Genomic DNA, 63,680 nt, shown 5'->3' with positions numbered 1-63,680 from the left:
TCCTCAAACAGGGAAAGAAAAACCTATTTTCTAGGCATTGGGTTAACAGTGTGTTGTCACCAATTTTAACTGCATCGGTTTTAATGCATCGGTTTTCCATTTAGTCTTCCCCTGCTTTATTAACAGGGCAGACTCAGCAGAAACACACAAACTTGGGTTGTTTGTGTTCCAGGATAAGAACTTATGCCTGAGTAAAAGGTAAAGATGAAGAATCCTTAAGACAGAGCATACTTTCCGCACCTTTGTGGCAAGCCTCCCAGCAATGCCATGCTGCTCCCTGTGCAAGGAGACCATCTGCTGGTGACAGTGAAATCTTAATACTGTTCTCTTTTCCTCAACACTGGTATTCTCCCTTTGTCAGAAGCTGACAGTCCTCTATCCAGTTAGGAGAGAAACTCCTTTTAAAAATTAACCAAATGTGTTTTTTTTGTTTGTTTCAAGTTTTTATTTAAATTCCAGTTAATATATAGTGTAATATTAGAATTAACCAAATGTTTTTAAAAAGTTATTACTTGGTTGAAAAAAAGAAATCCTTCAAAACTCATCTTTCTTTTCTATACTTCTATTATAAAACATTATTCAGGGGCACCTGGGTGGCGCAGTCGGTTAAGCGTCCGACTTCAGCCAGGTCACGATCTCGCGGTCTGGGAGTTCGAGCCCCGCGTCGGGCTCTGGGCTGATGGCTCAGAGCCTGGAGCCTGTTTCCGACTCTGTGTCTCCCTCTCTCTGCCCCTCCCCCGTTCATGCTCTGTCTCTCTCTGTCCCAAAAATAAATAAACGTTGAAAAAAAATTAAAAAAAAAACAACAAAAAAACATTATTCAAAGTAAACTCAGCTTCTATAAATTCCATCATTTTCTTAGAAAATCAGTACTTTCCCACATTTTTCTATTCATTAGAATTAGTGGTTTCTATTCATTAGAATCTTATGTCATCACTAAGATTTAGCAAAGAACATGGATTTTAAAAATATTTACATTCTATGTTCCATTGTTTAGGTACTTATTGTTACAAACTCACTGGAGTTTCATTATATATTGGATATCCTTGGGGAGATGCTTAAGAACATTAAGTTCTAGAATGATGTTATACATGTAACATCCCTTGCCAAAATCTGTATTATGGAGGTTTCCCATATCAAAGAACAAAGCTATATATCATAAACTATACACCAACCATTTCAACCTCTATATGTAGTGACTCATAATGAATATTACTGGGGAGATGGCTAAGGAACATTTTAGGAATATTGGAAAGATACTATGCCTACATAACCCTTTAAAAAAATGTTTATTTTTGAGAGAAAGAGAACACACACACAGGTTTGCACATGAGTAGGGGAGGGTCAAAGAGAGGGAGAGAGAGAATCCCAAGCAGGCTCTGGGATGGAGAGCCCGATATGGGGCTCGATCTCACAAACCATGAGATCATGACCTGAGCTGAAATCAAGAGTCCAACACCTAATGGACTGAGCCACCCATGTGCCCCTTACATAACCCTTTGAATGGGGACCTACACAGAATATTTCTTACACCCAATTCTGTCAAGGAAGATCAATTATATCATAGCAAAACTATAAACAATATACTGAACATTTAAACTCTAGATTAAGCTAGTCAAAATGAAAACTCAAAGTGAATGTAGATTTTTAATTTAAATTCACAAAACTACTTCCTCATTTTAAAAATGCCTCTTTAGGGGGCACCTGAGTGGCTCAGTTGGTTAAGTGTCTGACTTTGGCTCAGGCCATGATCTCACGGTTTGTGTGTTTGAGCCCCGCATCAGGCTTTGTGCTGCCAGTTCAGAGCCCGGAGCTTGCTTCGGATTCTGTATCTCTCTCTGTCTCTGCCCCTCCCTGCTCACACTCCGTCTCTGTCTCTCAAAAAATGAATAAACGTTAAAAAAAAAAAAATTAAAAATGCCTCTTTAGGGATTTCTGGGTTCCACTAATGGGAGGAGTAGCTCCTAACAAACCAACCCTCCTGCAGATGACTATAAACTCTAAGGGGAAAAAAATCAGCAAGGAAAAATACAAGGTATATATATTGAAGAAGAAGAACTAAAACTGTCTTTATTTACTGATAACATGATTTGTCCATGTAGAAAACCCCAAAGAATCTACCAAAAAACCCTACTAGAATAATGGGAGATTTTCAAGGTCATAGGAATAGCCTTGACCAAACTCGAGCAGGGCAGGAGCAGAGAGAGAAGGAGACACAGAATCTGAAGCAGGCTGTCAGCACAGAGCCTGAGGCGGGGCTCGAACTCATGAACCATGAGATCACGACTTGAGCGGAAGTTGGATACTTAACTGACTGAGCCACCCAGGTGACCCTCAAGGTCATAGGAATACCCTAATGTGGACTGCACTTAGTGAATTGCTTCCAAAGAATAGAATTAAATAGAAAAAAAAAAATGTGACTTTACAGGGAAGAAACTGGCAAATGATCTTAGGAAGGTGATTAAGGTAACATCAAGGTAAAACATGTTAAAAATAGGCACCACTGATATGATGTGTTGGGAACACCTCACCCCTGTTGTATTATTTAACACCAGTCTATCTAGGAGAAAAATAATCACAGAAATCCCAAATGGGAGACATTCTATAAAACACATGAAAAGTACTCCTCAAAACTGTCAAGATGGGAAAAACAGACTGAGAAACTGTCATAGACCAGAGGAGATATGACAACTAAATGTAATGTATTGTAAATCCCCCTGAGGAATCAGAGAAAAAGGGCATTAGTGGAAAAACTGGCGCAATCTGAATATAATCTGGAGCTTAGATGATAAACTAAATGCACCCATGCTGAGTGACAAATGTACCATGGTAATTGTTATGGGCTGAACTGTGCCCACCCCCCCTCCATTCGTATGTTTAAGTCCTAACCCCCAGTACTGCTGAACTAATGGATGGATAAAACATGGCATATATTCCTAAATGCGATTTCATTCAGCAATAAAAAGGAACAAATTATGGATATGTGCTACAACATGGATGAACCTTAAAATCACGCTAAGTGATGAGGCACCTGGGTGGCTCAGTTAGTTAAGTGACCAACTTTAGCTCAGGTCATGATCTTGCCGTTTGTGAGTTCAAGCCCCGCATTGGGCTCTGTGCTGACAGCTCAGAGCCTGGAGCCTGCTTTGGATTCTGCGTCTCCCTCTCTCTCTTCCCCTTCTATCTCACAGTCTCTCTCTCAAAAATAAACCTGTAAAAACAAAACAAAAACACATGCTAAGTGAAACAAGTCAGTCACAAAAAGGCCCCACACTATAGGATTCTATTTATATGAAATGCCCAAAACAGGCAAATCCATAGTATCAGACAGAAACTCGATTTATGATTGCCAGGGAATGCAGGGAGGGGGAGGTACAGAGTGAGTACTAATACATACAGAGTTTCTTTTTAGGGTAATGAAAATGTTCTAAAATGGGACTGTAGAGATGGGTGCACAATTTTGTGAATATACTAAGAAGTATTCAATCACCCAATTTTAACAGGTGGACTTTATAATGTATGAATCTTAGCTCAACAAAGCAGTTTAAAAAACATAATATAAAAAAAAAGACCTCATCTGAGGGGGGAAAAAAAAAAAGTTTCAAAAATAAAGTTTCCCAAACTTTTACTTAATCAGTAAAACAAGGAAATTTTATGGCTCAATGTTTTGGCTTTAGTGTTCTTAGCTACTCTTAAAACTATGTTCCCAAATTCTAATAAATACATTTTCCTCTTAAATTTAAAATAATTTTTAAAGGACTGTTACAATGAGTTAAAGCAACTGTTCTAATCCTCACCAAAGGTCATAATCACCTGGGAGAACTTTAGAACCAACAATGACCAGAACCCCACTCCATAAAGATTTCGATTCACCTGGCCTAGGGAAAGATGTCAGTCAGCAGTGTTACTCCAGCAGTTTAAAGCTCTCCCATGGATTTAAGCATGCAGTCAGGATTGGGAATCGCCGATGTATTTTATTTTAACAGAGTATGAAGCCGTGTTTAAAAAATCTTTTAGGTGAAGGCAGACCTTTTCTTAGGCAAAATAAAAAGCAGATATTTAAGAAAAATTTGTTTCTAGTCACACAACTATAAATAAAAAGCCACATAAAATACTAAATTAGTCATAAAACCAATTTAATTGAAGCTATAAAAAAAGAGGCAATATAATTGATAAAATAATTAGCAAAGAATATTTAGCATGTTTCAAAAGATTTAAAACGGGAGCAGGACACTTTACAAAAAGTTGTGTGGGAAATAAAATTCTTAAACTATAAGTAGAAATGTAACATTACAGAGTATCTTATAAAATACAAGGACAGAAATATAAAAGGGCTGTATATGCTCTAAATCTGAAAACTATTAATAGTGACTAGATATTTAGGTTTAAATGTACAGTTCCTGGGAATCAGAATCATATTACTATACACATCTTCCAAACCAGTAGGCAATATTTTCCAATTAACCATGAGTAGTATCATCTTCTACAAAGTCTTTGGCCATCTCTGCTGTGATCACATCAATATGACTAACCTGAAGAATAAATGTTAAAAACAAAGTCTGTTAAATCTTCAAGACAAAATCAATGTTCTCACTGTATAGAGTAATATTTAAAACACATGGCCTATCACCTATAAATTTTATAAATCTAGACAAATGATTCTAAAACACTGATGGTAAGACTTTTTATAATGGCGTTTGTTCAGTACATTAGTTTATAAAATATTCTTCATTTTAATACTCTGAAGATCCAGGTAAGTACTAAGTACTATTGAGCCACATTTTTTCAGTTTTTATTATTTTGCTATTTCAAAGAATCTTGAGGCTGAAGAGATCAAGAAGAGCTACATGGGCAAAATATAAAGGAGTGTATCTAACTGTAAAAAGCTGTGCACTAAATAGACAAGACAGGAAGATATTGTCTCTTAATGCCAATGAAAATAAAATCAATGCAATGAATGCTATAAAACTAATTGCTAAACTTCGTAGGCATTTGAAGGAAAAGCTTTTTCTTTACAAACTCATTGTAAGAGAAGCAACAACCTTCTAGGTTTTCTTGCATGATTTAAGTAACATAAAACAAGAATTTTACAAATATGAACTTAAATTTCATGTAAAAAAAATTTACCTTATTTCTAAACTTTACACCATAGAATTTGTCAGCTGACTCAAGCAGTTCAGGCCTAAAAGTAGTTGTAATAAATTGTGCATGTACGGCAAGTTCCATAATCATATCTGTAAAAGAGAAATAGTAACTTAATAAAACCCTTTTCTCAGATCTGAACATTTAAATATTATTTGATTTTATTTTACGAAAGAGAGAGAGAGAGAGAGAGAGGAGAGAGAGAGAGGACAGAGAGAGGGAGGGAGGGAGGGAGAGGGTAGGAGCACATGCGTAAAGGGGGAAGGGGGGCAGAGGGAGAGAATCCCAAACAGGCTCTATGCTCAGTGTTGATCTTGATGCTTGGATCATGACCTGAACCAAAATCAAGAGTCGGATGCTCAATCCACTAAGCCATCCAGGTGGCCTTAAGCAGATCTGAACATTTAAAAAACAACTATCTTTACTCTTTACCTAAAATCCAAAACAGCCTGTGATTTTATTTTTCATGCATACATCTGCAAACATTACCAACTTAATCTTTTAAATTAGGGGTAAATCTTTAGTCCACGAACTTACAGAATATGAAGTAGCAGCTACTTACCAACACAGTATTAAAAACGTCAGAGCAAAACAAGCTTTCTCACAAAAAAAGAACAACCAGGGCACCTGCGTGGCTCAGTCCATTGGGTATCTGACTTTGGCTCAGGTCGTGATCTCGTGGCTTGTGAGTTTGAGCCCGGAGACGGGCTCTGTGCTGACAGCTCGGAGCCTGGAGCCTGCTTTGGATTCTGTCTCACTCTCTCTGCCCCTCCCCTGCTCATGCACTGTCTCTAAGATGAACAACAATAACAACAACAACAACAAAAGAACAACCTTCCCCTGCTGCCCACTTCTCCAAAGAGGTTTTGAGTTTACTAAAGATTAAATTTAGGTTTTTAAAATACAGAATCAACACTTTATGCCAGGGGCTATTCAAACATTAAGAAAAGCAAGTTTTAATATAAGAGACTTCTGTGTATAGTTTAACTGAAGTTAGGATTTTCAACAGACTCCAAGAAACACGTTGGCTTTTCACAAAACTAAGCTTTGTAAAGTAGTCTAAAACTAAATTCTTGAAAACTTTTAAAAGAAATTTTATTTACTAAATATATACCCTGTCTAGTCCCAAGTATGTTAGGCAACAAGAAGTCACAATCAAAAGAGGCAAGCTATCATTAAGTTCTCGTCCAGTATAACCCAAAATTACCTGACACAGCCTTTCTGTGCTGGGCATCCAGAGCCTGGTCAATCTCATCAAACAGGTAAAAAGGAGCTGGGTCACATTTCTGAATGGCAAAAATCAGAGCAAGAGCTACCAAGGATTTCTGTCCACCGGAAAGCTGCTGCATTTCTCTCATTTCACCTTGTTTTCCTGTAAATGATACCTAAAAAAACCACTTAATTAGTAACCAAAAGGGGTAAAATCATAATCACCTCCTAAAATTAAGTCACATACAACAATGCACCAATTTAATCTATAAAACATTCTACAAATCCCACTATGGTAGTACTGAGGGAAACTGGATATTAAAGGTTTGTTACCCTAATTCCAACTCCAGTGAACTGGTCGACTGATGGGACACTGCTTTGTGACCCAGAACCCCTCTCACTTTCACCGCTTCCTTCTCCTTCATCCTGAGACTGACTGCCCTCCACGTCTCCTTTCTTCATCACCAAAGTAGCTTTGCCACCAGGTACCAACTTCTGGAACACTTCACTGAAGTTCTTAGATACCTTAAAATGAAGGAATGAATAAGTGTCAATTCAAATATAAATTTTGCTTAGGTGGAACTGCACATACTATTTCTTAAAGCAAAGACAAATATTTAAAAACAATCATAAATACTGTTTAATCTTAAAAACAAGAGTAACAAACTAAATTCTTTTAAGAGCTGTGCAGGATATTCTAGTTACTGTGTTAGAAAACTGTATGCGGGGATTTGTTCATGTGTATTAGATCCACCTAGCAGTGGAAAAAAAACCTTTAAAACCTTTGCAAACCGAATAATAAACTAAAGGCTGAAGTTTTTGTCTTGTGTACATATTAACTACAAAATAGAAACATACCTGTTTGAAAGTTAACTGAATAGCTTCATATTTTCGAAGTTCAAGTACATTCATCAGTTCCATGATTGATTTGTATCCCCTATCCAATTCTTCTTGTCGTTTTATTAACTTTTCTTTTTGCTCAGAGAAATTTACAAACTGATCTAAAGCTTTTTTGTTAACATGGCTGTACTTCTTCAATTCTGTGTTGCACTGTTCAAGTTTTCGAAACAGCTATAAAGAGGAAAAATGTATAAATAAATTCACATGCAGAGAAATCTGCAACAAGACTTCACATTTAAAACCAAGAAGATTTACCTGTTTGAGGCTCAGCGTCTGGTACTTTTCAAATGCTTCCTGGGGAAGTGACCCAAGTTCACGAATTTTCTTCATGCACTCTTCTTTCTTCTTCAGCAGCATGCCTTGTCGATTTGTCATCTTTTCCAGTTCCTTAGTATCATGATTTATAGCATCCATGTGTTCTTTTTCCATATTTTTCCAGCGTTCCATACTCTTCTGAAGCTCCTTAATTCCAGCTTCTGTTTTATCAATGGAATTGTCCAAATCTAAAATGGGGGAAAAAAACAAATTAGACCATAATACCTATTTTAAAGCTAGATTGTTATTTAACCAAAGATTTTAATGGCCAAATTTATCAAAATAAGTAGATTTTAGTTTTTCATAATGTTTGTTTAAATTTTACTGTGTAAATCTATGAAACACTTAATTCAGGACAAAATAGGAGTATACGTTAGTCACTCAAGTATATTATTTCACATTATTGAATGTTTATGTTTATAAAAAACTAAAAAAATAATTTTCTTCTCAGCAACTAGGTGATAAGAAACTAGTTCGGCTATTTCACACTTCTGGCAATAAAATTAATAATTACAGTCTCTCATAAAATTGTCACAAACATTTTCCAACAAAACAGAGATTATGATTTATAACCAACCCACTAAATTCCATCCACTATAAATTATTTATGCTGATGGAAAACAGAAAAAATATTAGTATATGCTTTTGCCTATTTGGGTATTTCATTGTGTCGTAAACAATTTTATCAAATAATCTAAATTTTACAAACTACAAAAAAATTTAATTTTTTAAAATGTTTATTTATTTTGAGAAAGAGCATGTAAGCAGGGAGGGGCAGAGAGAGAGGAAGAGAGAGAATCTGAAGCAGGCTATGTGCTGTCAGTGCAGAGCCCAACAAGGGGCTCAAACTCACGAACCATGAGATCATGACCTGAGCTGAAATCAAGAGCTGGATGCTTAACCAGCTGAACCACCCAGCCCCACCCCCCCCCGCCAAAATCTTTCTAGTAAATAAAAATTCACCTTCTGATCGTGCCATAGTATCTTTTACTCTTTTATTGATTGCTTCAAGTTCTGAAGTTGTAGCAGTGAGAACAGTACCCCCTTCTGTCTCTCTCAGTTCATTAAGTTCCTGTAACATAAAAAGAACTTAAAACCACTAAACCACAAAATATGAATTCTGTTAGTTTCAAAATGTTATGACTTCAACAGTTTCTGACAGCGGTTATGTTGAATAAACATTCAAGAGAACTAGAAAGTACACTCTGTATAACTACAAATATTTACAGTATCCATTAAAAGGGGGAAAAAAGTAATATAATTAGAAAATTTCTCAGCATGGGACTACTACTGAGAAAACATTAATAACTAACATTTACTGATCACCTAGAATGTGCCAGGATAATCATACACAACAGGCATTACTGTTATGCTTATTTTTCATGAGAGGAAACTGAGGCTTAGTAATATTAAAGTACTTGCTTGCACAAGATCATACATTAGATGGCAGTGCTAGAACTCCAACCCAGGGTAGGGGGGTCTTTCTGTCCCCAAAGCACATGCTCTCAATCAAAGCCACTTGTGTGTAAGTACTTTCAAAAGGTTACAGTCATCAAAGAACCCTCAAAAAAGAACATACCTGTTCCACTTGGTCCAAGCGTTTCCTCAAATTCTCATTCAGGTATGTCTCCACTCGAGTAATAATACCTTCTAATTTAATTCTTTCATTCAGCAACTGTCTGTTTTCCTAGAAAAAAAAAAGTATTATTTGTCTACATAGGAATTCACATTTCCCACACAGGAAAGCTGTTTATTTGCTGTCCTCTCCATTACTTGTGTTCAAATGAGCTGCAATCGAGTTTTACATCCTTCTAAAAAGCCCTATATTTTCTTCATTTTTCTCTCTTATCTATTCAGAATGCTAAGTTTGTGTGCTTGGTTCATTTTTTTTTTCTTTTTAAAGATTTTATTTTTAAGTTATCTTTATACCTAACATGGAGCTTGAACTCACAACTCCAAGATCAAGAGTTATATGCTCTACTGACTGAGCCAGCCAGGCACCCCAGCTTGGTTCTTTTTATAAGACATCTGCAAAAAATACTTTACCTACTTTTCATTTTTTGGACTTAGTGTTTACATCTCCATATTCAAAAATCAAATGCTATTAAAATGTTTAATCAAAACAATATTATTACATGTGTAAAAGTGGTCACATCAATAAAGACAGCAAAACTAACAAGTCAATGTTACTACTAATAAATGTACATTAAATAAGATGGAAGAAAATGAAGATTTCTTGCATAATCCTAACATAGCCAGAATGCTTCAGAAAAACCTATTTACTCTTATGGATATTAGAAGTCCAAGTCTCACATACCTATTTTCTCAAGGTTCCTTTTTTTACAGTCCCTTAGTAGCAAGAAACTTTTCACAATAGCCAATTATTAATTAAAATTTCGTCAGTTGTACTTGCCTGCTGAAGTTGACGAATTTCATCATTGAGTGCATCTACTCTCTTCTGATCTTCCAGACTAAGTTGAGAGAGCAAGTCCGTTCCTAGTTCTGCTTTCAATGATTCTCTGGTGGACTCCATAGCATGCAAACTTGCCTCCAAACTTTGTAAGCTACGTTGCTATGTGACAGATCATACATTTATTAATAAAGGTATCAGTCTGTATTACTTACAATAGTGAAAAACTGAGAACAATCTATATTTGATGTTAAAGTGAACTAAATCATATCAACTCAAGTAACTATTAGGTATCCATTAAATTTGAATAGAACTAAATAGCAGTAAGAAAAATATTTATGATACAATACTATCAGGGTATGTGGAATAAATCATATTCCACGACCAAATTGTATAAAAATCTTCTTGAATATTAATAAGAACAAAAAGAAAAGACTGCTAGAATGTGTTAGGGTGGTATAGTTGGAAAAATTTTTTAAAAAACTGTTTAGTACTATTGATCATCTGAACAGTTTTTGTCAAAACTGCTACAAGTTTCTGAGACATACGTATTATCACTTGTAATTCAACAGTAATAGTTTAGTTTCTACCCTGTTTTAATATAATCTGGATAAAATGCAACCACATATTCAACTTTATAGGCAGTGCTTAAATAGACAAAAATGATTACTGACAGGACAACCAATATAACACGTGGTCCACCCCAATTCTAAATAATTAAATCTGTAGTGAATGGGACATACTTACGAACCTTTGGCATAAAGGTTTTCTCTGACTGCTGCCTCTTCTCTTTGAGCATCTTCATTTCTGATAATATGCTATCTCGAGATGCTTTAAATTTCCTTTGCTGGGTCTCTATCTGCTGCATTTGGTTCATCAACTGATCAATTTCATTATTAATCCATATACAAGGCTAAGGAAAATGCGCTCTAAAAACATCTCTTAAAAACACTGTGTATCCCCTTCCTTTTCTTTACCTCCAAATAAAAGTTATTTCCTCAGATTTATGGACCATAACAATGCTGAATTAAATACTACACCAAATGTGTTTAATCATAAAGAAGCTTAAAACATTTCACCCCACCATTTCTCTCTCAAAATAACTTAGATTTTCCTTAAAGTTACATATAAAATATATATAGAAGTATATACAAATTTATATATAATTTTACTTACATAATGTTTATAAATTTTATATATTACATATATGTATTTTATATATATTTCATATATATATTATATATGTTACACATATACAATAAATATATAAATTCTTGGGAAATCCGAGGAGAATCTAAATATTATCTTTTACATCTTTCATTCAAAAAATATTTACTGTGTCATCTATTATGTTTAAATCACCATATAAGGTAGTTATGTATGAAGAGGAGGCCTTGCCCAATGTAGACAAATAATACCACCTCACTGGGTTATTAAATACAGAAGGTAGTGGATGTATGCTGTCAATATCCTCCTTTCTTAGTGTTTCCCCATGTTTTCTTTGTGCCAACATCTTACCAAATTTGGGCAGTTCTAAATATGCTCTACAGACCCTTGCAGAGTCCAGACTAACATGTTTATTTACCTTTTTCTTTGTGCTGCTGCTTGCACTGATGACACAGAAGCTATAAAATCACTTAAAAAAACTACCAGTTTCATTGAAGAATATCCCAATGATTCACTCAGTAAAAATGATTGTTCTTGATGCTGGAATACCTATATATATATTTTTAAGTAATCTCTGCACTCAATGTGGGTCTTGAACTCATGACCCAGAGATGAAGAGTTGGATGCTTTACTGACTGAGCAAGCCAGACACCCATCAAGTACCTATATTTTTTAAATTGTGTGACATAATGTGAAGTACATATTGAGCACTTTTGCCTTACACCAAAGTAGCATGGTTATCTTAAGAAACTGCACAAGTACAATGCTCCTGCTGTGAGCTAAACTAGCCACTCGTTATGGAACACCAGCTTTATTTCAAAGAACGGAGAATACGGTTTACTAAGACTTGGACTTTGACAGCCATTTCCTCCACTAACACTAAATCTGTATCAAATGACTCTGAAGTAGTAAAATCGAACGTACATTTTCAACCCCTATATTTAACTTCTTTGCAGTATAATGGTATTACTGAAGCCCCCAACCCTTCTTCCTTGAAGCAATAACCTGGTTTTCCTTCTACAATTCTGATTGATCTTCTTCAGTTTCCTCTGTCCCCTTAAATTTTAGTGTACCTCAGGTTCTTTGCTCTCATAAACAGACTCACTGCTATTACCTATTTAATAGCTAATCAAAGAATCAATGTTAAAATAGTTTTTTCCCCATCTTCAGGAGTTAATAAGTTTTGACAAATAAGCTTCTATGCTTAAAGAAAAATCAAATATGAAGAATCTTTTTCTCACTATATGTATGTAAGAAAACACACCTAACATGCCAAAGATTATATATTCTAACCCAAACACAGTTCTCCACAGCAACACAGGACAAAAAGATATTTTCAATATTTCTGCGAAGGTTTTCATTGAGCTTTGCTTCAAGCTCACCTAGTTCTTCTTCTGCTTTTCTAACATCTTTCTGCAATTCAAGTCTAGATTTCCTTGTGTCATAATAACCTCCAGTGAGAGCACCCCGATGACTAACTTGGTCACCTACAAACAAAACATTAAGAAAGGTAGATATTCTGTATAACAACTTCTTTATTCAATGATAAATTGATTTATAATCAAACAACTATTCTAAAGCTTTATTTAATGAGAATTAGAAGGGATTTATGTCAGCCTGAAAAACTTTTCCTTTCCAACTGTTAAAATCTTTGTTTAAAAAATGTGCCTGCTAGGGGCACCTGGGAGGCTCAGTTGGTTAAGCACCTGACTTCAGCTCAGGTCATTATCTATAGGCAGTTCAAGGATGTAGGCCCTGTCTCCGGTTCTGGGCTGACAGCTCAGAGCCTTGGGCCTGCTTCTAATTCTGTGTCTCCTTCTCTCTCTGCCCTTCCCCCACTCATGCTCTGTTTTTCTCTCTCTCTCAAAAATAAACATTAAAAAAAAAAGTGTGCCTTTTAGATGAGTCTGAACATCTGCCAGAAAGGAAAGAAGTGCTAATAAAAACTAACGGGGACATGTCAACAGGACACAGGACTTGGGAGCTTGGAATTCCCACTGGCCATATTTGGGAAAATTTGAACATCAAACAATAATGGCAATGCAGTAACACAATAAAAAAAAAAAGTCACGAATCACAGTGCTACTTAAAAAATAAAAAAAAAAGGGAAGGGGTTCTTCTTTACAGAAGAGTGACAGTTAGTAAATACAGAAACCTTGACAGAATTTAAGAATCCCCATTTGGAATCCCCCGGTGTATTAACTGAGTCAGGCAAGGGCTAGCAAAGGAAGCTAAACTATTGGAAAAAAAGTTGTCAAGGAACCTGATATTCATGTTTTCTTAAAGGATAGTCCCATATATCACTTACTAATTATGAAGAAGAAATGGTACCTTTATAACTCAGAGATTGCTACTGGTCAAACTTAGCATGATTAACAGTGGGACATAGTGTGATGCAAGAAGTATACACCTTGAATGTTTAAATTGAATCTAATGATGAGGAAGCAATAAGACAAATCCAGAAAATGGAAGATTCTATGAAAAAGCCAATTTCCTGAGGGTATGAGAGAACAGGAGGAGCTGTCCTATATTGAAAGAATCCAAACAGAAGACATTCCATGCATCCTTGATTAGATCCTGGACAGAAAAATATTTTGGGACAACTGGGGAAAATTTTACTGTATATACTTTTTAGATGATATTATTGGGTTAATGTTAAATTTCTTAGGTGTAACAGTTACGATACCTGTGGTCATTAAGGAGAATATCCTTACTCTTAGAAGATACATATACTTAACTTTAGAAATAAAGTATCATAACTGTATTTATTTTATAACTTATTCTCAGAGGTAGTTCAAAACGAAAAAAATTGTCTATAGAGATAAAGCGGGGGGGGGTTACTTTCTTTCATTAACGTATAAATTATAAAGAGAAGGAAAAAAATTAAAAAATGAAGGCAGGTAAACTTATACACCAGAGGTTCGTAACCTAGACCCTAGACTTCATGGATAAAATTCAGGAAATCCATGACTTGGTAGGAAAAAAAATTTACTTCTTTATTTTGATACTAACTTCAAAATGAAATTTACCAATTCCCTCTGTAACAAGAACTATAGTGCTAGTATCAGTACTTGTCACTTTGTTACCAGGAGAAATAACAGCTATTTTCTATATAACAGCTATAAGATTATACTTGCTGGAAATCTCAAAATATTGTTTACATGTATCAGTACTTCAAAATTATATTAGATTCACTCACTGCTAAATCTTGTTTTTGAATACCTTCAAGAATAAATTACTATGTCATATTTGAAAAAATACTGTGATTACCATGCCAATACAGTTTCTTTAGTGATCCAAAGTATTTTATGCACTTAAAAACATTTTGAGAAAGGGTTCACAGACTTTACTCAAGAGCCAAAGAAGTCCACACTGCAAAAAAGGTTAAGAACCCCTACTATAGACCAAATAATTATACTTAAGACAGACATCAACTAAATAAAATTGTGGAACCTGTCTGGACTCTGACTTAAACCAACTATTTAAAAATGACAAAGGCATATGAATTTTGAAATACTTAAAACTGAAACTGAATTTATTTGTTCAAAGCCAAGAATTACTATTACAAACCTTCCAGGGTAATGCAGTCCATAGTGAAAGCACGTGCTAGCTGGGTTGAAACTTCCATGCTACGACAAATAAGTGTTTTCCCAAACACGTGTTTGAAAGCTTTGTCAAATCTGGGATTGTACCTCAGTTTACTTATCATAGGAATAGCATCCTAAAAATGAATATTTTGGTCAGCAAAAAGATCACAACACAGTTAATTAAAACATGCTAACAGAATTATGAATTACATCTTTATGAAATACAAAGAAACATAAATGCCTATTTCAAAACTATTTTTACTCTGAAGAAGTTAGAAAAATCATTCTACTGAAATATCTGGGAAACTGCATTCATGTACAGATTTTCAAGATCAGGGGATAGTGACAAAGAATTTAGTGGTTCCACAGTCAGTGGCACAAGTTCAAATCCTAGTTCTGACACTCACTAGATGTATACTTTGGACAAGCTGCTTAACTTCTCCATTTAATAGTTACTTCACCTACAAAACTGTGATAATAGTACCTTCTTAAGTTGTTAAGACCAGACAAACTAATAATATGTAAAACACACAGGACAGCATCTGTCACATAGAAAGGCCAAATAAATGTAAACTAATAGTATTTCCTCAAAATGTTTTCATTATATATATGTCTTAGATATTCAGAAAAATATTTTTTCATATAAAATTTTCTTTTACACTCTTCTAAACTGTTAGAAAAAGACTTATGATTTTCACATTAGGAAATATATCCTATACACAGAACAATGCAACGAATATGTTAAGCTTAAATCAATAATTATAAAGAGAACACCAATATAGCTACCATGGAAAACAAGAAATAAAACACCGCGGACACATAGTAGTGTGGACCTTTTAAGAGAAAAAAAAAAGAAGAAGAAAAAGCTGGACCCTTTAAGTAGCTTATAAGATTCTCACTGTTCCACCTAAGTTGTTATCATTCTCATAGACTTTCAGCTTTAACCTTAGGATAGAACCGTTGCTAATACATCAACATTCCAAAACCAAATACCCTCAAAGCAATTACATTTTTTTTTAAGAATTCTATCTGAGGAATATTTTTAATCCATTTATAAATGTATACTAGCAAGTAACAAAAGCAACATTATGCTTTCAGGTCCTATCATCTTGGTAGACATTTTTATTTTATTTATAAGTCATTTAAAAAGCATATTCAGAAAACTTAGAATATATTCACTTCAAATGATAGTTCCTCAGGAGTTTCTTCTTAATTTTGTCACCTGGGATACTCTCTCAAAGTATCCTGTGCTTATGTATTTTAACATTTTACACATTTGCAAGGATTTGTTTCATGTCTTGGCTGTGACCTGTCTCCCTTCCCATCCCTATGCTATATGGGAAGAAACCATGCTTATCTCACAGATCAGTGAATCCTAATGCACTGTGCCCGTGCACTAGCATGGACTAACCATGAGAAAAAAATGACTTATTGAAAGGTAGACCTTCACACACACCAACTCACATTGGTCTCAGGATAGGCAGTATCCCTGACATCTAACTTGTTAAGAGGCAGAAAAGTGACCTCTCCAGGAAGATTCATTTTATTGAACTCCATCAAAATCTTCGTGCTGACTTCATCCGAATCAACAATGTGATAAAATAACCTTACAGGTAAACAAAACAAAACACATTTGTATTGCTAGACTTTAAAGTGCTATAAACATTTAAGCAAACAACTCAGTTTTTTTCTATGCAACCCAATTTGAACTGGGGTAGGGTGGGAGGGAAACTACTTAGAAAATTCCAATGGGGGTAGGGAGAGAACTACAATTAGGAACACTTAACGCCTACATCTTTAACCAGAAAGTTAAATAAGCAACTAGGATAAAAGGCAATGGGAGATATATTGTACTAAAACTCCAAAAAGCTTTTTATTCTTATTCCTTCTTTCCTTTAAAAATTCAAAATACCAAACAAAAACCTCACCTGTTGCCCGCAGTGACTTCCACGCATGTGTAGAAAGCAGGCTCACATTCGAAGTTATTCATCACAATGCCGTGATAGCCATTTTGAACATGCTGGTTTATTCCTTTCCTACGAAAGTGGTCCAGTACTTTGTTTATGCTATCTATTCCATTTAAAATAGCCTGTTAAATTGTCAGAGGTAAAAATTTTTTAAATAATACTGCCAACGGCACCCCTCTGGTAAGAAATATACCCATTACTCTACATGTTAAAAAATATTCCAGAGATTAAACTGAACACCCTCCCCAACAATACCTCACCCCCTTGAAAAATGCCAACTACATGAAATACTTTTATATTACGGGTTCTAGTCTATGATACTAATATTAAAAATAGGCTCTTCATCTAAACATCAAAAGTGCTAGAATTAATAGTATGGGTGGTAGTAACGCTGCTTAAACAAGACCCATCATTTCAAATTTATAGGACAAGTGATTTGCACTCTTATTTACTACCTGGAACCAATGACTTACAGCTTGAAAACTAATATTCTTGTGTAGTAACTGGCTCATTGTAAAGTGAAGTAATGAAAAGAACCTGCCCACCTTTCCTGTTGCTGCTCTAAGAAGTTGCTGTTTCTTTTCAAGATCTTCTCTTTTAGCAGCAAGCGCTTGCTGTTCTGCATTCTCCTCTCTCCACAAATAACTGATCAATAAAAATTAGACTGTCTTTAATTATAAAAGCATTAAGAATAGGCACCAACAGAATATAATTGAGGATAAAATACTGAAAAAAAAATCAAACTTGAATAGTTCATTTGTAACTTTTTTTTAGATTTTAAGTAATCTCTATACCCAACATGGGGCTTGAACTCACAACCCCGAGATTGAGTCACATGCTCCACCTACTGAACCAGCCAAGGGCTGCTAGTTCATTTATGACTTAACGACCATTTAACACCCAGTAACTTGCATTACTCAAAAAAATTAAGGCATATTTTAGTCTATACTAACTTTCTTTCACTTTGTAATTCATCTTTCTTATTTTTTACTTCATAGTATTTTCTGTCCAGTTCTTCTACTCGAGCTTTGACTTCATTAAGATCCTGATCCAGTTTCTATGGAAATAAAAATAATTCAAATTTAAAAACCAATTTCATGCAAACTAATCCACAGCGACAGCAAGATCAGTTATTGTTGCTAGGGGATAACACAGGAGAGAGGAATGGGAGACATTTTGGGGTGATGAACAGGCTTGTTATCTTAATTGTCGTGATGATTTCATAGATGTAAACACATATCAAAACTTATCAAGTGGTACATTTTAAACACATGCAATTTATTGTATGCCAACTGTACCTTAATGAAGTTGTTAAAAAATCCAACTCTATTTTTTTAAAAATGTGTTTAGACAAGTGCACATCAAGAGAAAACATAAACCACAGAATGAATTACTCTATAAAACACTGCTAAAATAAAATTAACTTGCTCACTAATGATCTAAACCTTTCTACTTGCATAGTATACACCGCAGAATTTCAGAAGAAAAAATACATTCACAAATTCTCAAAATACCGCAGTCAATACTTTTCACACCACTCCCTCTACACATATACAATAGAACACAAGAGTTAGGATTATACTAAGAAGCAAAAAGTTACTCTACATAATGCAATCAGCACTATAATATTATCTCTATCCAGTATAAAGGTCAGACTTCATCAGTGGAAGGAGTGGCTGAAATACTGGAAAATAATGAAGTTCAAGCTTGAGAAAGAATAAAAACTGAAAAATCTTCGCTCATCACCAGGCTGTTTCAAAAAGGCATTTGTTGAGGTTGTTTCCATGAACTCAAGAATAATACATTTTCTTCATTCCAAGAAAGGACATGTAGCTATCACAGCTAAAAACCATACTAATCAGTTTCCAAATAACTAACTACTGGGATCAACTTTGTGCTTTCCATTCCCTCCATAAAGTATCCTGACACTGGAATTTTGAGCCTAGGAGATATTTTCTATTACCCCTGATCACTTTTCTACCAGTTATTTGAAGTTTGTTTATTTATTTTGAGATAATGTGCATGTAAGCAGGGGAGGGGAGAGACAGAGAGGAAGAGAGAGAATCCCAGGCAGGCTCTGCACTCTCAGCACAGAGCCCGAAGTGGGGCTCAATCTCACAAATCCATGAATCCAGAGATCATGAGCTGAAATCAAGAGTCGGACGCTCAACCTATTGAGCCTCCAGGGGCCCCACTACCAGTAATTTATGATTACAGAACCAGTTGTGTTTGCTCCCACTATGTTTTCATTTTGTTGTTTATGCTGTGATTACATTAAATATTAAACTGAGAATATGAAGACAAAGGAAAGAGCTGTTTCTTTAAAAACCTGATTCAGTTTTGGATATACTTAAAGATGACTCCCTAAAAACTGAATTAAATGGGGAAATTAACTCTAAAAGACCAGGGTAAATAACTATATAACACATAAATGCATGTATTAACATGTAATATAGAATACATAGCAGAAATATAGCAGAAATAAGACTAGGGAACTGATCCACATTAAAAAAGAGAACAGAAACATGACATCTAAACGTAACGTATGATCCTAGACTTAACCCTGAATTCTGTTCTCATCCAACTTTAAGGAGAACTATATTTACATGTGTGGCTCATAACAAAAAAGTCCCTGGCAACTCCAATCACTACTCATACTCAAACATTGTGGACTCTACATCAAAAGACTGGTATGTACTCTGGTGGGGCGTGTTGATAATGGGAGAAGCTACTCATGTGTGGGGCAGAAGGTACATGGTAAATCTCTATACCTTCCTCTCAGTTTTGCTGTGAACCCAAAAATGCTCTAAGAAAGTAGTCTTAAAAAAAGAAAGATTGGAAAAAAAAAAAGATTAGTACATGAGCATACATTTGCCTGTTTAAACAAAATACTTAAGATATATATAAATATACGTATGTTTACATGTGCATAAATATATGTATTACTCATAAAATATAAATATACATATGTATTAAAATTCTATGGATTTATGGCTTTTCTGAAAAATCAAAAACCAATTGGGTGCAGATCTCATGGGTAAGAGGGTTCTTCTGTGTATGTACATATATACCTACCTCACCCTACACTTACTTGTCCTAAACACTCCCTTCTCATCACTTCTATCACCCTCAAGTTATCTATATATAGCCACACATAACACTTACCTAAGCATTTTCCCCCTTTCTCATTTTGAATGTCAGATCTTTTTTACTCTAGAAATGGTTTTATCTTCTACTTCAATTTTTAAGGAAATACTAAGTAAATATGTAAATAATGTTTAATTCATTTAGAAAATGTTGTAAAATCACCATTACTTTAACAAGAAATATATTCTGTAGTAATTTTTAAATTGAAAGAGAACTGTGAAAGAATATAAAAATGGAAAAAAATTTTAAATAAGTTATTCTGAAGTTGCATTTTAGACTTACCATGTTAAAATTAAGGGTAGTTCAGGTACATTCTACCAATTCATAAAAATATATTTTAAAATACACTCAATCTACATGAATACTCACGGATACAGAAAAAAAAACTTCCTTGAAAAGGAAAATTACCATATAAATACTAATTTATATGTATAAATAGTTATATGTACAAATGTTAAAAAGTGCTGGTCTTTTTTTTTTTTTTAATGTTTATTTTTGAGATAGAGACAGAATGCGAGAGGGGGAGGGCAGAGAGACAGGGACACTATGGGGGCAGATTCCAGGCTCTGAGCTGTCAGCACAGAGCTGCATGTGGGGCTTGAACTCAGGAGCTGAGAGATTATGCCCTGAGCCAAAGTCAGATGCTCAACCAACTGAGCCACCCAGGCGCCCCTGTGCTGGTCTTTTCTAAGTAAGTACCTGTGTCTTATATTATTTTAAGAATAGCAATGTAAACTGTTTGAAAATAAAACTTAACTAGATGAAACTGTACACGTTTAGGTCTTCTGAAAGATTGTCACAAAGCAGCTATAAAAGTTCTTACATTGTATTGCTCCAGGTTTTTCTCTTTATTTGCCTCAGTGTCTTCCAGATCCTTATGGATAGCAGCAATCTGTCTTTTCTTGTCATTAATAGCCTGATCTAACGACTTGAGTTCCTTTTTAATCCATTTATCCCTTTCTTCTTTTGATGTAAACTGGCTTCCTCGACCTTGCTTTGCATAAAGATCTGTTCTTTCCTGGGTAGCTTGGGCCAATCTATACAAGACAGAAGAAAAGAATGATTAAAAAGAGAAATAGGAAATAAGCAAGTTTAACTGCAATCGATATGTCAAGAATACATAGAGACAATAACCATTTTTTTAAATTCTATAAAAAAAATATAAAAAGGAACTGGTATCTAATAGAGCTCCTCGAACTAGTACTATATAATATACATTTTATTTTGAAAAGTCACAGTTAAAGGTGAAATAGCCCATATCCTAAGGATTTCAGGCAGACAATGTATTTACTCCAGGTCTGAGTTAGTCACTAAATCTAGAGACAGTTCTAATAGCCTATCTCAGGAATTTTAAAAAATGCTCCAACTATATGTAACTATATAAACACTTCCAACTCCTTACAATAAAACACTATCCAAGGTTAAGAGGCAAGGGAAAAAAAAGGTTAAAAGGCAAGAGAAAGACAAAGAAAACATTTAAAACAAGGAGAATACAAATGTCTAGATTACATACAATCCTACCAAACGGCAGGGGGGTGCGGGGATCAGAAAAAAATGGGCAAAAGAAATAAATAGTTCAACAAAATATAGGTGGCATAAAAACATACTAATGCCCTAAACCATGAAATGAGCAAAAGCTGGCATGTCCAACCTACAGCTAGATATGAAAATGTCTAGCTACTAAAACAACAGTGAAAAAAGGAAATAGGATGAAACATAGAATAAGATGTTGAGTGGGTAGAAAAAGAAAAACAAAAACAAACATCATTCATGTTTTAAAAAGCCCAACAATATCTCACTATGTTGTCTCAGGTGAGTTAACTTCTCAGAGCCTCAAGTTTGTCAAACCTACAGTGATCTCCTAAAGTTTCTGAATAGAAAAAAAAAATGTATGCAATATGTATACAATAACGCTTGGCCCACAATAGTTTTTTAATATAGCCTATTACTTTGAAATGGAATTTAACTTTTGCCCTCACTGTCTTAACTCATAACTATTTAGATTTTATAGAGGAACTATGTAGAAAGTTAGAAATGTTGGTGAAAGAAATCCCATACCGAGCAATTCCTCGCTCTTCTTTTTCTTTCACACTGTTGAATTTAGGTTCTGTTTCTGCCAGTTCTTTCTGCTTTTCTTCTATTTTTTCAAGCAGCTTCTGCCTCTCTTTTAATAAGCGTTTCTGTAAATAAAGGAGAAGTACAAATGTAATCTTTTTTTTAATTAAAAAAATTATTAAGGTTTATTTTTGAGAGAGAGAGAGAGGGAAAGCGAGCAAGTGGAGGAGGGGCAGAGAGAGAGGGAGACACAGAATACAAAGCAGGTTCCAGGCTCTGAGCTGTCAGCACAGAGCCCAACATGGGCACGAACTCACAAACCGCGAGATCATGACCTGAGCCCAAGTCAGATGCTTAACCGAGCCACCCAGGAGCCCCAGTAAAAATGCAATCTTAAATTTTTTAAGATTTTGTGCTTAAGTCTAGCATAAAATATTTTCTCGTGAAAAGAAATCATGAGAAAACTGATCCTTCAACACAAAACTAATATTTATTTGCCTATTTACTTAAAGATTTTATTAAGTAATCTCCATACCCAACATGGGGCTAGAACTCACAACCCTGAGATCAAGAGTTGCAGGCTCCACCAACTGAGCCAGACTGGCCTCCCACAAAGCTAATTTTTTTTTTTTAATTTTTATTTTTTTAAGTTTATTTATTTTTGAGACAGAGAGAGACAGAGCATGAACGGGGGAGGGTCAGAGAGAGAGGGAGACACAGAATCGGAAGCAGGCTCCAGGCTCTGAGCCATCAGCCCAGAGCCCGATGCGGGGCTCGAACCCACGGACCGCAAGATCGTGACCTGAGCCGAAGTCGGACGCTTAACCGACTGAGCCACCCAGGCGCCCCCCACAAAGCTAATTTTTAAATGAAAGAAACAAGGAGACAGTACAGAGTTGCCACTTGAGTAGAAATTATTTTAATGTGCCAGATCTTTTATAAAATTTCAAGCATACATCCTTGTCACAGAAAGGATGGTCTTCTGTAATTCCTATTCAACTGAATGTTTATGTCTTTCATTTTTAGCATTTTAACTCACCCTTTGTTCACTATTGCCAGCCAATTCATCTTGTAAGTCCTTGGCTTTAAGCTCCAACTTAGTCCTCTGCTTAATTTGTTCTTGTCTTTCAGCGCTGAGCTGCTCCTTTTCTTCTTTCATAGCTGAAATTTTTGTTTTCAGCTCTCTAACTTGACGTTCAATATCCTAATCAAAAAGTATCAAATAGAAATGAGTCAGACAATTCAAAGTACAACAGCAGAGTTTGGACACCATTAGTTCTATCCCTTCTTTTTCTTTCAATTACACTTTCAGTACTATTCTGTCTTCCCAATACTCAATCTCAATGACATTCACTTCAAGTTACCATTTCATAATTCTGTTAATTTTGTTTAATGTTTAGAGAGACAGAACTTGAGCGGGGGAGGGGCAGAGAGAGAGGGAGAGACAGAATCTGAAGCAGGCTCCAGGCTGTCAGCACAGAACTTGATGTGGAGCTCAAACTCATGAGCCATGAGATCATGACCTGAGCTGAAGTTAGATGCTTAACCAACTGAGCCACCCACGTACCCCTTTAACTTTTTGTTTTTGTTTTTTTTTAAACCATTCCATAATTCTGGTACAAAAGGGGGTTTACTGTGGTCGAAAAATATAAGCTAACCTAAGCCTTGTTTATAATCTTACCTCCATTTTATCTCTCGCATCCTGCTGGGCATCTCTTAATTGTCTGGATTTTTCCCCACTAGTCTCTCGCTTAGCAGAAAGCTGGGGGAAGAAAAAAAAGCTATAATTTCTAACTCATTTTATATTTGTTTCATACTTCACAACATAATAGTAAAATTTTAAAATATCTTCTAAAATAAAATCATTCACTTAAAGAGTTTTTATAAAACAATTTTTAGTGGTTTTAAGTAAAAAGTCCTTTAAGTATTACCTAAAGCAATTTTTGGACAAAATATCAGCAATACTATTTACAAAATACATTTTAAAAAGCCAACAAAAAAATTCATGAGGCTTTTTCTTTTTATTATCAAGTAAATTCTACCCACAACATGGGGCTCGAACTCACAACTTGAACTCCAAGATCAGGAGTCCCATGCTCCCCACTGACTGAGCCAGCTAGGCACCCCTTCTTCATGAAGCTTTTAAAGGTGGCTGCCCTCATTCTGGTTTGTCTTGCATCACCACCTGATTATATTTCAGATGCAACTACAGCAAGGACCATACAGACCTAGGCATTTTCCTTGGAATAATTAAAAGAACAAATTCACTGACCAATGAATTTATTAAGATTTAAAAATTTTTAAGTTCCTACTTAAAAACCATTCAAAAGTATAAATATAGCATGAGCTTAACTTACTCATTCAAATAAAATCACTCATGAATTTAAGTGACAAAAGTATTTTACCTCATCAAGTTTAGCACGAGTCTCATTAAGTTCCTGATTGTAAATGGTATATTCCAGGGCTCGTCTCATTTTATCCCACTTCTGATATTGAGCCAGTTCTTCCTTTTCTTCTTCTAAGGTATGTAATCTCTCTTCAATGTATTTTAACAACTCATTGATTTTTTCGCGTTTGCCCTCTTAAAAAATGAGGAGTGAAGAAGTTGAATGAAATTTTGATGTAATATCTTCTCAGATATACCATGAGTTAAAATTAACGTTAAGAACTATAGCATTATTTAAAAGTATGTGGTAACCAAATCTAAAACTAAAATGACACGATGCTTCATTATGAAAAGCATCAGAGAACAGTTACACATGGTGACACTTTAAAACTTTTTATTTTAGTTGACATACAATGTTATGTTAATTTCAAGTGCACAATAGTGATTTCATAATTTTATACGTTACACAATGCTCACCGTGATAAGTCTAGTTACCATCTGTCACCATACAACATTATTACAGTATCATGGACTATATTCCCTATACTATACTTTTCATCTCTGTGACTTATTTTATAACTGGAAGTTTTTCCTCCTAATCCCTTTCATCTGTTTCACCCATCTTCCCCCTGCACCACCACCTTGGCAACCACCAGTTTGTTCTCTATATTTATGAGTCTGTTTCTATTTTGTTTGCTGTTTTTTTTAGATCCTGTATATATGTGAAATCATGTGGTATATGCCTTTCTGTCCGACTCATTTCACTCAGCATGATACCCTCTAAGTTCATCCATGTTGTCACAAATGGTAAGATCTCATTTTTTAAAAAATGGAATAATATTCTCTTGTATGCATATACCACATCTTTAAACGTTCATCTGATGGACACTTATGCTGCTTCCGCAACTTGGCTACTGTAAATAATGCTGCCATGCACATACATACGGGGGCATATATCTTTCCAAACTAGTGTTTACTAATTCTTACAATACATGTAGTAAGGCCTCTGTTTAAACATCCTTTAAAGGCAACTGTGCCTTCCCACAACATTACAAAATTAAAAACCATAACATCATTGGTGTCACTGATTCTCAACTTTTACTATAATAGCATTATCCACAGCTGCCGTATATTGAACACCTACTATATTCCAATCATGGTACTACTTTGCTCCTCTATTTATCACCATAAACTATGAAAAAGAATTTTACAGATGGAGAAGCTTTAGACCAGAGAGATCAAGTCTAAAGTCACATCGTCAGTTAATTATTAGTCAGATTTTGAACTCAGGACTATCTATGGAATGACAAACCATAGCAATTGAAAAGCAAAGTAGGGTTTCCATCATAATGTACTAAGGAAAATTCTTAAAGTTTTCCATTTCCTTGCTCCTGAACAACTTAAAACCTAATGCCAGCTGATACTTCCAGAAATGCTTTTTGAGGTTTGCATCCAAATCTGTCATCCTCACTAACAATGAGGACGTTAGAGGCACAAAACAGTTGACCTATAAAGGCATCATTATCTAACAGTAATTCTTTATTTAAAGAGAGAAATCACTGGAAATCTCAAACCTTAAAATGTCTCAAACTAATTTTCTCTCCATTCAGTACACAAACTATCAAACAGTATACTCTTGAGAACAGACTGAACTCCCCTCAACCATCACAGCACAATGAATATGTAATTCACAACAAAAATAAGGCAGAATCACATTCATTTTACCTGTTTCTTTCATTAAAGATATGCTTTCTTCTTTTCGTTCATCATACACTCTAGTACCAGCTACTTCTCTTAATAGTTTTAGTCTCTGAGAATCTGGTGCTGTGGCCATCTGGTTGATCTAAAAATTTTAGAAAAATAATTATTACGTAGCTATAGACTGTTCTTTAAGAATTCTACTTTGAAAGAGTACTCACATGCTAGGTTTTAAGTAGACCATAACTTCAATAATGCAATTCGTACAGTGCATTTACTTACAGACCTCTATCTCATTTAAATAAAATTTATTAAATAAAAATCCAAATAGGATTGATACATTCATAAGTCTAATTTATGAATAAGACTCTCTAAATTAAAAATGAAGGAAAAACGTGGCTCCTGGGTGGCTCAGTCAGTTAAGCATCCGACTCTTGATTTTGGCTCAGGTTCTGATCTCGCGGTGTTGTGGGTTTGAGCCCCACATTGGGCTCTGAGTGCTAGCTTCCTGAAGCCTGTTTGGGATTCTCCCTCTCTCCTTCTCTCTCTGCCCCTCCCCTACTCGTGCTGTCTCGCTCAAAATAAACTTTGTAAAAACAAAACAACAAAAACAAAAACGAAGGAAGAACATTACATCACCATTTTTCCTCAGTCAATATGATAAAATATAAAAGATGAACTCCAGGGGTGCCCACATGGCTCAGTTGGTTAGGCATCCAACTTTGGCTTAGGTCACGATTTCAAGGTTTGCGAGTTCGAGCCCTCCATCGGGCTCTCTCTGCTGTCAGCACAGAGCTCGCTTCCAATCCTCTGTTCCCCTCTCCTCCTGACCCTACTTCGCTTGCATGCATTCTCTCAAAAATAAATAAACATTAAAAAAAAAAAAAAAAAAGATGAACTCTGTTCTAAAAGAACAGTATTTTTACAAGGGGAAACTATCACTCTACATTTTTAAAAAGTTATGATACTATTAAAAGTATAGCAAAAATGGTATGCTTTATTATTATTACTATTTAAAAAAAAATTTTAATGTTTATTCATTTTTAAGAGACAGAAACAGAGCGTGAGCTGGGGGAGGGGCAGAGAGAGAGGGAGACAATCTGGCTCCAGGCCAGCTCCAGAGCAGGCTCCAGGCTCTGAGCTGTCAGCACAGAGCCCAATGTGGGGCTCAAACCCACAAACTGTGAGTTCATGACCTGAGCTGAAGTCACATGCTTAACTGATTGAGCCACCGAGGTGCCCCATTATTACTATTATTTTTTAAGTAAGCTCTATGCCCCCAAGATCAGGAGTTGAATGGTCTACCAACTGAGCCAGATGAGTGCCCCCAAAATGGTATTCTTTAAATACAGATAGGTAAAAATAACTGTCTATCACAGGTAGTAACTAACATTAAATAAAACAAGCAAAAGCATTTTAAAAATCTTATTTAAAAATATATGGTGGGGCACCTGGGTGGCTTAGTCGGTTGAGCATCCAACTTCAGCTGAGGTCATGATCTCTCAGTTTATGAGTTCGAGCCCCACATCGGACTCACAGCTGTCGGCACAGAGCCTGCTTTGGATCCTCTGTCCCCTTCTCTCAGACCCTGCCCTGCTTATGCTCTCTTTCTCTCTCTCAAAAACAAACAAACATCAAAAAAAAATTTTTAAATATACGGCAAAAAACCAGAGTGGTACAAACTAAGTGCCATGCAACTTTAAACAACAAGTGTGAGCTTAACATATTCATAAAAATAAAGTTAGTCACTAAATGCAAAAAATGCTGCCATGGCATTAAAAAAGTGAAGTTACTCTAACACTTTCACATAAAGACAGAAATCAACTCTGGGAAAAATGTGGTCTATCAAAAGTATAGACATCAAAGAATCTCCTTTCAGATCCTTATCACTGGTTACCCCAATTATGCATGTTCATTCAAGTTGCTCACTTCAAAAATATTTAATAAATGTTTACAACATATATGCCACTCTGCTGGGCACTGGGAAAAGAGCAATGAACAAAACAAAGTCTTGCCCTCATGGAACTTACATTCTAATGGAAGAAGAAATAAGTATACCAATACAGTATAACTATTATGAAAAAAATCAAATTAGAAAAAAGTGAAGTGTCTTCACTGGGGTGAAGGCAACATTCTTTTAGATGAAGTAACTTATGGATGGCTTAATATGAAATGACATGAATAGAAACTGAAAGTATAGGGGCCTATGCTGTATGTTTGCAGGGAAGACTCAGATTAATTAGTCTTTCGTAATCAGCCTCTTTAAATTTTTTGTTTATTTTTGGAGTAGAGACAGAATGTGAGCGGGCGAGGGGAAGAGACAGAAGGAGACACAGAATCCAAAGCAGGCTCCAGGCGCTGAGCTGTCAGCACAGACCCCAATGCGAGGCTTGAACCCACGAGCTATGAGATCTTGACCTGAGCCGCAGTCAGACACTTAACCTACTGCGCCACCCAGTCACCCCATAATCAGCCTCCTTTTAAAAAAATTCCTTGCTTCTAAAGATGGTCTTCAAAAACTTGCTCTGCATTTCCCAAATGTGAAACACCATACGTACTCTTCCTAATCAGTTCGGAATGCTAAGTTTTCGACACATATCTAAAAATGTCTCCAATATGAAATAAGTGGACATTTAAAAAGAACTTTCCCCTAGTCCAAAAAACACTACAGCAAACTATGTGAACAATGCAGGGTATGTTCTAAGAAAAAGAAGTTATCTTAGATAAAATTTAAAGTATATGAGGAAACAATAATCAGCTGAAGTATGCAACTATTAAAAACTATAAAGAATATAATCTCTACAAGCAAAAACAATATACAGCATTATGGTAGATTTCTGGCAATGTAAGCTTTCCACCATTTTAACTCTGTGATATATTAAATAACAGAGTATTACTTTTAGGAAGTAATTTTTTTCAAATGCTATTTTTAAAGAATTTCTACAATATTCTTAACTATTTCCATTGTGACTTTCACAAACCAAAATGTCTTCCAGTATAGGACACCTTATTAAGTGATACAAGTCACAACGAAAACAACATCCACTAACTGCTGAAAAAATTGAATCCCATTACACAGTGGATCTACTTTGTAATTTTATGGCCACATAAAAGGTAATACTAATATCTATACAAAATAAATCAATGAAAACAAGAGACAGTAAGGTCCATTTTTGCTTCAACTTAACCACTAGAATCTATAAGCAAATTCATCATTCAAGTGAATATACTCAGAAAACATTCTATAAAAAAAGGACATACAATATTTTTACCTTTCCTTGTTTTACAATATAATAAGGATTGCTTCGAGAAAAACCAGCACTTTCAAGGAGATTCATCACATCATTTTTCCTGTTAATAAACATTGAAAATATTTTTTCAGATTAATCACCCAATAATAAGCAAAAAAATGAAGGGTAACTGCTGGGTTAAGGAACATGAGGGAGTATAGAATAGTCATGAAACCATTTATTCTACTGGCCTCAGAGAATCTTGATTCTTCTGTTAATGCTCTAAATTTTGGTTTGTTGACCACGAGGCATATATAACCCATATAGGAGTTAAGTAAAATACTTTTACTCTTTCATAAAGAAATTATAAATGTAAAGAAATTGCTTACGTGACCATTTTCTTGTCTAAGAAATACTGATCCTTTTTGGCACCAATAACTCTTCGAAGTGAAACTTCTTCTTTATCAATCTAAGAAAGAATGTAAAAGCCTGAAGTTAATTTCATAGTAAAAATGGAAAACTTTTCAGTTAATAAGGTCATTCTAGAGTCTGTAACCATAACACTTATTTTGAAATTTCAATTCTCACTAAAGATTTGCTATGAATATCAATTCTTATGACAAAGATATTTTTTCACAACAACTTACACACCCTATTTGCTAGAATGTTCATTATAATTTTAGGACAAAATGAATATGTAAACCATATAGCTATTTTAACATAAACTAAATTATAAGAATTGTATTTAATACAGTTATGAATGTTTCAAAGGTTGGGGAAAAAAATCAGCTGCATCAATAAAATTCTCAAAATTGTGACTAGGAAAAAAAAAGCCATTACTCACTGGCAACCGGTTGTCCGAATTATCAAAAATAATCTCCACGAAAGCAGAAATAACACGAGGACCAGTACCCTCCTAAAACATGTAAAAAATAAAATTGTCATTTAAGTGGTATTTTCATATTCTTTTTTTTATTTTTTCTTTAAACACCTTTAAAGTTTAGTGCATGGCAATAAGCCTAATTCAATGGAAAAAAATTTCTATCGGGCTAGTATATATCCTAGAGCAAAGACACTGGATGAGGATAACAATACTTGTCAACCAAATGGCTTTAGATTCTGACTGAAAAAATGAAAACTATCCAAGAGATATCAAAGTCAGATGTACTTAGGTCTTGTTCTGAAAACCACTTTATTAGAACATAAGACCCCATGCCCACCTAATTCTACTTATTTGCTAATATCAACAACACATTGAGGCTTTTCTCTTACAGACTCACTTAATGCTGGAAAGGAACCCTAACAAATCATATAATTACTGGAACTCGGCTTTTTTTAATTTTTAAGTTTATTTATTTATTGTTGAGAGAGACAAAAAGCGCAGGTGTACAAGAGAGCAGGGGAGGGGCAGAGAGGAGAGAGAATCCCAAGTAGACTCCACACTGCCAGCGTGGAGCCCAACGGAGGGCTCGATCTCACAAACCAAAGATCATGACCTACGCTGAAATCCAAGGTTGGATGCTTACCGACTCAGCCACCCAGCTGCCCTGGCTTTTAAAACTAATTATTTATTTTTATTTACTTGTTTAAATTTGCTATATCCTATATAATTTTAAATCTGCTATGAAAACACACACAGTTAATATATGTCACATATACACCAATTTATGATGCTGCCACTCCTTTACCAAGTTCAGATAATTTCCAGATTCTAGAGACTGTTACTACAGTGATTCAATATAATAAAGAATGATACCTAAAGAAGTTATTCTTTCAATGCCTATCTTAGAAATGTAAAAAAAATTTTTTCTATAGGCAACCAGTTGATAATGGTAAGAAAACAAACAAAATAAACCACCTTCCTAAGTGTGAGAGACTCTGTTAAGATATACTAAGGAATCTCACTTTCTCATTTTAAAACTATGTCATATTCAAACTGACAATAAATTTATTATTTTGTTATAGCCTTTTATCATTTTTTATCCTAAAATTTCTTTAGTTCATTATTCATAATGATCCAATGAAAAATTCTAATAATTTTCATTACTATAAATACACTTATCTTTCATATTGGGAAATGATGTGACCATTTGAGTTACAAATATGGATAAAATTATAACATGTTATGCTGTTTAGTTTGTAATGGTTCCTTCTCTATGCTCCCAATTGACCTCTGGTTCTGAGTCTCAAAGTTCCTAATTCCCAATTTCAAACTCTTTTCTCTTCAGCAAGCCTGTTTCCAGAGCATCACCAGACCATACTCTTAATAAAGAATTTGTATTTATGGGGTGCCTGGGTGGCTCAGTCAGTTGAGTGTCCAACATCAGCTCAGGTCATGATCTCATGGTTTTTGGGTCCGAGCCCTGTGCTGGGCTCTGCGCTGACAGCTCAGAGCCTGGAACCTGCTTCAGATTTTGTGTCTCCCTCTTTCTCTGCCCCTCCCCTGCTCATGCTCTCTCTCTCTCAAAAATAAACACTAAAAAAATTTTTAAAAAGAATTTCTATTTATATGGAAGACACACCCATTTATAGGAAAGTCCTACAATTTTATTACCATTTACATAAAAATTAGGCCTTTATCATGCATTAATATAGTAGGCTAAATTCCATAGTAGAATTAACACACTTAAGGGAGACTGTACCATGTTTACTAAGAGAGATTATATCATGTTTACAAAAGATCTGAAACTTGAACAAGTGATTTTATTTACCAGAATTAACAATATAGTTTTAAAAATACATAATGTCAACATGTATTGACAATCTCAAAGCAATCTCACTCACATGCAACAAAGCCAATCGCTGTTCCGGACGAAGATGACTGAATTCATCACTAAGAACAAACTGAATTGCTAAAAATACAAAAACATTAAATATTAGTATAGTCTCAAAGAAGCTTTATGCCTTAACTTATAACTTCCCATACCTCTATCAGGTAATGAACAAGGCAGATAAAACAGATTATCTATTTCATATATGCAAAAAATTGCTTGTATTTTAGACTAATCAGCTTAGAAATGACAAGAAAAATACTAAGAAGTTTGCACTGAAACATTTAAGGGAAGAAAAAGAGAACACTGAGGTAACAAAAAGAGGTAAGCAGAACTAAAATCTACCTCTTGATCAAAGTATACACTGAGTGATTAACACTTTGCTTTTATCCACTAGAAGTAAATAATATACATCAAAATATTTATTAACAAAATAGGACATATTCTTACCATATCCTTAGCAGGATAGTTTTGTCAAAAGAAATTAAACTAAGTGGGAAACACAGGGAAACAGTTCAGATTCCCACATTCTACTGCACTGTTTGCACTGCTCTTATCTTCTGTAAGAAGTCATTGCTGCTTCCATATAAAGTACCCAACTGGACCACCCTGCCCTAGAAATGAAACTCTACTCAGCTGTCGTGTTACCAGTTCACCCAAGAGACCTTTGACATTCCAAGAGTTGAGTATGCATGTATGAATGTGTATGTTGAGGGGAGAGTGGTTATCTTTCATAATCACATAATCACCTTAGGGGAACAGATTCAAACTGCCTTTATCCGCCTGGAGATTATGAAATACTTCTACTCCAATCCCACTCACTTATCATCACCAAATTACAACCACTGAAGGGCTATAGATTTGTGAGCACAGAGGGATAGAACCTTTGCTCCTGCTAAGCCCCGCCGCCTTTCCCTCAAGCACTACTCAAACAAGAGGTTCAAAATTTTTTCAATCTACTTCTTGTATAGTTCAAACCTGTTCAGATGTTTTCTCTCTCCAAAGGATTTGTCAACAGAGGCATTATACTTAAATGTATTTTATCTTTAGAATTTTCAAAGCTATTTACTATCTTCAAACTGACAATAATCTTTGTTGAGTCTCTAATTTTTTACACCCCTCTATCTTTCATAAAAATGATTTAGAAAACATTTTTTTAAAAGACGAAACAGAGGGATGCCTGGTTGGCTCAGTCAGTAGAGCATGCAGTTCTTGATCTTGGTTGGGATTATGAGTTCAAGCCCCATGTTGGGTGAAAGGTTTATTTACTTACATACATACATAATGAAACAAGAAGATGAGTCATTTTCCAAAACGATATTAACTATGTTGTTGCATTTACGCTTGTATAAATATGCATCTGCAACATTTACATACAGCATTCAAGTTTAAAAAGCACTTCCATTATTATTATCTCATGATTCCCATAACCCATCAAAGTAGACAGGTCAAGTACACTTTTAAATTGCAAAGAGTACCCTGAAAGATTGTTTTGCCCAACCTCTCAGCTACTTAATCACTAGGTATAGAGTAGAACTCAGATCATTATACTCTACACTCCCTACACTAAACTGCAACCCTGTACGAAAAAGTATTTCTGGAGTTTCATACAGACATAATCTCAGAAAACCAATCTTTAAAATAAACTACGCGAAGATACCCAGGTCTTAATATATTTAGAATTGAAAAAACAACACTTACCGTAAAAAAAGTTACTTTTTCCAGATCCATTTCTGCCCACTATAAAATTTCAAAAAGTACATGTTACTTTCTATAAAAACCAATAAAAACTTTACTGTAAGTATTAAAAAATTTATATTCAATTTTCTAACTTAACATCTTAATATCTGAAATTAAATACAAAGAACAGTGAACAAAAGAAATCCATAAACAAAACAGCTTTAATCACCAAATGAATGCAATTTTTGTAGAGACTTCAGGTATTTTTTTTTTCTTAAATTTACTTCATTGTTTATTCTTTTGCTTTTTCCTAACAAATAATATTTGGAATAACTAATATGTTACTAGGTTTTCATAATTTACAATCATTATTATGGACACGCAATTTTTTTTTAATTTTTAATGTTCGTTTATTTTTGAGACAGAGACAGAGCACGAGCAGGGGAGGGGCAGAGAGAGAAGGAGACAGAGCAGGTTCCAGGCTCTGAGCTGTCAGCACAGAGCCCGACAAGGGGCTTGAACTCACTGACTGAGATCATGACCTGAGCCAAAGTTGGACACTCAACCAACCAAGCCACCCTCCCACTACTTGTACATGTTCTCTCAAAAGAAGTAAATTAAACAACAACAAAAACAGTAGACATCATTCACTTCCAGATATAATATACTCAGAAGGACACATCATTTATGTAGTATTTTTTAAAAACAATGTTAAAAAAGACAAAGAAAGGCTATGGAAATGATCCAGATTAAAAAGACTAAAAAGATATGACGACCAAAAGCAATACCTGACCCTAAATTAGGCCCTGTACTGGAGGAAAAAATACTATAAAGAAAATTTGGGGGTCAATCAGTACAACTGGAAAATAAACAGCAGATTATCGTATTAATGTCAAATTTACGGAAATTTACAAACTCTACCGTGATTATGTAAGAGAATATCCCTATTCTTAGAAAGCATACATTGAAGTCAACGGTAAAGGACAAAGACCTACATAACTTATTCTAAGAAAAAAAGTGTGAGAGTGGGTACAAATGATAAAGCAAAAGAGGAAAAAGTTAACAGGTAGATTTGGGTAAAGGAGATCAGCGTATTATCTGTACTGTTCCTATTTATACAACTTTTCTGTAAATTTGAAATTATCTCTAAATAAAAGTTTAAAAAGAGAATTTAGCATTCAAAGAATTACATATAATTAAAACCGTAATCTATTCATAAATAACTTAAAACTTTAAATTTCCCTTTAATTACTCCTACCCATCAGTGGAATACTGTAAAGCAATTTCAAGGATGTTGACTATTTAATAAGGAAAGAGATTCAAGACTTATTCTTAAAAAAACCTTTTTTTTAACGTTTATTTATTTTTGAGAGAGAGAGAGACAGAGCATGAATGGAGAAGGGTCAAAGAGAGAGGGAGACACAGAATCCGAAACAGGCTCCAGGCTCTGAGCCATCACCACGGAGCCTGACGCGGGGCTTGAACTCACGAACCGGGAGATCATGACCTGAGCCGAAGTCGGACACTTAACCAACTGAGCCACCCAGGTGCCCCAAGACTTACTCTTAAGTAGAAAAAAACAGATTATCAAAAGATTATACTACAAGCCGACTTTCATTTTATTTTAAAAGGCTTGGGGCGCCTGGGTGGCGCAGTCGGTTAAGCTTCCGACTTCAGCCAGGTCACGATCTCGCGGTCTGTGAGTTCGAGCCCCGCGTCTGGCTCTGGGCTGATGGCTCAGAGCCTGGAGCCTGTTTCCGATTCTGTGTCTCCCTCTCTCTGCCCCTCCCCCATTCATGCTCTGTCTTTCTCTGTCCCCAAAATAAATAAACGTTGAAAAAAAAAATTAAAAAAAAAATAAAATAAAAGGCTTATTGTGGGGCGCCTGGGTAGCTCAGCTGGTTGAGTGTCCAACTTCAGCTCAGGTCAGGATCATCCTCATGGTTCAATTTGGGGATTCCAGCCATCGGGCTCTCTGCTGTCAGCACAGAGCCCACTTCACATCCTCGGTCTCCCTCTCTCTCTGCCCCTCCCTGTTCTTGTGTGCACTCCCTCAAAAATAAATAAAACATTTAAAAAATTAAATAGGGGTGCCTGGCTGGCTCAGTTGGTTAAGTGTCTGACTTTGGCTCAGGTCATGACCTCACTGTTCTTGACCTCTAGCTCCGCGCTGGGCTCTTGTGCTGAGAGCTCAGAGCGTGGAGCCTACTTTGGATTCTGTGTCTCCCTCTCTCTCTGTCCCTCCTCCACGCATGCTCTGTCTCTCAAAAATAATAAATGAAAAATATTTTTAAAATTAAAAAAATAATTAAAAATTACATTAAAACGCTTAGGGGCAGCCTGGGTGGCTCAGTCCGTTAAGCGCCTGACTCTTGATTTTGGCTCAGGTCATGATCTTACTGTTCATGGGAATAAGCCCCACGTTGGGCTCTGTGCTGACAGCTCAGGGACTGCTTGGGATTTTCTATTCCTCCCTGCCCCTCCCTCACTTGTGCTTTCTCTCAAAATAAACTTAAAAAAAAAAAAAGGCTTATTTATGTAGATGTACACAAAGACTGGAGGCATATGGGGGTAGATCCAGTTTATATGTGCCCCAGAATCACCTGCCCCAACCCAAGCCTTAACTGCCTGTCAATGGAGAGATTCAGTATTCCATCACCTTTAGGTTGTTTCAGCCTACCCTGGGTGTGCACTCAGGTCAGACCTGTGAAAATCCAAAAGACACTATATAGTTCCCTGACTACTTTAGGGGGTTAGTCCTCAGAGTAACACAATCCAAAAGCATGGAGGAATTAATTAATGCCCTGTGTAGTAAACTCTGACCAATCAGAGAACAGGAACTAGCAGACAAAGCCGTCTCCATTCCCTTCCAATCTGATCTTTCCCAGGCGTGGTGGGTTCACAAAGTCTGTCTGGAAGTTATCCAATATGACCACAAACCAGCTGAACCTTCTTTATAAAGCTATGACCAACTTTCCGTTTTACTGTTGCCCTCAGACTGAACCTTCCCATTAAAGTCTTATTAGTTGCTGAGTGGGCCTTGGATTCTGTTTTCTAGGAAACCAAGGCTAATACAAGTATAGGTTGTTAATATTAAGAATAGCTATTGCTGGGCAGGATTACAGTTTAGTTTTTTCCTTTCAGCTTTTAAACTCTTCCATAACGTTCTACAATTAACATATTTCTTTTGTTAAAAAGCTAGAGACAAAGTAACCTTAAAAAGGTGTATGTTTGGTAATTCAAACATCATTCAACTGTTCAAGCAAGAGATTAAAACACTGAAGATCACCAGAAGATATAGTTGCCTTCAAATCTTTTTTTAAGGTCAAATCATTAAATAATCAAAGTACTATGCTTTCACAGGATATTTTTAATGTCAATCTCAGTCTACACTACTTTGGGTCTTTCCTGTCTTTAAAACATGTTTAAGCAGTGGGGTGCCTGGGTGGCCTACTTGGTTAAGTGTCCAACTCCTGAGTTCAGCTCAGGGCATGATCTCACAGTGTCTGAGATAGAGCTCTGAGTCAGGCTCTGCATTGACAGTGAGGAGCCTGCTTGGGATCTTCCCTCTCCCTCTCTCTGCCCCTCCCCTGCTCATGTCGGTATTCTCCCTCTCTCTCACTCAAAAAATAATAAATTTTTTTTTTAATTTTTTTTCCCCACATTTTTATTTTTTTATTTTTGGGACAGAGAGAGACAGAGCATGAACGGGGGAGGAGCAGAGAGAGAGACACAGAATCGGACACAGGCTCCAGGCTCTGAGCCATCAGCCCAGAGCCCGACGCGGGGCTCGAACTCCCGGACCGCGAGATCGTGACCTGGCTGAAGTCGGACGCTTAACCGACTGCACCACCCAGGCGCCCCAAAAAATAATAAATTTTTTTAAAAAGCTTAAAAACCTTAAAAAAAACATGTTTAAGCAGTAAAATCATATTAGGTTTGTTAAAACAAAAGAAAAAACACTTAGACAATTTAGTCTGTAACTGTTACTATTAACAATACTAATGTAAACAAAGTAGTAAAACAGTGGTCTCTTTTTTTAAATTTTTTTTTTCAACGTTTTTTATTTATTTTGGGGACAGAGAGAGACAGAGCATGAACGTAGGGGCAGAGAGAGAGGGAGACACAGAATCGGAAACAGGCTCCAGGCTCTGAGCCATCAGCCCAGAGCCTGACGCGGGGCTCGAACTCACGGACTGCGAGATCGTGACCTGGCTGAAGTCGGAAGCTTAACCGACTGCGCCACCCAGGCGCCCCAACAGTGGTCTCTTAATAGCTAAAACAAAAATACTTGATAGATTCTACAATCTAATCATCATAATAAAAGTCATCATTTTACAGCTCATAAAATTATACCATTGATCTAATTAAGATATTCATCTAGTTTAACCTGTAATATAAATCTAGCAATTATATTTTAATAGAATATATAATTTTTAAATAATTGATATCTAGTAATTATTCATTTTTTTCCATTTCCAAAGATTTTCTGATTGATGAAAATCAGAAGGCACTTGTAATCAAAATATAAATAAAATACCAGAACAATCAGGCTATCCTTGTGGCACTTTAATTAAATTAACTATTCAACAGGTACAGCAGAGGGTAAAAAGTGGTTTTTTTTATAAGTTTATTTTGCACATGCGCACGGAGGTGGTAGGGACAGAGAGAGAGGGAGAGAGGATCCCAAACAGGTTCTGCACCATTAGCTCACAGCCCGATGTGGGGCTTGAAACCTCCAACCATGAGATCAAGACATGATCCAAAACCAAGGGTCAGATGTTTAACTGACTGAGCCACCTAGGCGCCCCCAAAGTGTTTTCTTTATTCCCAACTATAAGGCTGCAACTAATGTACTGGGGGCAGGTTTTGTTTTTGCCTCAATTTTTATTTATTATTTTTTTAATATGAAATTTATCGTCAAATTGGTTTCCATACAACACCCAGTGCTCATCCCAACAGGTGCCCTCCTCAATACCCATCACCCACCCCCCATCAACCCTCAGTTTGTTCTCAGTTTTTAAGAGTCTCTTAAAAACTCCTCCTCCTTTTTTTTTTTCCTTCCCCTCCCCCATGGTCTTCGGTTAAGTTTCTCAGGATCCACCTAAGAGTGAAAACATATGGTATCTGTCTTTCGCTGTATGGCTTATTTCACTGAGCATGACACTCTCCAGTTCCACCCACGTTGCTACAAAAGGCCATATTTTATTCTTTCTCATGGCCACGTAGTATTCCATTGTGTATATAAACCACAATTTTTTATCCATTCATCAGTTGATGGACATTTAGGCTCTTTCCATAATTTGGCTATTATTGAAAGTGCTGCTATAAACACTGGGGTACAAGTGCCCCTATGCATCAGTACTCCTGTATCCCTTGGGTCAATTCCTAGCAGTGCTATTGCTGGGTGGTAGGGTAGATCTATTTCTAATTTTTTGAGGAAACTCCACACTGTTTTCCAGAGCGGCTACACCAGTTTGCATTCCCATGCCTCAATTTTTAAATTTTATTTCAAAGTATAGTTGACACTTTTGCTCTCAATTTTTAAAATTTATTATTTATTTCAAAATAAAGTAGATTCTCTGGGAACATCAGCATTTAGTGTTTGCCTATTACTGATCTCTATATAAATCTCACCTTATCCCATGCCACAGAATGAACTGTGTCACTCTCTCATTCATATGTTGAAGCCCTAACCCCAAATGTTATGGTATTTGGGGGGGGGGAGCTTTGGGAGGTAATCAGGATTAATGAGGTTGTGAGGGTGGGGCCTTCATAATGGAATTTGTGCTCTAATGAAGAAGAGGGAGAGAGAATCAAACAGTCACACGAGCCTGATGACAAAGATGGTGACTTTTAGGGGATGCCTGGGTGGCTCAGTCAGTTGAGCGTCTGACTTTGGCTCAGGTGATGATCTCACGGATCACGGGTTCGAGCCCCATGTCAGGCTCTGAGCTGTCAGCAAAGAGCCTGAAGCCTGCTTTGGATTCTGTGTCTCCCTCTCTCTCTGCTCTTCCCCCACTCAAACTGTGTCTCTGTCTCAAAAATAAACATTAAAACATTAAAAACAAACAAACAAAAAAGATGGCGACTTCCAGAATGTGACTATGCTGGCAGCCTGATCGTGGATTTGAGCTACCAGAGCAGTGAGAAGATAAATTCCTGCTCTTTAAGCTACCCAATCTGTATTTTATGGTGGACTTAGCAGTCTACTATACCAATATACCCCTCAAGGAAGACAATGTATAGCTTAAGTCTATTTATAGCACATTGTTTCATCTAGCCTTTAAAAATTCAGAATGTCAGAAAACACTTTTGCTGGCTGTATCAGCAAAAAACGGATACTATCAACTGAAGAGTCTTTAGACTAAATACGGTACTGCAGGACAATAATCGTTTCAGTCCTTTATCCTCATACGTATACTTTCTCATTTAATTTTCCCAACAGCCCCTATAAGATAGGTATCATTAGCTCTTCATTATAAATCAGAAAACTAAAGCCCCTCAAGAAGTCAAGTTTGAAAAAGAGTATGTGTCAGAACTGGGACGTGAAACCCATTCTGTTATGCTCCAAAGTTTATGCTCTGCCCACCAAGCTGCATGGTCTGACCTTAAATATTAGGACAGGAAAGAAAAAACCCAAGAACAATCAAATTTGTGAATAAAGAACACAGTGGGCGTTTTAACCAGGAAATGACATGTCAAGAAGAGTATAGCTCAAATGCTAACTTTAGTGTCATTCACTAGAAACCTAAAGCTATTAAAAGACACTTTCACACCTACCAGGCTACCCAAATGAGTAACTTGTGCAAACATTTTAAATATATAAAGTAAGCAATTCACCAGTGCAGACTAAAAAAAAAACAGAAGTTATTTCATATAGAAGAAACATGTATAAATTCATAGAATATTCAAAGCCAATTCCCATCTCAAGCCTAAATATAGACCGAATTTAAATGGCTCTATAAATATAAATCTGATCTTGGAAACCATGAACACTTACCAATAACATTATGCTTTGAACTGAAGGGATCTACAATTGTTTGATCTCTGTAACTCCGAAAACCCTGGATGATAACCTAATAAATAAAAGATACTTTTCAGAGAACACACACTACCAGAAGAAACTCCTAAACATTCTTCCTTGGCACTTCTCTCTCTGGTTTCTCATTTAATGCAAGATAGACAACTTTCCATTTCATGGAAGAAAAATTCATTTTGGAAAGTGGCGATTAAAAAATCTTCTAAAACGTCCGCGTTTATCGGTAGCCAGGGCCAGTGTTGTAAGTCACCTGTTAAGGAACTCTCAAGAGCAAGTACATTGTGTAAGTAAGGTTCGCTGGAACGCTGAACATCCCCGAGCTACAGCGAAAAAGTGTGTCAAGCAGGCCGGTCGGCCCCAAGCTTTCCTGACTCCAGGAGCAGTGGGCGCTTCTCCCGGACACGCCGACCGGCCAGAAGGAGCAGACGTTCCAAGAAAGGGGTTCTGCTGAGAGTCCAACACATCCAACAGAGAAACTTTTCCAAGAGTGCGGATGGGTTCATCTTTGGGGTGGACTCTTGCGCGGGAAGACCATTTTGACAGAAGTAAACAAGTGAACGAGGCGGCGCTACATACTCTGCAAGGAGGAGGGTCCCTTTCCCGTCTCCTGTAATTCGGGGACAAAGACCCCGGGCTAAGCTGACACCCCAACCTGAGCCCCCCCAGGGATGCCCCCGGGCCCGGGGGACCACCTTTCCACACACCCCGCGCAAAGGGCCCGCGCGGGGCTGGCCCCGGCAGGACGACACAGCTTGCCCGCCCCGCCGCTGCCGCCCCCAGCCCGCCCCCGACCCACTGGGAAGGCCCGGTCCCTCCAAACCTCTCGGAGATGCTACTCCCGCGGACCGGCGCCCGGCGGGGGAGGCCCGCGCCGCGGCCCCGCGCTGGCGGGGCGGGGCCTCTCCCCTCCCCCGCAGCCCGCGTCTTGGGTCCACCCTGCCGGGAGGCGGGAGGCCACGGGTCGAGCCGAGACACCCCCGCCAGACGGAGCTGTCCTCACAGGCCCGCGAGGGAGTGGGCGAGACGCACAGGCCTCACCTGTTTTATGTACATGATTCCGCGCCCCTCGCCGGGGAGAAGGCCTCCCCACCGAGAAGCGACAGCGCTGCCGTGGGGTCCAATGAGGCGCCTACGAGACCCCTCCCCCAAAGCGCCGCTCGCTCCCGTCCAGCCAAACAAAATGGCGGCGCCCGCGGAGGCGGAGTCCGCGCCTCGAACGGAACCATACTCGCGGTCCCCGCAGAGCGTAGGGGGAGCCGGGGTCCCGTCTTCTCTTTACTTTTGGCAAAAGAAGCCTTCTAAGGCTCTGTTGAGTGGATTTCATTTGATTGTTGAATTTTCAGCTGAACATTTCCGGAGAATCAGTCTGAAGCTTCACTCGAAAAAGCCTTGATCGTGAGATTTGCGCAGAGTCCCTCCGAGCGCGGAGCCAATGGTTGTGCCCACATGGGGGGAAAGGTTCGGCGCCAAAGCCAAGTGTTAGAGTCGGAAGGCCAATAGCGGAGCTTGCCGGTGGCCACGTGGTCTCGGGCTGTTTAAAAGTGGGCACCCCCGTGCTGCCGCAAGGATCCCGAACTGGTGGAGTATAGGGTTCGGTGGTCCGAATCCCGGCTGCTCTATTATTCTCCGTCGCCTTGGGAACTTGTGTAAATTTAGAATGGCTCCTCTTAGCTCTCGACTGGACACTCGTAGGACAGCCCATAAGGAACTTGGCGCAAAGTTTGTTTTAATAATGTGATCATTAATAATCCTGGAGCACTTACTATGCCATTTACTGTAAATCTAGGCCGACTTGAACAATTGCAACAAAAAGAGATTTAGTTAAAATTAAAAGCTCTCTTTTTTTTTTTAAACAGCCTGAAAGAGGTGCTAGTAGCCCCCTAGATGATTCTAATCAATTTTAGGGGAAAAATATTTGTTAGAAATTGGTAATTAAAATTACCTGCCATTTAAGTCGGTAGGTCCTTGCTTCCTCTCCTGCTGCCGCGAGCTCTTCCAGCCCTAATTATTTCTAGATTGAACTTTTTTTTTTTTAATTTTTTTTTTTTCAACGTTTATTTTATTTTTGGGACAGAGAGAGACAGAGCATGAACGGGGGAGGGGCATAGAGAGAGGGAGACACAGAATCGGAAACAGGCTCCAGGCTCTGAGCCATCAGCCCAGAGCCCGACGCGGGGCTCGAACTCACAGACCGTGAGATCGTGACCTGGCTGAAGTCGGACGCCCAACCGACTGCGCCACCCAGGCGCCCCATAGATTGAACTTTTTAATAGTCTGCTAACTTCATCCTTGTCAGTACCCCTTAGTGCTGGCAGAGTCAAATCCTTTCCAACTCTTGGTGTAAACAAACAAAAAATCCCAAAACTTTTAAAAAACTTTTTTCTTTTTAATGTTTACTTATTTTTGAGAGAGCGAGGCAGAGTGTGGGGGGAGGGGGGGCGGGGTGGAGCAGAGAGAAGGAAACAGAATCGCAGCAGGCTCCAGGCTCTGAGCTGTCAGCACAGAGCCCAATGCAGGGCTCGAAATCACTGACCCTGAGATCGTGACCTGAACCAAGGACAGACGCTTAACCGACCGAGCCACCCAGGCGCCCCCAAAAAACCCCAAACTCTTAAACATTTCTCTGGGATTAGTGTCTCTACTCTGGATTTCTAGCTGTGGGCTTATAGCATAATAATATTGAACGTTTGAAGCCTCTACTTCCTATTCTATAAAATGAGGATAATAAAAATCACTTCATGTTTAGAATTAAAAACAGGATGCATAAGATCTATTTGCCCAAATTATAGAGATGGATGCCCCTTAGGCTTAAATAAAATTGCAGCCTGACTGACATCTTGATTTTAGCTACATGAGACCTGAGGAGAGGACCCAGTTGTGCTGTGCTGACTGCTGACCATATTTCTAAGAATTCTGAGGCTGTAGACTTTCTCACAAAAATTCAACCTGGTGTACAGTACCTGAAGTAGTAAAGACTCCAAGGACAATGAAAGTGAAGTACAGGACAAGGGCCAAGTTACCACGTAAGACCCCGGATGTTATAGTTTCTCATTCTCCTCCTTATACCCCTCTATTGTTAAGACATTCCAAAATAAAGCTTTGTCTCTAAGCTATTTTCAGTTCACAATCTTTTACCATCCCAGGAAGGGATCACAGACTGATTTTATGTATTTCTAAGTCATTCCTCCCCACCTCTTAAAAAGATTCTTTTTTAATGTATGCCCTATCTATCTTCATTCTTAGGCTAGGCAGATTTTCTGTGGGTATCTCCCAGTTCAGTGATTAGGAAGGAGATTTCTCATTATCACTCAGTTCATATTCTTTAAGTTTTTTATTTTGAGAGAGAGCGCTCACACAGAATGTTAGGAGGGGCAGAGAGAGGGAAATTGAGAATCCCAAGTAGGCTGCGCACTGTCAGTACTGAGCCTGATGTGGGGCTTGATCTCATGAACCCTGAGATCATGACCTGAGCCAAAATCAAGGGCAGACACTTAACCAACTGAGCCACTCAGGTACCCCTCATATTCAATTCTTACGGTCCCCAAGAGATAGGACTGGCACAATAGGGATGATCCCAAATTATAGTTTTCTCTTGGTGACTCCTGGGACTTTCAAATGCCAAATCACTTAAGAGGAAACCTAGAAAATTCTCATCCCAGCAGGATAGAACCATAGCACTGTGGGAAGATGAGGCTCACAAAAGACAAAATCTTTTATTGCTTCCTTCATGGATATAAAGGAGACATTGCAAAACTTTTTTTAGGGAAGCTTAGGGAAAAAACTTGGGAAGAAGCCTTTTCAGGTACCAAGCCCTAAAAGCTAAGACTAAAACCCTTAGTCTCTCAGGAAGTAAAGATGCTCATCCCTCTACTGGATGATGTTGGGGAAATTGTTATTATTGGAAAACCCATTCAAAAAACAACTGCCTGAAAAACCACCAATAACCTTCACTTTGCTTCCCTATTTTTATTATATTTATGCCACCATACTCTTCATGTTGTTATTTTTTAAAAAACTCTAATTCTCACGTAAGCTTGTGTCAACATTGTATCTAATTCATTAAGGAGAGATTTGGTAAAATGACAAAGCTGGCTTAAAAGATACAAGAAATTGAAATTTAGATAGTCATTGGGGGAAAAATGCTAAAATATTATTCCTAAATTAGACACAAAAACTGATAAATACTCTACCAGCTGATAAACTATAACCTTTAAGATGATCTAGTCTAGGGGTACCTGGGTGGGTCAGTTGGTTAAGCGGCTGACTTCAGCTCAGGTCATGATTTCACGGTCTGTGGTTTCGAACCCACGTCAGGGTCTGTATTGACCGCTCGGAGCCTAGAGCCTGTTTTGCGTTTTGTGTCTCCCTCTCTCTCTGTTCCTCCCCTGCTTGCACTCTGTCTCTGTCTCTTTCTCTCAAAAATGAATAAACATTAAGATTTTTTAAAAAAGATGATCTATTCTATTAGTCAAAAGAGATTCATCACATATCAGTTTTCTTCCAGTTTTTACAGAATAGTAAACTGTTTGGGCCCTAATCAATTGTGAATACCAAGTTGTTAGTAACATTAAAAGGTCCTGCAAACTTGCAGCTGCAAGTTTGGGGGCATTTTTCTGAATAAGGACTCTGAGAATAAAAAGAAGAGATTAGTTTTCTTGGGTACCTTAAATATTCCCAACAAGTTGAAGACCAAACTCTTACACCTTAGAAAAGGTACAGTCACTGTCCCTCCATAGAATCAATCATGCTGGGGAAATTGGACCTGTTATGAAAAACCTGATCAGTGGAAAAATAACTTCCTGACTAAGCCTTGGTACACCTCCGTAAGCTGTTTCTACACTTGCACCAAATCCCCACGGCCTCCATATTTCGTATAAATTGAATTACAAAATATGTGGCCTTTTGTGTCTGGCTTCTTTCATTTAGCATAATGTTTTTGAGGTTCATCCATGTTGTAGCCTGTAGCATACAGTAATGGTGCAGGCTACATTCTCTTTTATGGTTGAATAATATTCCATTGTATGGGCAGATCACATCCTGTTTGTCCATTCATCAGTTGATGGACATGTGGGTTGTTTCCACTTTCTGGCTATTAGGAACAAAGTTGCTATGAGCATTCATGTTCAAGTTTTTGTGTGGATATGTTTCCAGTTCTTCTGAGTATATTCCTAGGTGCTGAAGGGATGAGTCATATGGTTACCTTCTTTCACTTTTTTTTTTAAATATGATATTTATTGTCAAATTGGTTTCCATACAACACCCAGTGCTCATCCCAACAGTGCCCTCCTCAATACCCATCACCCACCCTCCCCTCCCTCCCATCCCCCATCAACCCTCAGATTGTTCTCAGTTTTTAAGAGTCTCTTACGGTTTGGCTCCCTCCCTCTCTAACTTTTTTCCCTCTTTGACTTTTTGAGAGAGTGCCAAAGTGATATCCCAAGGGGCTGAACCATTTTATCTTCACATCAGCAATGTGAAAGTTCCAGTTCTCCTTGGCAAAAATTGCTATTGTTGTCTTTCTTATTTTAGCCACCTAGTAGGTATGAAATGGTATCTCATTGTGGTTTTGATTTTCATTTCCCCGATGACTAATGATATTGAGCATCTTTTCATGTCTTTCATGTTAATTTTTTTTAAGCTTATTTATTTTGAGAAAGAGAGAGAGATAACGAACTGGGGAGGAGTAGAGAGAGAGAAAGAGAGAATTCCAGGCAGGCCCTGCGCTTGCCCAATGCGGGGCTCTATCTGATGAACTAAGAGATCATGACCTGAGCTGAAATCCAGAGTCAGACACTTAACTGACTGTGTCACCAAGGCCCCCCTTTCATTTTAATTTATATATTTTATTTGGAAAAAACACTTTGTCCATTCTTAGACTTGTCTTATTGTTGCATTGTAACAGTTGTTTAGATATTCTGCACACTCGACCTTTAGATCGAATATATGATTTGCAAATATTTTCTATTTCTTTGGGTTGTCTTTTTACTTTCTTGATAATCTTCTTTGAAGTACACAAGTTCTACATTTTAAGGTCATCTGATTTATCTATTTTTTTATTTGGCTGCTCGTAGTTTCGGGGTCATATCTAACAAATCATCGCCTAACTTTTAGAAGTTAGGCAAATTTGAGAAGTGGTATCTATGAAAGGAGTCACGTGACTACTTCACACTGCTTGGAAAACACTTCCATCAGAAATCTCCAAAACTCACCCCTCATCTCATGTAGGCCTTTGCTCAATTGTCAACTTTCCAGGAAGTTCTCCTTTGACCACCTTCCCTAAAATAACACCACCCCTTGGTCGCTTACCATACTTTATACTGCTTTATTTTTCTTAGAGTACTTCCCAACATTCTTTCTCTCTCTCTTTGTCCCTCCTCTTGTTTATTTTCATTTATTGTATGCCCCTGCTCTCACATTGGAATGGATGCTCCTGGAAAAAAGGAATTTTTGTTTGTCAACTGCTGGTCACTCAGTGTCCAGCATAGACTTGTCATAGGTGCTCAATAATAATTTGTTAAGTTTTTTTTTTTTTCAACGTTTATTTATTTTTGGGACAGAGAGAGACAGAGCATGAACAGGGGAGGGGCAGAGAGAGAGGGAGACACAGAATCAGAAACAGGCTCCAGGCTCTGAGCCATCAGCCCAGAGCCCAACACGGGGCTCGAACTCACGGACCACGAGATCGTGACCTGGCTGAAGTCGGACGCTTAACCAACTGCGCCACCCAGGCGCCCCAATAATTTGTTAAGTTAATGACTCCCCAAATCTCCGACAGAATATTCACAAATTTTTTTATCTTTGCCGATTTGAAATATGAAAAATGATATTCCAACATTTTTAAAGTTGCATTTTTATATCTGTGAGTGAGGTTTAGCACTTTCTCACACATTAAAAAAATCACTGGGGTGCCTGGCTGGCTCAGAGGGTAGAGCATGTAACTCTTAATCTTTTTTTTAAGGAAAAAACCTCAATAAAAGAATTAAACAAAGATAAACGATATGCCAGATAAAGAATTTAAAGTAATGATTATAAAGATATTCACTGGGCCGGAGAAAAGAGTGGAAGAATTCAGTGAGACCTTCAATAAAGAGATAGAAAATATTTAAAAGAACCAATGTTAAAAGAATCAGTTTGTGGAAAAATACAATAACTGAAATAAAAAATACACTAAAGGGAATAAATAGTAGATCAGAGAATGCAGAAGAACGTATCAGCAATCTGGAACACAGATTAATGGAAAATAGACAAGTTGAACAGCAAAAAAAGAACAGGATTTTTAATTTTTTTAAATTGTTTATTTATTTCTGAGACAGAGAGGCAGAGCATGAGCAGGGGAGGGGCAGAGAGAGAGGGAGACACAGATTCCAAAGCAGGCTCCAGGCTCTGAGCTGTCAGCACAGAGCACGACGCAGGGCTCGAACTCATGGACCGCAAGATCATGACCTGAGCCTAAGTCGGATGCTTAACCGACTGAGCCACCCAGGTGTCCCAAGAACAGGATTTTTAAAAATGAGGATAGATTAGGCTTAATCTGTTACGCCTTTGACTCTTGGCTTCAGCTCAGGTCATGGTCTCAAGGTTTTGTGGGTTCAAGCCTTCTGCATCAAGCTCTGCGGTGACAGTGTGGAATCTGCTTGGGATTCTGTCTCTCCCTCTCTCTCTGCCCCTCTCCAACTCACCCTGTCTCTGCCTTTCTCAAAATAAATAAAATTTAAAATAATTTTCTTTTAAAAAAAATTTTTTTTCAACGTTTATTTATTTTTGGGACAGAGAGAGACAGAGCATGAACGGGGGAGAGGCAGAGAGAGAGGGAGACACAGAATCAGAAACAGGCTCCAGGCTCCGAGCCATCAGCCCAGAGCCTGACACGGGGCTCGAACTCCCAGACCGCGAGATCGTGACCTGGCTGAAGTCGGACGCTTAACCGACTGCGCCACCCAGGCGCCCCTAAAATAATTTTTTAAAAAGAAAGGAAAAACATACTTTTCCTACCATGCAAGCAGCAGCAATAACAAAACAAATGATGACAAATGAAAGTGGTTCTGAAGAAATTAAAACCAAAAGAATTTGTACTAGTTTTACTTGGGAGTATGATTCTTCATGTTTTGAGCTCAGTTTTGTTTTTCTTTTAACTTTTAAATGTTCGTTTATTTTTGAGAGAGAGCATACGTGCAATTGGGAGAGGGGCAGAGAGAGAAGGAGACAGAATCTGAATCAGGCTCTAGGCTCAGAGCTGTCAGCACAGAGTCTCATGCGGGGCTAGAACCCAAGAAGCCGTGAGATCATGACCTGAGCCAAAGTGGACACTTAACCGACTGAGCCACCCAGGCTCCCCTTGAGCTCAGTTTTGTAGCCATAATTGATACTGAAGTACTAAAACCATAGTGTTATTTGCAGAGATGTGCTAGCTGATCAAGCTCATAAATAAAGCCATCAAACTTAGGTAGCACTTACATAGAAAACAAAAGAAGGAAGTTCAAAATCTCTTCACTTTAACAGAAATACCATTGAATTAAAAAAATTATAGAAACAGGGGTTCACTATTTCACAGATAAACATTGGAAATTTGTGTCTTACAAAGTAGCGTTTTCAGATGTGAAAATTAAAAAAATAACAGACGTTAGTGAAGACTATATTAAAGATCTTGGAAATTATGGCTGAATCTATGGCAAAGAAGGTAATGCAAATATCATTTTTTCATAGCTAGACAAATTCATCAATTAGCTAATGACATGGAAGATTAACTTACAAAAGAAATACAGCCGTCAAAACCACAATGAGATACCACCTTATACCTGTCAGAATGGCTAACATTAACAACTCAGGCAACAACAGATGTTGGCGAGCATGCCCAGAAAGAGGATCTCTTTTGCATTGTTGGTGGGAATGCAAACTGGTACAGCCACTCTGGAGAACAGTATGGAGGTTCCTCAAAAAACTAAAACTAGAACTACCCTACGACCCAGCAATTGCACTACTAGGCATTTATCCAAGGGATACAGGTGTGCTGTTTCCAAGGGACACATGCACCCCCATGTTTATAGCAGCACTAGCAACAATAGCCAAAGTATGGAAAGAGCCCGAATGTCCATCGAGGGATGAATGGATAAAGAAAATGTGGTATATATATACAATGGAGTATTACTCGGTAATCAAAAAGAATGAAATCTTGCCATTTGCAACTATGTGGATGAAACTGGAGGGTATTATGGTAAGTGAAATTAGTCATAGAAAGACAAATATGCTATGACTTCACTCATATGAGGACTTTAAGAGACAAAACAGATGAACATAAGGGAAGGGAAACAAAAATAATATAAAAACAGGGAGGGGGACAAAACAAAAGAGACTCATAAATATGGAGAACAAACTGAGGGTTGCTGGAGGGGTTGCGGGAGGGGGGATGGGCTAAATGGGTAAGGGGCCTTAAGGAATCTACAGAAATCATTGCTTCACTGTATACTAACTAATTTGGATGTAAATTTTAAAAAATAAAAAATAAAGTTAAATTAAAAACAAAAAAGAAATACAGCCAGTAAAGTGTTTTTCATTGCAAGCTTTGAATGCACACATATTGCTAACATGACAATTAATTTGGTATATATGCAATTTGAACATGGTGGAGAGATGAGGAAGATTTTTTTTTTTTCAAATTCATTGATGACAAACACAACGAGCTCTGAACTGTAGACAACTATGAAGAATTACGTTGTTAGTGAATGTGGTTTCAGTTTAAGTTTGGTGTAGGAATACGCTCTAATGGTGCAGCTGCATTGACAGAAAAACATCCTGAAATTATTACCCAAATTAAAGAGCTTGCACGAGAATGTAAATCAACACGCCACTTCGTTCATCAAGAAAGGTTTGCAACGAAAACATTTCAGCCGAATTACAGTGTCTAGCTCATAGTAAAAAATTATGAATTATGCAAAAGCTAATGTACTAAATTTGAGATTATCCTCTTTATTACGTGATAACATGGAAGCTGATGCTCAACAACTGTGGTTGCATACTGAGATGAAAGTTCTGTTAGGAAAGTTTGAATATAAAACAAACTTTTAGTGTTTCTGGAAAGTAAAAAAATCCACCTTCACAAGGGCCCGGCATTTTGAAAATGTGGTTTGAACAACAGACTCGTTTATCTGTGTGATTTTGGGGGGTGTTTTTGATGATGTTACCACTTCTAATTACGGAAAGAATACAATATGATTTTCAGTGGCAGATAAGATCAAAGAGTAAAAATGAAAGTTAGCAGCTTGGAAGAACGGAGCTTCTGTAGACCATTATAGCGTGCTCCATCACTTAACAGTCATGACCAAGCAGTAGGTGATGATCTTGCTATTGCACATCTGGAAAATGGTATAGCCAAACGCCTTACAGATTTGACAAAACTGTTTACATTTTATGTCCGTCAAAAAAAGATCCACGCGTGGGAAATTCAAAAATCCTGAAACCACTGTTTTCATTGAAAGATAATTTGATTTAACCGTACAATTGACCCTTGAGCAATATGGGTTTCAATGGTGCAGGTCCACTTATCTGCAGATTTTTTTTTCAATAAATAGAATGCTGTAAATGTATTTTCTCTTCCTTATGATTTTCTCACTGACATTTTCTCTTCTCTAGCTTATTTCATTGTAATAATACGGTACACACTTCCTTTCCCATCACCAAACCTCTGTGAGTCTGGTTTTTCCACTAAAGCTCTTACTGAAACAAAATATAAAAGCAGTTTTGACAGTCACTGTATCTGGTGAGTAGTATATTCCATTCTGCCTGGATTAGATGGGCTAACAAGTCATAAGCATGTGCATTCGTCCATTAAAGAATCCATAATATTGATATACTTTCTATTTGAAGTAGGGAAACACCGTATTTTACTTATAATTTTCTGTTTAGTTATGACCGCAGAACAAAAATTTATTAGCATAATAGCAGTTCTCTATATTAATCGTATAAAATATGCCCATTGAATGAATAACACGTATGGATTTTGCATTTATTTTACTCTTTCTATGTTTTGATTATATTTATTGAAATGTAATTTTGTCTGTTGTATCTGATAATAAAAATTAGTTTTTAAATTTTGTATGTTACTATAATTTATCTGGTAATTCATTTTTTTAAATGTTTTTTTATTTACTTTTGAGAGACAGACAGAGCACAAGCAGAGGAGGGGCAGAGAAAGAGGGTGACACAGAATCCCAAATAGGCTCCAGGCTCTGAGGTGGGATGACTCGGAGCTCAAACCCATCAACTGTGAGATCATGACCTGAGCCAAAGTTGATGCTCAACGACTGAGCCACCCAGGTGCCCCTGGATACATTTCTTTTAAATACTGGTTCTTCACTATAGTTAGTTTGAGAAGCTCTGTGTGTTAACTTTGTCTGTAAGGTGAGGATAAATTGCCAATTTGGATCGATCACAATTTTGGATGGTGTAAAGTCCAGTCAGTTAGGAAAAAAAGGACCATACCACTTCATTCCCGCCAGGAAAGGGAAGCAATTTGGAGTTTCACCTTTTCATCTTTCCCACTAGAGGGCAGTCAAGAAACACAACTGTTGGCGCATCATAAAGCCACAATTGCTCTTAAACCAAAAGATTGAAGCATGTAGGATATAATAAAGCAGAGCAAGATCAATTACTCAGTGATCATTTCTTGAGCATAGTTAACACTACTGAACTGTATGTTTTAAAATGGTTAGGATGGTAAAATCTCTATTATGTGTATTTCACCACAATCGAGAGACAGAGAGAGATAGAGAGAGAGAGAGAGAGAGAGATACTCTTCAGGCCAGAAGACTGGAGTAGGCAGAAACCATCCACATTGACAGCTCCAGTGCACAAAATGCGGAGAGAAGTGGAGGGATGCAGGCTGGTGCATCACAGGGGTTGTTGAGCCTCGGCTCTGGGGCATGTGAGCGCGCACACGTATTTCTATTTCTATTCGGTATTGCTTTACTCCACTTTTCCAGCTGACTACTTCATTCAAGATTTCCTGACCACCTCCTTGTTCCAGGCACCTCAGAAGGTGCTGGAACACAGCTGTGAATGTGCTTCTCGTCTCAAGGCGTTTAGGTAAGAGCTCTTTCTGTTTGGGGCCTTGAGGTTCCTGCATGTCCTTCAATCATTGACAAGTGGGCCACTTGGAGCTGTTCCTCAAGCATTCTCTTGAAAAGGTGGGGAGACAAGGAAGCAAGAGGGAGAAGAGCCACAGAACCACAGAGTGATCTAGGGTGGCCTTGACAAGAAGATCAAAGAAAATGGCCAACCCCTTGAGGTGCCAGGGCTGGACTCGGCCTTGGCCAACTGTCCGTGGAAGGACGTCACCTTTGGACTCTAACAGAATTTCACTGAAGTGAGTCTTTGAAATCCAAAGGAAGAGGGGCCCACGCTTCGAGGAACTCATCCCATGTCTATTCCAGCCTTGCGCTGATTCTGTATTAACCCAGGATGTCCTCCCTCCAAAGGCTGGCTGAGGCCTCTGGAGGCAGTATAGGATATGGGTAAGAGTTTGGCTTAAGAATCAAACAAGCCTGAGTTAAAACTTAGGCTGTGCCTCCTGGTAGCTCTGTAACCTTGCACAGTATCTGTATGTCTGAACCCCAGTATCTTCATTTTTAAAGTGGAAATAGAAAAAATAAATAAATAAATAAATAAATAAATAAATAAAGCGGCAATAGGGGCACCTGGGTGGTTCAGTTAAATGTCCGTCTTCAGCTCAGGTCATGATCTCATGGCTTGTGGGCTCAAGTCCCCAACCAGGCTCTCTGCTGTCAGCACAGAGCCTGCTTCGGATCCTCTGTCCCCCCTCTCTCTCTGCCCGTCCCCTGCTTGTGCACGCCCATACTCTCTCTTTCTCTCAAAAATTAATACACATTTAAAAAAATAACATGGAAATAACCATAGTAGTAGCATCTCAAAGGGTGTTGTAAGGATAAAATTATAAAATGTGAAGATCTTAACACAGTGCTTGGCATGCAAATAAGCACACGATTAATGCTGGCTTAAAAAAATAAGCTGAACCGGAGCTCAGAGCGCATCCAACTCCATTCTACAGATGGGAGAACTGAGGCACAGCAGCTTAGTAATGGTGGAAAGATGATAGATTTTCTAGTTAGACAGATCTGGTTTGAATCCTGGCTCTACCACTGGACTTTAAGAAGTTCACTTAGGGGCGCCTGGGTGGCTCAGTCGGTTAAGCATCCTACTTCGGCTCAGGTCATGATCTCGTGGCCCATGAGTTCGAGCCCTGCGTCGGACTCTGTGCTGACAGCTCAGAGCCTGGAGCCTGTTTCAGATTCTGTGTCTCCCTCTCTCTCTGACCCTCCCCCGTTCATGCTCTGTCTCTCCCTGTCTCAAAAATAAATAAACTTTAAAAAAAAAATTAAAAAAAAAAAAAGAAGTTCACTTAATCTCTCTAAACCTCAGTTTCCTCATCTGTAAAATGGGACAATCAGATTGTTCTGAGGACTAAATGGGATATATTCTGTAAAGCTCCTGGTACCAGGGCCTGGCATATAGGCCAGTCGCCCAATAAAATGTTCCTTTGTGCTTTTTCTTCTCTTTAGTTTCCAGAGTCATATTTGGTCCTAATTTAAAAAACGTAGGCCTCAGGGAATTCATGCTGACATTCATGACGCGAACAAGGAAGTCAAGCATATCTCACCTCAAATCCAATTCTTGACTGTGGGCAAGTTACTGATTCTCTTTCTGCTACATTTAACTTGTCTGTAAAATGAGGGTAATAATAGTACCCAGCTTCTAGTGCTAGTGTAGGATCAAGCTCTTTTGAAATGCCCCATAAATGTTTATTATGTCCTGCAACCATGGCTCTGATCTATAAGAGACTCTCAGGTAGATATAGCTAGATAAGTAGTAATGCCTATATTCATTCATTCATTCATTCTTTTTTTTTTTTTTTTTTTTTTTGGTTATTCATTTATGTGTGCCAGGCTATTATCAGACCTGGGATTCACAGAATTAGACAAGGCTCCTGCTCTTGAGTCGCTCACAGTCTACAAAACTTAAGTAACGGCTGCCTGACTGTGTGTCGCAGACTTTAAGGAGAGGCCGGAGCACAAGCTGTTGAAAGTACAGCCTCCGCAGTCAGACCACTGAGATTTGACTTCAGGCCTGCCACTCTGTGATCTTACCCAAACTACTTAACCTCTCTGTGCCTCTATAAAATAACATAAAATAGGGATTATCAGTCCATCCCGTTCCTGGTGTTTTTATGAAGGTTGGATGGTTTCGTAGCCGCAAAGAACTTAAAACAGAGCCTCGCAACATAGCAAGATACTATGTGGGCTCGTTCCAACAATGCAAGCATAAGCAAAAATGACATCAGTAGCATTCAGGGGAGAGGGTGGAATCCGAGAGGAAGAAACAGGGAAACCCAAAAGAAATTCGGTGCAGTTCCTATACTTCAGCCCCCCTACATCTCACATTTCAAAATATTCCCACCAGCCAAACCTGGAGGAGACCTTGGAGAGGGTTTTGTCAAAGACTCACAGTTTGCAGATGAGAAAACGCAGGTCAGGTGAGGTGAACAGACTAATGGCCCCCAAATATGTCCAAGTCCTAATCCCCAGAACCTATGATTATGTGACCTTACATGGGAAAAGGGACTTTGCTTGTGTGATTAAATTTAAGATTTTGAGTTGGGGAGATTATCCTGGATTATCTGGGTAGGCCCAACGTAATCACAAGGGTCCTTGTAAGGGAAAGAAGGAAGCAGGAGAGTCAAAGTCGGTGTGATGACAGAAGCAGAGGATGGATTGACGTGGGGCCAATGAGTCAAGGAACCCGTGCATGTGCGAACAGGGACGTGTGCTTTCCCCACTCCCCTTTCCCCCATGGGTACCCTTCCATTGATCTGAGCCCTCACTTCCTGCTGATTGTCCCAGAAACCAAATTTGCTACTTTCAGCTTTGATAAAGTGCCCTCCTCCCCACCCCTGCCTTTAGAGACAAAGCCAGAGCTCTACTCTTGGAAGTGGAAACTAGGAGTGCCAACAGGAAATGAGTGATATTAGCTATCTGGAAATCTTTTCAGGAAAGAACTCACCCTAGATGAGCTTTGTGAACAAGACTGATAAGATTTGAGAAGTGTAGCCAATAGCAGATAGGCAGTCATCTAATGATCATGGGTCCTCTGTGAGAAAGATGTGGTGGTGGGGATGGAAAATTGGTAGGAGACGATAGTCAGAGCTTGGTGCCTCCAGAACTGGACAGGGCAGAGGAGGCCTTTTGAGGCTGGGAAACCAGATTTATATATTTGGGCAGGAACATCCCTGGAGCAGAGAAGAGAAAGTAGTTAAGCTACCACTGCTGGAGAGAAGAAAAGGGTTCATCAGTGATCAAGGTAATTTATGGGCACTACTGGACTTGGTAGGTGGGAACATAAACCGACATGAAGTGTTTGGAAAGCGTTTGTTAGTACGCACCAACAATTCTCCTGCAGGAAATTGATCATAGGGGGTTGATAAAAGACATTCAGCTGCTAAGATGTTCATTTTAGCATTGTTTATAATGGTGAAAATGCTGAACAATATGGGATTGGTTAAATAAACGATGGTATGGCCATGTAGTAGGACACTATGCCAGATATTAAAAAAACACAGACAAACAAACATTAAAAGACATGAGATGGGGATGCCTGGATGGCTCAGCCATTAAGCATTGGACTTTAGCTCAGGTTGTGGTCTCATGGTTGGTTTATGAGTTCGAGTCTCGCATCGGGTTCTCTGCTCTCAGCACAGAGCCTCCTTCAGATCCTCTGTCTCCCTCTCTCTGCTCCTCTCTCTCTCAAAAATAAAGAAACATTTAAAAATTCTTTTTTAAATAATAAAGACATGAGATGTTAGGGGTGCCTGAGTGGCTCCGTAGGTTAAGAGTCCGACTTCGGCTCAGGTCATGATCTCACAGTTTGTGAGTTCAAGCCCTACGTTGGGCTTGCTGCGGTCACCACAGAGCCAGCTTCAGATCCTCTGTCCCTTCTCTCTCTCTGCCCCTCTGTGCTGCCAGCTCAGAGCCCGGAGCATGTTTCAGATTCTGTGTCTCCCTCTCTCTGACCCTCCCCCATTCATGCTCTGTCTCTCTCTGTCTCAAAAATAAAATAAACGTTAAAATAAAAATTAAAAAAAAAAAGACATGTGAGTACACACCTATTATTGAAAAAAGTGGATTGTAAGATGGCATGGGAGTAGGATCCCATATTTGTTAAAAATTTTTTTTCATTTTATTTATTATAGAGAGAGAAAGAGAGAGAATATCTTAAGCAGGCTCCACGCTCAGCATGGAACCCCACTTGGGGCTTGATCCCACAACTCTGGGATCCTGACCTGAGCTGAAACCAAGAGTCAGATGTTTAACTGACTGAGCCACCCAGGCGCCACCCCCCGCCCCCATCTTTGTTTTTTTAAAACAAAGCCTGGAAGGACAAATACTAAAATACTACTGATAGTTCCCTCTGGATGAAGGAATTATGGGAAGTTTTAGTACTTTAACTTTTAGTTTAGTATTTTCGATATTCAATAATGATCACGTATTATCTTTTTTTTTAAATTTTTTTTTAACGTTTATTTATTTTTGAGACAGAGAGAGACAGAGCATGAATGGGGGAGGGTCAGAGAGAGAAGAGACACAGAATCTGAAGCAGGCTCCAGGCTCTGAGCTGTCAGCACAGAGCCTGACGCGGGGCTCGAACTCACGGACCGTGAGATCGTGACCTGAGCCGAAGTCGGATGCTTAACCGACTGAGCCACCCAGGCGCCCTATCATGTATTATCTTTGCAAATTAAAGTTATCTATAAAAAATTTAAAGTGACCGCTTGGTTATATCTAGTTTGTGCCTAGATCTCTCCACACGTTATCTTACTTATACATTAAAACACCATGAGTTAGGTGTTATTGTGCCCATTTTACTTACAGGAAAACTGACACAAGTACTTTAAGCAACTCGTTCAATGGCACACAGTTAATATGTGCTGGACCCATGATTTCAAATCAATTCCTTCGGACTCTAAGGCCGCCCTCTTTCTATGACACTACTTGCTTTCCTGTAAAGAATTGCCAGGTCCCTCTGTGCTCTTTCTATGCTCTGAGCAAACTTCTGCTTATGTAGCAGCCTTGGTTTGCCTTATTCTCAGGAGAGGGAACAATAGTGCCACTGTTGGACTCAAGGAATTTCCTTATAAATGAATACATTCATTTCCTGTTTCATTATTCCCACTCTTGTTGTGGCTTAGAGTAAGTTGGTCCCTCCAGACCTGATTAAGGCTGGGGAAACCGGTGGGTCAAGGCCCAGGGTCCACGCTGGCAGGCTCTGCTACCCTGGCTGCTCTCCTGCTCAGCCTCTTTCATTCTAGCTCCCAGTGGGCCATTTGAAATAAGCTGTGACTTCTATAAATACCAGAAGTTGGGCTGTTCCCCCCACCGTGCCCCCCCACACATACCCAGGACATTGAAATAAATGCTCAGTTTCCTTTGTGCAAGTCAACCTGGGGAGGGATGTGTCTGAATGGACTCAGTATCCCAACCACTTAGCACAGTGCTTGGCATGGAGAAGACACTCTGTCACTACAGAATGTGTCCATGGCTATAGGAAACCAGCCAGGTCTCTCTCCCTGCCAGCAGCTGCCTTTTTTCCTCCCCTTAGGTTAGACATTGTCCAAGTGTCAGAGAACTGAGCAAGCCACTAGTATTTTCGGAAGACCTCCACTATGTCCTACTATATAAAATGACTAAAGGGAGGGTGACAGAATCGAACAACTCTTGAGTGTCTGCCTGAGATCAGCGCTCTGCTCTTTCCAATATTCATTCATTCAACAAATATACCGCGTGTTGAATGTCTATGAGCTAAGCCTTGTATTGGATGCCACAGAGAATAGATGGGTAAACAAGGATATGTAAGGAGCTTCTTACATGAAGCACAGGATTTAAAAAAAAATATTTAAAAATTATCATACAGTAAAATTGACTTCTTTTCTTCTGTTGTATGTTCTATGCATTTTAGCACAGCTTCACGTATCTAGCATCACATTCAGGATGCAGAACAAAGTGTCAGAATTTTATTTCCATTTTTTATTTCCTGCTGAGGAAATTGAGGTCCAGGGAGTCTAAGTGACACCCCAAGGTCAAGCAGCCTGGTCTTAACAAAGATGACAGAGGGAAATATGGATTTTTCTGTGGAGTCAGAGAGAGAGGCTAAGGAAGGGCTCTGATTCCAGTATTGGTCCTCAAAGTGGAAATTCCTTCTCTTTCATGGATGGTCGCAAACTTCTTGGTGTCTGTGAAGTCTACTCTGAAGACTGAGGGAAACTTCTAGGAATTTAGAATTTAGTTGGGTCCAGTGGTTTACTCTCTCTGATACCTGCCCAGTCTCCAGGGATATATCTTGTCTGGAATAGCTGACTTTAATTATGAAACATTCTGACTCATTTTCTTAAAAACATATGAATACATGGTCATCTTTTGCCAAAAACTCCTGGTCATATTCATGACTGTCAATTGACGTACCCAAAATGAAACAATCATTTTTTCTGACTCCTCTCTTGAAGAAAGTGTGTTTGCCTGCCCTTATCACAAGCCCACTTTTAACCTGATGTGTTTAATGAGTGCATACTGGAAAATAAACATTTCAGTGTTGTGAAAATTGTAAATTGAAAGTCAATAAAGTTGAGTAAAAGGTTTGAGAGTTTCTTCTAAAGAGCGTCATGCACTTATAACATCTAATACTTCTATTCTACCACTTAAATCACACACTGTGGCTGCTGAAAGCACCTTGAAAGGTTTTTAGTGCAGCGTTTTAATTTTAGTTTATGTAATTAATAAATACAAATGCTTAAAAATGATATTGGGGTGCCTGGATGGCTCAGTTGGTTAAGCATCAAACTCTTAATTTCTGCTCAAGTTATGATCTCACGTTTGTGAGATCAAGCCCTGCGTTGGGCTCTGTGCTGGAGCCCCTCTCTCTTTACCCTTCCTCCCCTCCCCCCAAAAGATATTAAGTGACCAATAATCTCCCTCCCACCCTCAGGCCCTAGTCCCTTGCTCTCCCTTTCCAGACCAGTTAACTGTGTATCCTTTTGGAAAGTCACTAATCAATCAAAGGCATTTTATGCATTATCTATAGAATATGTATTTATGTACTGCCTGCAAGAAATATGCCATCCCATTTTTCATTCAAGTAATTCAACTGAGGGTGGGCATTAGGGGGTCAAGGACTAATAAAGCAGTTGTGACTTTCAAAGAGCTCATAGTACAGCAGAGGGAGCTTATGTGTAAACAGGACTGAACACAGAACTCTTGGATTTGTGACCCAGATGCCCCTTAGTCCCACACATTTGGTCTGGAACCGTCTATCACTGGTGCCATCTTGTGGCAGTGGCTGGTTTCCCAGATGTAGTTACAGGGCTAGTCTCAGGCTTTCAGGGTAGTACTCAGCTTGCCTTCCCAGTGGAAAGGAAAATTCTTCTCTTCAAAATCCTCAACAGGACCCCAGACACCCACTCCCACAGCTGGTGACCCCACGCCTCATGAACACTTTCCTTCCAAAGTGCTTGGAATTCCCACCCTAGCACCACTGAATCGGAAGGGACTTTAGAGAGTGACGACCCACTGCCATTCCAGACTATCTCTTGCATACATCCTACCCCCATCATAGGGTCTTCTGGCCTTGGTGAAGGTGGAAACAAACCAGTGAACAAATACTCCCTCCCTGGGGCAGCTCACTCAGTGGTCACCCCACACAAATGCTTGGAACGATCTTCCCTATATTAGCTGACACATGTGGCCCATTGACATCCATCCGCTGTTCCCATTGCAGGGTTTTCCAACAGGTAGACCAAACACTGCTTATGGAATCAGCAAAGTGGAAGCCCCTGAAAAAGAATAATTTTTTTCAAAGAATATTGACTATTGATAGGATCAAAAAAAAAAAGGAAAGAAAAAGAAAAAAGGGGGGCGGAAAGCATAGAACTTTACTGGACTTCCTTATACTTGTTTTTAGGATTTACATTGTTTTATTTTGTATTACCTATGGGGATAAGGGTGGGCAAGAAATACCAGTCTTTAGAGGTTTAAGACATCTAAAGATCTTAAAAGGGCTCCATGGTCCTAGATACTTTGCATTTACCCAAAAGAAGTCTCCTCCTCTGATAGCCTTTCAAATATCTGATGACTTCCTCAACTCTCACATTCAACTTCATTGTAGTTTGTCAGCCTCCAGGAAGCCCTTTCTGAGCAACTGGGAGAGAACTGGGGTTTCCCCCAAGACACACAACCCCATCTGTATTTGTCTTACTCGGTGTCCTGACCCCTGTACAGGGAGACAACAATACCCCCTGAGTGGGTGCCCATGTAGCACCCACAGAGTCAGTGACTACTCCTTTACTTCATGACTGAAGCTTAAACATCCACCCACCTGTCCCCAACAAGCTTACGTCACCAGTCTAGAGGGATGGGGATCATCCCTTCACCTCCTTACACAGCCCCAGGACAGCCAGGCTCTCCCACGAGGCTCTCTATAGCAGGGCTATGGAATGAAGCTGAAGTTGAGAGTTGGTGCCCCTCAGTCTGGTAGGAGGAGGGTATAGGAAGGGGTGACTAAGCCTCTCTAGCAACCTGGGGCGGGGGGGGGGGAGTTGTAAGTATCATGGCTCTTATTACTAAGCAGGACATGGCAGAAAGAGGGTTCTGGAGAACAGGGGACCCTGAATGGAACAGGAAGTGGTCACTGTGATTCAACCACAGAGTTTTTCCCTGAATGCCATCTGTTAAGAGTGACACAGCTTTTGGGGAAAGTCACTGTGTTGAGGTGGGGGTGTGGGTGGGCGGGGGGAATGTTCAAGTTATGGGCTGGTGCTGCCACAGAAACTGGGCAGTGAAACCAGAAAGGAGGGCAGCCTCCTGCAGCATTGGTATCTCCTGGCCAGGCCAGGTCCCAGCCATGTGGGAAAATGCTTCTCTGTAGAGGGGGACAGTCCCCAGGAGGCAGCATCTCTCTGCCTTCCTGGAGTTAGAGTCTCAACTTACTAGAGCTGCCATTAGGACAAGTTACTTTACTTCTCTGAGCCTCTATTTCTTGATCAATATAATGGAGATAATAATGGAGTCCACTAACAGGGTTGTTGCGAAAATCAAGTAAGATGCTGCATGATTATCACTTAGAAGAGGTTGGCATAAGGTTGGTGGTAAGAAACAGTAGCTTTTATTACTTTGTGTTTATTACAATCAGGGACTCTCAGAGGTGGAAATCTTAGCCTGAATAATCCATTTTATTTTTTATTAAAAAAAATTTTTTTTTCAACGTTTATTTATTTTTGGGACAGAGAGAGAGACAGAGCATGAACGGGGGAGGGGCAGAGAGAGAGGGAGACACAGAATCGGAAACAGGCTCCAGGCTCTGAGCCATCAGCCCAGAGCCTGACGCGGGGCTCGAACTCACGGACCGCGAGATCGTGACCTGGCTGAAGTCGGACGCTTAACCGACTGCGCCACCCAGGCGCCCCGAATAATCCATTTTAAAGAAAAGAAACCTGAAGTGTCAAGAGGGGCAGTGATGGCTCCGAGGTCTCACATAGCTAAGCTGGGGCATATCTGCGCCTAGAGCCAAGGTCTCCTGCTTCTCAGCCCCTTTGTCTCTTTCTCTTCCCCCTTCCCCCCAGTTATGACACCAGTCACTGTATCAACCATTTTATGTATGTGGTATCAGTTAATTCCCGTAAAAGGTAGGCAAAATTGATCCATCTTTCAGATACCGTGTCATTCAGAATGCTTCTATCCAGCTTTTCATCAACTTCTTTAGAACTCTGCCCTCACCCCTCCTGTTTCCAGGAAGTCCTCCTGGATTGAACCGCCCCCAGAACTCTAGTCCATCTTAGACACCGTGTCCTCTCAGCGATTAGTGGACAGCATGATGTAGCAAGCATTTCTGCAACCACCAATAATCAACACAAACATACGGAGGAAGAGGACAATGCTGGTCAAAGCGGGGTCTTGCAAATCATAACTAAAAAAAGTATTAAAAATAGTTTTATATTAGGGGTGTCTGGGTGGCACAGCTGGTTGAACATCTGATTCTGGATTTTGGCTCAGGCCGTGATCCCAGGGTCATTGGGATCCTGTGTTGGGCTCTGTGCTATGCATGGAGCCTACTTAAGATTTTCTCCCCTCTGCCCTTTCCCATACTGTGCTCACTCTCTCTCTAAAAAAAAAATAATAATAAAATAAAATAAAAATACTTTTATAATAAACATAAAGTAATAATAGCCACCTGTTTTTTTTGAGTATTTATTTTATGCCAGGCTGTTTTTCTGGGTGATTTGCAGGGAATATCTTTTTTTTTTTTTTTAAGTTTATTTCTTTTTATATTGAGAGAGACAGAGAGAGAGAGAGCCTGGGAGAGGGGCAGAGACAGAGGGAGAGAGAGAATCCTAAGCAGGCTCCGTACTGTCAACTCAGAGCTCGATCGAACCCATGAACTTTGAGACTACGATTGGGGCCAAAATTGAGAGTCAGACGCTTAACGGACTGAGCTACCCAGGCGCGCCTGACTTGCAGGGAATACATTTAAACATGCACTTACAGTATTCCAGCAAGCGAGGAGGAATACTCAGCAGCTTCCATTCTTCCAGGGCTTTCCCTGGCTTTTGGCAGCTCACCCAAGGCAGTAGAAGCTCGTGGGCAGCCTCCACCATCAGGAGAGGTCTAGTCTCAGAGAAAGCCACAGAGCACCAGGATGGGGGACAAGGACTAGGTGGGGAACAAATACCCCAGTACATCGGGGGACAAACACATTCACTGTGGTTTTAAACATGTTTCTGAGAGGAGACCTGCCTTGCCTGGTTTGGGTCTGATCCCCTCAGTTTCAGGGTTAGGCTGAGGGGAGTTCTCGAGGTCTAGGGTGTAAAGTCTAAGATTCTTTACATTCTCAGCCTGGTGGGAGAATCGCTCCCTCCTTTATCCCTAA

The 63,680-nt window shown here is 38.5% G+C and overlaps 1 protein-coding gene across 4 annotated transcripts; it reads right to left on the bottom strand.

The window, feature by feature from the left end:
- Positions 1-4,119: 4,119 nt before the first annotated feature.
- SMC3 (structural maintenance of chromosomes 3) lies at positions 4,120-42,169 on the bottom strand. 4 transcript variants are annotated; one of them, XM_043597492.1, is made up of 30 exons: positions 41,745-41,876; positions 40,957-41,313; positions 40,668-40,743; positions 33,686-33,724; positions 31,998-32,065; positions 30,058-30,129; positions 29,603-29,682; positions 29,256-29,334; positions 26,011-26,128; positions 24,305-24,480; positions 23,581-23,661; positions 22,939-23,103; positions 21,903-22,024; positions 20,668-20,881; positions 17,651-17,754; positions 17,243-17,342; positions 16,659-16,819; positions 16,195-16,336; positions 14,714-14,864; positions 12,478-12,630; positions 10,728-10,879; positions 9,980-10,138; positions 9,146-9,253; positions 8,530-8,638; positions 7,507-7,754; positions 7,210-7,422; positions 6,685-6,876; positions 6,350-6,527; positions 5,128-5,234; positions 4,120-4,532 (listed from the first exon to the last, which is right to left on the bottom strand). In XM_043597492.1, exons 7-30 carry the CDS (start codon positions 29,608-29,610, stop codon positions 4,461-4,463), a joined length of 3,312 nt encoding a protein of 1,103 aa, XP_043453427.1. In that variant the 5' UTR covers positions 29,611-29,682; positions 30,058-30,129; positions 31,998-32,065; positions 33,686-33,724; positions 40,668-40,743; positions 40,957-41,313; positions 41,745-41,876; the 3' UTR covers positions 4,120-4,460. The 4 variants fall into 4 exon arrangements, with proteins under 4 accessions (XP_043453427.1, XP_043453426.1, XP_043453429.1 ...); XM_043597491.1 differs by lacking the exon at positions 40,957-41,313 and having other exon boundaries at positions 41,745-42,169; XM_043597494.1 differs by lacking the exon at positions 41,745-41,876 and adding an exon at positions 41,527-41,568 and having other exon boundaries at positions 40,668-41,313.
- Positions 42,170-63,680: the final 21,511 nt, after the last annotated feature.

Source organism: Prionailurus bengalensis, chromosome D2, assembly GCF_016509475.1.
Source record: "Prionailurus bengalensis isolate Pbe53 chromosome D2, Fcat_Pben_1.1_paternal_pri, whole genome shotgun sequence".
NCBI lineage: Eukaryota > Metazoa > Chordata > Mammalia > Carnivora > Felidae > Prionailurus > Prionailurus bengalensis.
Note: the sequence above shows the minus strand (reverse complement) of the source record. Positions and strands in the feature narration are given on the sequence as shown.

What these genes read in the sequence shown, in the direction of transcription:
- SMC3 (XM_043597491.1), bottom strand. An exon ending in GCTTGGACCAAGTGGAACAG is followed by an intron (nt 8,639 to 9,145) that starts GTATGTTCTTTT and finishes TTTATGTTACAG; the next exon opens with GAACTTAATGAACTGAGAGA. An exon ending in TCACTGGAGTTGGAATTAGG is followed by an intron (nt 6,528 to 6,684) that starts GTAACAAACCTT and finishes TGGTTTTTTTAG; the next exon opens with GTATCATTTACAGGAAAACA.